General features: G+C 38.3%; 3 protein-coding genes and 1 long non-coding RNA gene across 10 annotated transcripts; 2 read left to right on the top strand and 2 right to left on the bottom strand.

The window, feature by feature from the left end:
* Positions 1-7,250: 7,250 nt before the first annotated feature.
* Positions 7,251-13,542, bottom strand: pfdn4 (prefoldin subunit 4). The gene is made up of 4 exons (XM_027145277.2): positions 13,394-13,542; positions 8,677-8,784; positions 8,421-8,561; positions 7,251-7,632 (listed from the first exon to the last, which is right to left on the bottom strand). Exons 1-4 carry the CDS (start codon positions 13,418-13,420, stop codon positions 7,501-7,503), a joined length of 408 nt encoding a protein of 135 aa, XP_027001078.1. The 5' UTR covers positions 13,421-13,542; the 3' UTR covers positions 7,251-7,500.
* Positions 13,543-19,242: 5,700 nt separating this feature from the next.
* On the top strand, positions 19,243-36,042 carry bcas1 (brain enriched myelin associated protein 1). 6 transcript variants are annotated; one of them, XM_047807424.1, is made up of 17 exons: positions 19,243-19,381; positions 19,841-19,909; positions 20,431-20,509; positions 21,573-21,904; positions 22,466-22,693; positions 23,282-23,509; positions 24,091-24,318; positions 24,863-25,090; positions 28,862-29,017; positions 30,543-30,602; positions 31,284-31,319; positions 31,406-31,597; positions 31,716-31,775; positions 32,626-32,751; positions 32,851-32,934; positions 33,362-33,580; positions 34,760-36,042. In XM_047807424.1, exons 2-17 carry the CDS (start codon positions 19,871-19,873, stop codon positions 34,823-34,825), a joined length of 2,361 nt encoding a protein of 786 aa, XP_047663380.1. In that variant the 5' UTR covers positions 19,243-19,381; positions 19,841-19,870; the 3' UTR covers positions 34,826-36,042. The 6 variants fall into 6 exon arrangements, with proteins under 6 accessions (XP_047663380.1, XP_047663382.1, XP_047663381.1 ...); XM_047807426.1 differs by lacking the exon at positions 31,716-31,775 and adding an exon at positions 32,297-32,335; XM_047807425.1 differs by having other exon boundaries at positions 31,412-31,597.
* On the bottom strand, positions 26,174-27,216 carry LOC125140084. The gene is made up of 2 exons (XR_007139314.1): positions 26,567-27,216; positions 26,174-26,390 (listed from the first exon to the last, which is right to left on the bottom strand). It is a non-coding gene; the product is annotated as an uncharacterized LOC125140084 (long non-coding RNA).
* Positions 36,043-42,467: 6,425 nt separating the features above from the next.
* Positions 42,468-55,962, top strand: znf217 (zinc finger protein 217). 2 transcript variants are annotated; one of them, XM_027145136.2, is made up of 7 exons: positions 42,468-42,678; positions 45,688-47,299; positions 48,103-48,225; positions 49,827-50,574; positions 51,379-51,923; positions 52,541-52,632; positions 53,334-55,962. In XM_027145136.2, exons 2-6 carry the CDS (start codon positions 45,979-45,981, stop codon positions 52,624-52,626), a joined length of 2,823 nt encoding a protein of 940 aa, XP_027000937.2. In that variant the 5' UTR covers positions 42,468-42,678; positions 45,688-45,978; the 3' UTR covers positions 52,627-52,632; positions 53,334-55,962. The 2 variants fall into 2 exon arrangements, with proteins under 2 accessions (XP_027000937.2, XP_027000938.2); XM_027145137.2 differs by lacking the exon at positions 42,468-42,678 and adding an exon at positions 43,766-44,159.
* The last annotated feature ends 16,127 nt before the right edge of the window (positions 55,963-72,089 follow it).

Genomic DNA, 72,089 nt, shown 5'->3' on the forward strand with positions numbered 1-72,089 from the left:
ATGACACTCCTATGCATCTTAAGCACTGCAAATAAAACAAGCTACATGCTCAGTATTTTGGTATATGTAGTAAATACCATGCATGACTTTTAGTCGTTCATTATTTTTCCTTTATTATTATTGTTTTATCTTATGCAGGGTGGATTGGTGGATCTGAATCATAATTTTTTAATAAGACACCAGTCCATCACTGAGCACTAGACATAATTTATGATCCATAGGTTTGGGAGGTCAGGGGGATGAAAAAGGAGGAGGAAATACAACAGACACTAGGAAATACAGATAGTAACTCAAGCTCAGAATTAAATTAGATGAGGTGCTGTGAGGTTGTAAGGCTGCAACGCTACCCACTGCACCACTGTGCCACCCAACATGCATGAGATGTTATGAGATGTTTTTATTGCATTAGGCTTTTGTCTTTAGAACAACAAACTAGTAATAGAAGTGTAATAGATGTGCATAATGAAAAGCCAAATGAAAAAAGTATCAGCGCTGTTGTAGATGTTAGAATGCTGAATGCACATGACATTTATTAAAGTGAATCATACAGACTGTCACAGTATGTCCCTGGGCTGTTCTTATTGCTTCTATAGACGTCATACATCCTATCCCATCCATTTTCTGTACAGCTTCGAAAAAAGGTTATTGGGAACCTGGAGTCTATCTCAGGGGACTCAGGGCACAAGGCATTTACCACATACAACACCCTTATCCAGAATGACCTTCATTTCCATCTCATCTTATTTAACTGAGCCATTGAGGGCTAAGGGCCTTGCTCAGGGCCCCAAGCTTGTTGGACCTGAGGTTTAATCTCACCACCTTCTGATCCATCATCCAACATCTTACCACTGAGCTTCCACATGCCCCAGGATGCCCACTAGGCAGGGGACTCCCTGGATTAAATCAATCTCTCTCACACACACACACACACACACACACACACACACACAAACAATTTGTAGATCAGTCTAACACACGTCTTTGGACTGTGAGAGAAAACCAGCATACTCAGAGAAACCCTAAACAAGTAGCACAAGGCAACTGTGCTAACCACTAAGCCACAATGCTCCCCATAAATGTTTAATAAAATTTGAGTAAAGCCTAATAATCCTATTGATACTTACATGCATAACTATGTCTAATATGGTAGACGTATTCTTACCTCAGTGAGTGTGTAATTATACAATGCTAAACTGTTCTGAGAGAGAGAGAGAGAGAGAGAGAGAGAGAGAGAGAGAGAGAGAGAGAGAGAGAGAGAGAGAGAGAGAGAGAGAGAGAGAGAGAAGCATTTGGCTGCACTGCACAATTGAACACATGCAGGCCGTGCGGGAAATAAGTGCAGTTATTTCCCTGTGCTATTTGAAGCCAGACTTTAACAAGCTGCACTTATAAAGGCTGAGCAAGCGAAGGCGGACCTGCTCTTAAGCTCGCGCTGGCTAGCAGGATGCCCACAGGGTGCAGGAACTTGTTAATTGAGATCTAAATCCTCCTGAGGTTAGCCACCGGAACGTCAATCTCCATTTATTTATCTGATATTTCATTAGCTCAAGCAGGCCACACTTGCAGGCATGGTTTAATTAGACCTGCGCCTGTTGCCACGTTCCCCTTGCAGCAGGGACTACAGGAGATGTGTTAGGAAAATTCTTGTTTATGTTTGCACTCTCAGGAAAGGTGATTTTTTTTTTTTTCTTTTCAGTTTAGTACAGTGAGATTTCAGTTTATATGCAGTCAGGAGAAAATATCTACATTCAAACAGTGGTGTAAAATGTGTGAAAAATATATATTTTTTAAAAAAGCACAACGTTGGGGCTCTTATTTTGTCTGGGAATAATAGGCTTAATATTTTATTCTGAAATGAATTTATGCCAGTTCTTAGGCTGTAAATATATTCCATATATCAACATATTTGCTTATACTGACCACTTTTAACTCAGGGTTAAGGATAAGGTGTGTGTTCAGGCAGAATACCTGCATTCATACTAAACAAAAACTTTAGCTCTCTTTCGATCAAAATGTTCAGAATTCATTTCCACAAGTAAATTACACGCTAACCATTTCGAAAAGCTTTTAATATTGTAATTACAGCAGCAGCAGCAGAGGTGCCAGTGACTCAGAGCTTATAAAGCTACAGTATACACGAAGATGAAATAAGACGAACATAAGGAATAAAACATGCTAAATTAAACAGGTCATGCATGTGCAGTCACCAACCAAGGGCTATTTACCAATAACAGAAGGTTCTGAAGATCCCAGAGTAATTTGACAATGTAAAGTGTTTAGAGTTATATTAAACGTCATGGACGTCAGTTCCTGTTATAGTGGCACAAACAGACCACATCTCACCAGCTCTACATTTAGAAAACAACTTAGTTTAGAATAGTTGAGTTCATACTCATTACATTCATTGATATGATAATCTTTGTTACTTTCTCTCTTTCCCTTCTCCCATTTCTGTATATAAGAGAAGGAGAGGGTAGAGAGAAGAAGAGGGAAGAGAAGAAGCAGAAGGAGAGGGAAAGAGCAAGGAGGGAAGGAGAGTGGAAGAGAAGAAGAGGGGACGGCGAAGGGAAAGAGAAGGGGAGAAGGAGGAGGGAAAGAGAAGAAGGAGAAGGAGAGGGAAAGATAACGAAGAAGAAGGAGAGGGAAGGAGAAGCCGGACGAAGGAGAGGAACGGAAGGACGAAGGAAGTTATTTACCACTCTCCCCTCTCCTTCTCGTTACCTCTTTCCTCTCTACTCAATCCTCTCTTTCCTTCTCCACCTCTCCTTCTCTTTCCTGCTCCTCCTCTCCTTCTCTTTCCTGCTCCTCCTCTCCTTCTCTTTCCTGCTCCTCCTCTCCTTCTCTTTCCCTCTCCTCCTCTCCCTTCCTTCCTTCCTTCCTTCCTTCTTTCTCTCATTCTTTATTTCCTTCCTTCCTTCCTTTCTCTCTCTTTCTTTATTTCCTTCCTTCTTGTTTCTATCTCTCTTTCTTTGTTTCCTTCTTTCTTACACTGATTGTGGAGGGAGGGAAGGATCATTCTGACGAATTTCGGGCCAACACTCTAGTACCACCATCAGATCAAACTCAGACCTAATTTGGAAGAATGTTTATGGTCAACTTTTGAACCTTGTGTCCAAATTTCAGAAACCTGCTTTTACCTGAAATTTCCACCTAATTAGATTTTCCACCATCTTGGATGATTTGCAATTTTTCCATTAATCCTCCTACAAATTATGTCCAATCAACACTAAATTTGCCACAATGACCTTCAGACCAAGCTAGAAAAAAGCTAAAGAAAAAAAAGCTTATGAAGAGGATTTGATATACACCGAGCAGATTTGTCCATAACGGGATAACGATACTGACAGCAAAGCCGCCAAACAGGAAGTGAGACTGTATCCCAGCAACAACTTTGTGCACTGACATAAAACTTGGTATGTCTTCTGGGCATAAGGTCATGCAACAAATTACTTGGCAGTGCCACCTGCTGGTAATAAGTTACAATAACATGCTAAAAGATGCTGATATATACCTACTCTAATGGCTGCATCTCCTTCAAATTTTGTCCAATCTTCACTAGAACTATCACAAAAAAACAAATTATTACTGTACCCAGCAGTGGCTCTGGAATATGCTCCAGGATTCAGACAATAAGCTTTGAAGAGAATTATATGTCTTAACCCAACACTGCTGTGATGTAATGTATATGTGACAATTAAGGCATATATTCTAAAGCTAATATTGGGTTTTTTTATTCTGTTTTTCCAAACTAAATCATTTTAATATTTACACATTGTTTCATTGAAACTTCCTTGAAAAAGTGATCTGATAAATCTATATATTTTTTCAGCCGCACGGTTGAGTCCACTGTGCAGCGAATCACTGAACACTTGGTTCATTTCTTTTCAGAATGCACAAACATGCATGCTAAATTAACCAAGACATACTGCCTAATTAGATCAAGTTAATTAATTATAAGGTTTCTCCACCATGTGCCTGAGACTACAATGATTTCAAAAGCCATTAGTTCAATTAATTAAGCACAAGCCCAAGAGACCCACTGTCTCCTTTTTCATTAAGAGAAATGAACTATATTTTGATCGAAGACGGTAAATTGTACTGGTTATGTGTAAAGAATAAAAGACTTGGAGGCATACTGATGTACAGTACAGACCAAAAGTTTGGACACACCTTCCAAAAGTTTGGACACACCACCATTTCAACAGGACAATGACCCCGAACACACCTCCAGGCTGTGTAAGGGCTTTTTGACCATGAAGGAGAGTGATGGGGTGCTGCGCCAGATGACCTGGCCTCCACAGTCACCGGACCTGAACCCAATCGAGATGGTTTGGGGTGAGCTGGACCGCAGAGTGAAGGCAAAAGGGCCAACAAGTGCTAAACATCTCTGGGACCTCCTTCAAGACTGTTGGAAGACCATTTCAGGTGACGACCTCTTGAAGCTCATCAAGAGAATGCCAAGAGTGTGCAAAGCAGTAATCAAAGCAAAAGGTGGCTACTTTGAAGAACCTAGAATATGACATATTTTCAGTTGTTTCACACTTTTTTGTTATGTACGTATATAATTCCTCGTGTTAATTCATAGTTTTGATGCCTTCAGTGTGAATCTACAATTTTCATAGTCATGCAAATAAAGAAAACTCTTTGAATGAGAAGGTGTGTCGAAACTTTTGGTCTGTACTGTATGAAAGTGTGGTGTGATGCTCTATGTCCATTGATGAGACTACTAGTCTACTACAAGCGGCCAGAAAGACCGAAGTAAGTCAAATGACGGTTTTTTTTCCGACCATTTTGAACATACCAGCATCATATAATGCACTGAAGCTTAAGGCAGATGGGCTACACAAAAAAAAAAAAGGAAGGAAGGAGGGAACAGGAATCTGAGACTACAGCAGGCACATATGTGGATAGTGGAAGGTTTGGAAGTTGGAGAAATTGTTGCCTGGTCTGGTGAATCTCAATTTCATGCAGATGGTTTGGTCAGAATTTGAAATCAACAGCATGAATCCATGGACATGACCTGCTTAGTGTCAAGTTTAACCTGTTGGTGGTGATATAATAGGGAGTGGAGTGTATTCTTGGCACACACAGGTCCCATTCAAATAAAGCATTGTTTCGTATGGATCATATGACAATAGACATTCAGGGCTTTGACAATTTGTAGTTAATAAGTATTTCTGTTTTTTTTTCTGATGCCAAACAAGTTTCTCTTATCGGAGATGCCCCAATTGCCCAAGTCCCAAAAAAACAAAGTGTTTCGTAATCAACTATAATTTGAAAGCATTATTTTCAACCACTAAAACATCTCAATGAAAGCCAACAATGTCCTGACTTATTTTACATCAGACCTGTGGTGAGGAAATAATTTGTTTATAATGATTGAAAATGTCCAATAAATAAATTTCTATTCTGTCAGCAGAATGGAAAGCCAAAAAAAAATCTAATTTAGCCAAGTATTCATACCTTTGGCTAAGGTACAGACAATTAAGCTCTGTTGCATCCTGTGTGCTTTGGTTATCTTGTGATGCGTCTAGAACTTGACAGGAATCAACCTGAGGCAAATTTACTGGCTAGACATGATTTAGAAAGGCACACACCTGTTTGAATAAGATCCCACAATCCACACTGCATGAAGTCCAAAGATATCTCTGTAGATGCCTTTGATTACATTTTGATGGGACCTGGATCTGGGCAAAGGTGTTAAACCATTTCAGTTGCTATGACTCATTCCAGGAGCACCATGAGCTCCTGCATATTGAAATGTAAGAAGATTGGAACCAGCAGAGAAGATACTTGCTAGAGCTCTGTAGCTGGACTAGAAGTTGACCAAGGGCCCTAAGAAAAGGGCCTCCAAGGGATGAGCTTCAAAAATCCTTCACAAATACTTCAAATCAAACCTTTATTGTAGACTCACTAGATGTATCTCAATCCTGAGTAAGAAGCAATATGAGAGACACTTAAAATTTTCATTATTTTGATGAGACAAATCTTGAAATTCAGATGATACATGAGAAAAAACAGGTACTGCTTAGCAACTGACTTTTACCATCCTTTCTGTGAAGCATGGTGGTGGCAGTATTATACAGTCAAGCTTAAACTTTTCAAAGACAGGAATGAGGACTAAGGGAAGGATGGAAGGATGAAAGCAGCCAAATAAATAAAGGTCATTGAAGAAAACCTGCTCCAGAAATCCCACACAAGCTCAGACTGGGGTGCTGAGTGTTGTAGAGACACCCTAGAAGATCTGTAGCTGTAATTAGTGCCAAATGTACTTCTACAAAAGTAGGAGAGGGTAGGAATATGAATTAAAACGAGTGCTATAATGGGTTATGATATTAATTACAAAATGTACATTTAATCCAGATCTATCCACCCATATTGTGTAAGACATATCCTACACAAGGTCACAGGGAGCCTGGAGTCAAGGCAGGGGACGCCCTGGACAGGGTGCCAATCTATTACATGGCAATCAAACACGCACTACAATTTGGAGGATCGGCCTATAATGCATGTTTTTGGACTATGGGAAAAGAAACGGTGTATCTAAAGGAAACCTTAGAAGCATAAGGAGAAAATGCAAACTCACAGACAGGGCACAAAAGGACTGAAGTGTGAAATCACCCAACCATGAAGACGCAAGGTAAACATGCTAATCAATTAATCTGTGATACAAGAAAATGCAAGGAGTCGCTCCTGTTCAGGTTCACCACAGCAGACCATCTGATCCACATATTTGATTTTTGGCATATTTCATCCTCCCAGTTTATCTAAGCTAGGAACCGGCACAGTGTGTTTATTTCTTCAGGGGTTGGTTTGGTTACCTGCCTGGGAATCAAACCCAGGCCGTGGGCGAGAATAATGCCACGAATAACACAATCATCTACATTACACCATGATGAAACCTTAGCATGTAAACTGGGGTTTATGTTATTTATTGTTTATGTTAAACAAGAGTTAATTATAGGACATAACCATATTAAGAATATTAAACTTTATAGTCTCTTAATGGGCAGTATGGTTACGCCTTTGTATTACTCATGTATGTGATTAATACACAGGAAACTTACCTCTTCTGTAAATGACTATATGCAGCCATCAAAACATGGACTCAATTTAGTTCCACAGAGTTCCGTACACTTCCTAAAAACCTCTGAATACGGTGACATTTAAAGCTGCAATAGATCTTAAAAGCCTGTGTGAAAACAATCAAACATCCTCGAGCACTAGAAAAGAATAGAAGATGCTGTGAATTCATCAGTTCATACTTTTTATTTTATCAGCATTAACTGCTCTGTGTTGTGAGTGCTTATGACCAGCTTGTTTTTAAAAAAACAAAAAACAGACAAATCCATCTTCTCTGCTTTATGTACAGAAACCTTACCACCCACGCAAAACTAAAGCAATGATTAGTGCTGACAAATCATCAGCTAGATCTGGTTGTGAGCGTCGTGTAGGTAACTGGTGCTGTCAGTATGTTAAATAGTCCAAATACTGAAGCATTCAGCTTTCATCAGCTTCCAGATTAATGTTGTTTCCAAATTTGGCATACAACTGGACCTTGAGATCTCCAAGTACTTCCTGTATGGAGGTCACTCGACTTTCCAGAGATTTGATTTCCTCCTTTAGACTTTCCTGTATACATGGGAACAAACAGCATTCGTTTTTTTTTTGTTTTTTTAATATGTTTACAACTAAAATTTAAAAAATGTTGGCGTAGATGCAAGAGTCCACATTCGTTCAAGTGTAAGAGCCAGGGAAAACCTGCCAGTGTATTAATGTGGCTTTTGGCATCAACTGCATGAGAAACAAGAAATATATCTGGAGAGTTTTGAAGTTTAAACCTAACAATTAAAAGTGATTATTTGTGCAACTTAAACTATTACGTTTCTCCTGCATGCAAAAGAAAGATATTTAAAGTTCAGGAAAGTGTATTGTTCTGAAGAATACAAGGAAAATGTCAAAATGTGATGTACTGACATATGAAGGGTTTTCCCCAGGCCAGAAACTTCACTTTTTAAGGAGTTCAGGAGCCACGGACAATAATTTACGACAAACAAACAGAAGGTCTTTTCTCTTAACAGAATAAATGTCCCACCATTAACTCTCTCTGAATCTACACATTTCTAATTTAAAAGTGTAGCCGTATAACAGACGCTATTGAAAAGCTCCGCCTTTTTTTGTTAGGCAACCAATCAGAGTCTTTCTTGCTTAGAGTTACTCCGACATTGGTCCTGAATAACTCTTACGCTAAGATTCTAGTCCATATCACCTTGCTCGACTCCTGTTTATGGCCAAAAAAGTAATAAAATACACTAATAATTGAACGTCACTTGTTATAAATCACATGATCCATATAAGTGATGAAACCAGGTTTTTTTTTGCCACTGACATTTGCAGGAGTTTAAAGGGTACTTGCTGACCTTAGCAGCCTCCAACATCTCCTGCGTCTCCTCCTGTGTATGACTGATGAACACATCTCCAATATGATACGGGATCTGGAGATCATCCTCCTCCAGCATCATAAGGTCATCACTTGCATCTTCTAAATTCTGTAGAGATTTCTGTGTGGGGAAGAAGAAGAGAAAAAAAAAATAACAGGTAAAGTAAGAATTATCACTATGGATAATCAGAACATTAATATTGCAGTTAGAAGCAAAATCATTATCATAGACTTACTTTTTTGCCTTCTATTTCCTCTTTCAGCTCGGTCACCCGATTTGTGCTCCTAGCAAACTTATTAATCTTCTGCTGGTCTTCAAAAGTGACATTGACATCTTCGACCGCCTGAGAAAGAAAGGAATGCTTATTAACTACCGTCTTAAAAGTCTAATAGGAAAGTAGGGAGCATTTTATTTTTAAAGAGAGTTTGAGGGATACATTGTGAATGTGTTTCATAATTAAACCAGGAGTTGTTCAAAACGTTTCCTACATTACCCACGATGCCATTCAATTACCTGTTGTGCCAGTGGGAATTCACACCTAGCTAGAGAGACCCTTTTAGTGTATACTTGTTAAACAGATCAGATCCCAAAGCTTCACCTTTCCACTCACAGCATACTTTTGTTTTCTGCAAACTCCTTGTGTCCAGTTGTGTGTGAAACTCTCAGATCAGCAGATTCTGGAATACTACCAACCACTATACTCCACTTAAACCCCCCAGATCAAACTTTCCCCAATTTTTAAGTATGATGTGAGCCATAACTGAAGCTCTTGACTTGTATCTGTATGTTTTTATGGACTGTGCTGCTGCTACCCTGCCATTTTGCAAGTTCTCCCACTTAGAAATCATGGAGGAGTCTGAAATAGTCATCGTAGGTACATGTCCACTGTGAGAGACATAATCTAAAAAAAAAAATCCAGAAATCACAATGTATGATTTTTTGAACTATTTATTTGTATGATACAGCTGCAAATAAGTATTTGAACACCTGAGAAAATCAATGTTAATATTTGGTACAGTAGCCTTTGTTTGCAATTACAGGTCAAACGTTTCCTGTAGTTTTTCACCAGGTTTGCACACACTGCAGGAGGGATTTTGGCCCACTCCTCCACACAGATCTTCTCTAGATCAGTCAGATTTCTGGCCTGTCGCTGAGAAACACAGAGTTTGAGCTCCCTCCAAAGATTCTCTATTGGGTTTAGGTCTGGAGACTGGCTAGGCTACGCCAGAACCTTGATATGCTTCTTACAGAGCCACTCCTTGGTTATCCTGGCTGTGTGCTTCAGGTCATTGTCATGTTGGAAGACCCAGCCTCGACCCATCTTCAATGCTCTAACTGAGGGAAGGAGGTTGTTCCCCAAAATCTCGCAATACATGGCCCCGGTCATCCTCTCCTTAATACAGTGAAGTCACCCTGTCCCATGTGCAGAAAAACACCCCCAAAGCATGATGCTACCACCCCCATGCTTCATAGTAGGGATGGTGTTCTTGGGATGGTACTCATCATTCTTCTTCCTCCAAACACGTTTAGTGGAATTATGACCAAAAAGTTCTATTTTGGTCTCATCTGACCACATAACTTTCTCCCATGACTCCTCTGGATCATCCAAATGGTCATTGGCAAACTTAAGAAGGGCCTGGACATGTGATGGTTTAAGCAGGGGGACCTTCCGTGCCATGCATGATTTCAAACCATGACGTCTTAGTGTATTATCAACAGTAACCTTGGAAACGGTGGTTCCAGCTTTTTTCAGGTCATTGACCAGCTCCTCCCATGTAGTTCTGGGCTGATTTCTCACCTTTCTTAGGATCATTGAGACCCCACGAGGTGAGATCTTGCATGGAGCCCCAGTCCGAGGGAGATTGACAGTCATGTTTAGCTTCTTCCATTTTCTAATGATTGCTCCAACAGTGGACCAAGCTGCTTGGCAATTTCCCTGTAGCCCTTTCCAGCCTTGTGGAGGTGTACAATTTTGTCTCAGGTGTCTTTGGACAGCTCTTTGGTCTTGGCCATGTTAGTAGTTGGATTCTTACTGATTGTATGGGGTGGACAGGTGTCTTTATGCAGCTAACAACCTCAAACAGGTTCATCTAATTTAGGATAATAAATGGAGTGGAGGTGGATATTTTAAAGGCAGACTAACAGGTCTTTGAGGGTCAGAATTCTAGCTGATAGACAGGTGTTCAAATACTTATTTGCAGCTATATCATACAAATAAATAGCTAAAAAAATCATATATTGTGATTTCTGGATTTTTTTTTTTGTTTAGATTATGTGTCTCACAGTGGACATGCACCTACGATGACAATTTCGGACCCCTCCATGATTTCCAAGTGGGAGAACTTGCAAAATAGCAGGGTGTTTAAATACTTATTTTCCTCACTGTACATATTTAGCTGATTCCGCTCCTCTCTACTTATCTGAACTTCTTCATCCCTACTTTCCTATTAGAAGTCTTCGTTCATCTGACCAGGCTATGTTGGTTGTCCCTCGTGTAAGGCTCAAGCATAGAGGAGAGCGTGCCTTTTCTGTGGCCGGTCCTACATTATGGAACTCCCTGCCACTAGAGATTAGGATGGCACCCACCATTTCTAGTTTTAAGTCCATGCTAGAGACCAACTTATTTTCTCTAGCCTTTTCATGACTGCCCAGGGTTCTATGTCTGTTTATATCTTATGGTTTATATCTACATCACTTTCTTTTAAACTAGTTTTTTTTTTTAACTAATTATTATTTTAGGTTCTTGAACTCTCTTATTATGTATGTGTGTATTTTTAAGTGTATGTGCAATGTCAAATGCACTGTGAAGCACTTTGGTCAGCCGTGTGGCTGTTTGTAAATGTGCTATATAAATAAAGTTGAACTTGAACTTGATTGTAAGCAGTGTTGTATAAAGTACTAGAAAGCAATACTTGAGTAAAAGTACAAGTATCGTAGTAGAAAAAGACTTCATTAGAAGTGAAAGTTACCTTTTAGAATATTACTCAAGTAAAAGTCTTAAAGTATCTGACATACTGTACTTAAGTATCAAAAGTCATTTTCTGATATTTGCTGTACTTGAAGTATTTGAAGTAAAATTAAAACGTACAATTTCCGTGATTTTCGGTAGGCATAAGAGCAGGGGCGGTTCTAGGGTTTCATCTTTAGGGGTTTTAGCCCTCAGTGAGAATTTAAAACAAGAAGAGTTTTATATTATATAACTACCGTTAGGACTCTGGCCATGTGCGTTTTGTTTATGTTTCTCGTCACGTGTCTGCCCTGCCTTTGTCTGCTCCTCCCGTTTCCCATTGTCATTATCATTATCATTGTCTGTCTATGTAACTGTGCCGCTTTGCCTTGTGCAGCGCGGAATCTACTGTTGTCTTGTCCGGTCTTTACCGTGTCCTGTTTAGTGTTCTTTTGTTATAAAACCGTGTTTATTTCGCCATCCTGCATTTGGGTCCGTTTTATTCCCGCGTTCGTGACAACTACATAGTAAGCCAAAAGTTATGGTATTATTAAATGGCAAAAGTGGACGCCAAAATTTTATGCAAGATTTAATGATGAGAGTCTTGAATCAAATCAGTTCATGTATGTGTGCATTCTCTACAAACAGTGTGTCCAATGAATGCAGTCATTAATAAACAAGTATTCACAAGACAAAGACCAAATCAATAAATGTTATTTTTATTTAGTATGGATACTGCATTAATATTTTGTTTGTGCTATCAACTCTGGTAAAAAGAATAGTGACATTTCACTGCTTTTGGTTGCCACCGTTATAGATAAATGCCTCCATCTCTGGCTGCGCGTGCCTGTGCTTCTCCGTGGAGCGTGCAGACGAGCGTAATGCAATCTAGGAGCAGTGACTCGCCAAACCTTCCTTATCGCAGTCGCACACAGTTCTTCTGATTTTATTTTGTAGTAACAAGTAACGAAGACGCTTAGTGGAAATATAACGGAGTAAAAGAATACATTTTATCTAGGAAATGTAGTGGAGTAAAAGTAGTCATAAATTTAAATAGCGAAGTAAAGTACAGATACATGACATTTCTACTTAAGTACAGTAACGAAGTATTTTTACTTCGTCACCTTACAACACTGATTGTAAGTGCATAAATCAGCAGGTGTCCCTTTTATAGTCACACTGCATTCTGCAAATGTGTGTCCGGTTTTTCCTTGCTTCCATAGCTTGTAAACCCACATGTCCACTTATATGTAAACTGTATATAAGGTGAATCTTATGTATATTGCTTGTTGTCTGCACTGTATATTGTGTATTATACTGTAAACACTTTTACTTGTATCCTATAACAATGCAACGATCTGGGAATACAATAGAAGCATGGCTGTTACCCTATTAGGTTTAAGATCAGTTTAAAGTCGCCCCCCCCCCCCCCATCAACCAACACTGCAACTGCACTAGCAATAAATATAACACCACGTGACGTCACTGCGGGACACAACCACTAATAGAAATAACTCATTTACTAGCTTTCACTAATAGAAAATACACGGACTAACAAATGAGCAAATAAATAAATAAATAAATAAATAAATAAATAAAAATACAACACAAACAGTGTAATTCAGACATAGCGGATAAATTCGGATTTTTCCTTTAATAGATATAAAATACATTTTATATTTTGATTCAAGACTTAAGAGTCAGCTATCTAAATGCACTTGACGGTATATAGTGTATAAAATGGTATATAAATCCAATATAGTATCGCCAAATAAATAGGGAGATATGAAGGCTGGACCTGGAGCTAATTAGCATAGCTCGCTTGCTAACGGTCTAGCAACAGAATTAGCGACAGAAATTAGCAACAGAATTAGCAACGAATAAAACGTCTACAAGATCACACAGACAAACTATCATTTACGCAAAACTACAAACGCTAAAGTAAACCTAAATAAAACATCGAAATATGTTAATAAAAATGAACAGAAAGCTTAGACAGACTTACAATAGGTTTCTTGACGGTGGCTGCCATCTTAAAACGGAAATGGAAGTTTTTTTTGTGTTCCTCCAGCTGTATTTCTAAAAAAATCCCGCCCCCATATCTAGGATTGGCTAGTATCTCTAACTAACCACGTGTTTAAGGAATGTGATTGGACAATTTACTTAATCAATCCTAAAGCAGAAGCCGGAATTTATTGCAATGCGGGTGGGAAAAATAATACTTTTTTAATACTCAATAAAAGGCGAGCGAGGTAATTTAGCTTTAATTTTTTTTTATAAGATTTCTTTTTTAAATATTATCAAACAGAACGCTGAACAACGGCAGATTTATTTAGAACAGTTAACAAACACACTAATATGCCTGTGTTGGGGTTTAATGAGAACGTTCCAGAGATACTGACATCTAGTGGACAAATTAATAAAGATTCAAAAAAACTGTAAAAAAAAAAAAAAAAAAAAAAAAAAAAAGTGTTAATGCATAAAAATATGGTGTGTAAATGAAAATATATTTAAGTAAATTTAAAACGTCAATTCATGTAAATGCAATGCCAAGGTACTGTATGCTTTGAGCTGTATTTCCTTATAAATGTTTACGATGATTTCTGACTTCTAAGGTTTATTCTGGGCACATTGCAACAAGGAAGAATTTAATTTATTATGAAATCCACAATTATGAGCGAACAGAATTGTGGATTTGATAATATTCACCCCTTGAACATATTCACCCCTTGAACCTGTTACTCGAAGTATCCAGTGTTTGGTAGAGAACACTTTAACAGGCAGCTTCATGAAAACATTGGTATTAAATCAATCTAATTATTATTGTAAAAAAAAAAAAAAAGCATTGTTAACTTGTAAGTGCCATTATATTTTTATTAAAACTGGAATCAATTTGGCAAAACAGTGCCTTGTGAACACTGTTTACCAAAAGTCAGTGCCTGGGTAAGGAGGGCATTAGTTGGAGAAGTAACCATAAAAGCAAGGGTGAGGTTGAACATGATGCTACCACCATTATGCTTCCTAGTGGGAATGGAGGTTTCAGGGTGATAAGCCAGTCTGAGATTAGGCCAAATGTAGTGCTTGGTTCCAAGGCCAGAAAGTTCTAGAGGATCTTTTCTACCTGAAATCCTCTTACATATTTTACAATATACACCTTTAAGAAAAGTTAGAACAGGATTTGGCTTGCGACTTTCATAAAGTCCTGAAACTCCAGCATTCTGAGTGTGTATCAAAAAAACAACAACAAGAAGAGGAAAAGCAGAACTGTGGTAAGAGATGGAGGATACATTAGTTAATATTAATTAAGTTTACCTAGCAATGTAAGTGAATGGAAACGCAATGCATTTATTTTGCCTGATATATACATAGAGAGAGAGAGAGAGAGAGAGAGAGAGAGAGAGAGAGAGAGAGAGAGAGAGAGAGAGAGAGAGAGAGAGAGAGATGGCTCCTCTGTCTCCCATTAGTAAACATCCACTTTGTAAACAGCAAACTTGCTGCACCCTATGGCAAATATTAGCTCAATACTCGCAGGCTGTTTTATGATGATTTTATTATTGATCTTGAATTTTTTTCATACCAGGTATCAGACATGGCTAATTGATACCAGTACATATTACAGCTATGCAAAGACATCATCATTTTATTGACTTACTTATTTAAAAAATATATATAATTTATTCAGTAGATACATCGGATTATTTGAATAAATATGGACTTTTGGACTGGTGAATCTACACACTGGAATTCCTCGAGGGCCTTTAAGGACGTCGATGCCTCACATGTCTGAAGAATTCCTTTCATGGTGGCAGAGGGCAAGCAGAAAGGAATTTCTCTTCCGCCTCCACTGTGTACATTCATAATGTGACATTTACACTGTAACTCCAGCTTCCATTTATTACCACATTATTAACTCTGAGCTGTTAACAGCTGATCGGGCTGAGGCACTTTATGGCTTTGTTTGTTTTGTTTTTTCCTTTTTTCACTCTGCATGCTCATCATCATGCAACACATTGTATTCTGAATGGGGTTTAAAACATTAGGCATATCGACTTCTTTGTTCAAGGGCTACCTTTAAAAAAGGAATAAAGATTAAGACGAGTGAAAGGAAACATTCTTTCTTACTTTCAGACAGTCGTTAAATACATTCAGGCATCTACACTATAGGAATGCATGAGAATGGTTTAAAATCCTGGACTGGATGAGAGCAACAGAATAAATTCACGACCGGGTTTCAGGAATTAATTGTGCTATTGTGTGGAACATTAGAGACATTGAAAGTTCTTCATTTTTAATTCTGAAATAAATAAGACCCCCTCAGCACACATTAATTCCATGTGTACAATAATAGCATTATTTATCAGCTATTTATATTTATTAGAGCAAGTGAGATTCTATTCCTGAATGTTTTAAGAGAAAACACAAGAGATCTGTGTCAATGTTGACTGTAGTCCAGCTTTTAAATGATTGAGATTTGAGAAAATTTTAAACCAGAGGAACTTAGGCGTCCTGTGTCTGGTTCAGTGGTCGTCCTTCCTTGAACCCTTTTTGGTAGGTACTAACCACTGCATACAAGGCAACACCCCACAAGACCTACTGTTATGCCTCGACTCTATCATCTAGCCATCTCAGTGTAGCTCAAATCCTTACGCTTGCCAATTTTTCCTGCTTCCAACACATCATCTTTAAGAGCTGGTTGTTCACTTCATGCCTAATATATATTGTCTCACCCCTGGACAGGTTCCAGTGTAATGAGGTAATTAATGTAATTCCCGTCACATAAACTTTTAGTTGATCTACATAGTTCTGAAATCTTTCCAGAACTTAAAAAAAAATGTCTTTTAGATCTATCTCAAGTAGCATTTGAAAGTTGACCTCCATATGTAAAAAGGCAGGGTTCTTTGTTTCGGCTCTCTAGGGGAACTCATAAAAATGTTCCCACATACAAAATGCTTTTCTTTTCATACAGTCATCCAACATAACTAAGAACATATCAAAAACACAGAGAAACATATCGGATTGTGTTCCATGTGGATTCTGGGTCAGAGATTTTTTATATATATTATAAAGAAACTGGAAAATACCGAAAATTCTAGAAATCTTGGCGTTGGACATTTCTGATGGTCACATTCTCAGAAGCTTCTGGTTAAGTGAGCAAACATAGAAAGTTACAGTAAGAAAGGTAAGAGCAAGCAGCTTTTCTTAAAACTGTTTAATAAAATATATTAAGAGGTAAATTGTACCACGTTATTAAATAATGGAAGCACAAATAGTTTAATTTGGCACGAGTGAACGGCTGATTCAGGATTTTTTTTTTTTTTACCATTATCAGTACCCTAATTTTCTATTCTGCTGGCAGAATGAAAATCAACTTAGCAGAAATTCAATCAGCATGAATTATTTTTCGTCTGATATAAAATGAGTTAAGACTCTGTTGGCTTTCAGTACAAAGTTTTTACCTTTCACAGACATTTAGTGGTTGACATTACTGCCACATTTTAGATGCTTATGTACAAACACTTGGGGCATCTCAGAGAACAGAAAATGGGGGAATGTAGTAGCCTAGTGATTAAGGCGTTGGACTACAGATCAGAAGCTTATGAGTTCAAATCCCAGGTCCACTAATCTGCCACTGCTGGGCCCCTGTGGAAGGCCCTTAACCCTCAATTGGTCAGTTGTATAAATGGAAATAAATTGTAATGGCACTCTCAATAAGGGGGTCTGCTAAATGACAGAAATGATAAGTGGATTTGATGTCACTATTTATATTGACGATAGCAATGTTTCTGTTACAAAAAAATTGTTATTTTTTGGAAATTCTTTATGAACATATTGCCCCTTAAAGGCTAAATAAAAAGAGAAATTCTATCTATCTATCTATCTATCTATCTATCTATCTATCTATCTATCTATCTATCTATCTATCTATCTATCTATCTATCTATCTATCTATCTATGTTGGATTAAGTCTCTTAATCCTAAAGAACCCATATCTATAAAAAATAAAAACAGAAATGATGGGTTTTGTGCTATGTTTGTTTTGGACCCGTTATCTTTTACGCTGGAAATATGTTTGCACAAGGAAATGAATATTAGAAATTAAAAGGTTAGAGGATTCTTTGGTTTGGCTCTCTCCATGAAAAATCACCTATAAATGTTTTCTTTTCAGAGAGTCTTCTAGCACATGTCCAGGAAGTGAGGAATCTTTCCAAACCCAGAGCAACACAGAGCAATTCTATGTAGTGTGTTCCAGGTGGAATCTGGGTAATACATGTGGGGAGATAGGGGAGATGGGGCAGGGAAGTAGGGATGATTTGGAAGGGATTTGTTGTTAGGGTTTACTAAGATACCAGAATTTCTCCAACTCCATATGGTCTAGCTGTGACCCTGACCGGAACGTTTCAAACCTGAAGGCTAATCAACCTCAAGCAAAAATAACACTTGTGCTCAGATAATAAATTTGTTTCTTGTATTTCTTGTCATTTTGACTCAATTTCCTGTGATTCATATTTACATGACTCTTTATGTGCTTTAAACATTTTTTTAAAACATGATTCATTTTTCAGATGTGATTCTTAACACGGTTTATTTTTTTCAAGTGATTCTTAACATATGATTCATTTCTTTTCATATGATTCTTTACACAAGTCATTTAGTTTAACAGGTGATTGTTTTCACATGATTCATTTCTTTTCACATGATTCTTTAGGCATGAGTCATTTCTTTACACATGTGATTCTTCACACACAATTTGTTTATTTTCGCATCTGATAATTAATGCATCATACATATAATTAGGCATGTCTAATGTTCAGAAAAGGGCTGGTGTGGGTGCAGATTTTCATTCCAACCAAGCAGCCCACACCTAAGTGTACAGAAAGCCAAAATCAACTAATTAAAAAAGCTGGATTTAGGTGTGGCTCCTGTTTGATTGGAATGAAAACCTGCACCCATGCCGGCCTGCTGTGGATAAGACTCGACATCACTGTATGTGATTCTTTATAGATGATTCATTATATATTCACATATGATTTTTTACACATTACTCATATTGCTTGCATAATGTTAATTTGTAAAAGTATATATTATAATTCAAACTGACTGTCCCTCAATGGTTGATTGACCTTCCGGTCTCAATCTTCAACAATGGCTGAAGACATATCTTTTCCATGAACACTTACTGTACCTAACTAACCCTTAATATCTCTTACCCTGCTACAGTGTACATTTTGCACTAGCACCCAATTCCAAATCTTGTAGCACTACTTAAGTATCGTCCGCAACTTGATATGGCACTTTGCTTGTATTTCCTCATTTGTAAATCGCTTGGGATAAAAGCATCTGCTAATTGAATACATGTAAATATAAATTCTATTGTACTGTATATCAACTGTACTAAATTAAAGTAGTGTCAAGGAAGCACGTGTTCCACATTTGGGCAAGAGCCATGCTGAACAAATACACCTTGTTTTCAATAGCTCACCCAGTGCTGGAATATCCTTCATACATCCTGTTTAAGGACAGCCACACCTAAGGGAGAAAGAACGTCTTCCTAATATGGTGCTCTTAGGACAATTCTTGTTGTTAGACTACTGTAGGAGTCCTGATGATCTGAGTGCACCAAGTGCCAATAGTTGTTCTGCATGTACTGTGCATGTATTGATTAATGTATGACTTAAAGTTTGTACAATTCTCTTGCAGGGTTGAAGTTCTCTAGTGAGGAACAATAGATATTGGAAAGGGTTATCAGTGAGAGATAACACAACACCGTCGGTCAGGGAAGCTGCATGCAGGAGCAGGGCTCTTATATTGCTGCCTAATTTTAGGCCCAACCCATTTTTAGGGTAGGTATATGTGCGCTCTGTAGCTATATGTGTGCACTGTTTGATGTAGTCACAGATTACTGATGGTTACCTTCTCAGAGCCTGGATTACTGTTCATTGGTTCAGGAATACACTCCTGTCTGAGAGGGCAAAAAACACCAAACAAACATTAGGTAAGAGCATTTTTTTGTAATTACAGTAAAATTGCTAAAAGTGAACTAAAAGTAAAATTTTGAAAAGAAATGAATAAATGTATCATGCGTAAAGAATTACATGTGAACATAAAGGAATCACTTGTAAAGAATCAGATGTGAAAAGATAACATGCAATAAATCGCAAACGCAAAAATAACAGAATCATGGAAAGAATCGTATGTGAGAGAAATGAATTGTGTAAAGAAGTGAAAATAAATGACTCGTTAAAAGAATCGTATTTGAAAGAAATGACTCGTGTAAGGAATGTGGAAATTAATTAATTGTGAAAAGAATCGTATGTAAAATAAAAAAAAGACTATAATTTCAGTGTGATTGGTAATTTTTTACAGATATAAAAATATACAAAAATATTCTGTGCATCTAAATTAAAATGCTGATTCGGACATTTTCTCTGTTAATTTCTCTGTTTTCTTTCAGATTTTTTTTTACGCTAATGCTGATATCAAGATGGGGAACAGGCAGTCTGTTAATATAACGCATCAAACGGTAATAAGCATTTATGTGCATTTATTAAAACATATTCTGCCTAGAAAATTGCTCAAAATTGGTTCGTGCTGGACATTGTATCAACTCTGGCTTTAAATCAGCTGCGGATTATAAAATCTCATCCTTGTAACGAGCAATGTTGTTGTTGTTGTTGTTCTATTAACCAACACACATTTTAATGCAAGCTACCTCCAACCTGTATTTCTCCTTCCTTTTATCTATAAACCTTCAGTCTTTATTGTGGAAAAAAAAACATACCCTGGTAGCCTTAAAATGGCTAGGAACATGTTACAAAATCTATAATGGTATAAAAGGATTATAAAGGCTTACTTAATGATATTGTGCATAGCAATTATATAATTTCCTATAAAGGACCGATAAATACCTGTGAAAACATCTTTCGACTTAATAAATTAATATGAAGTAATGAGTCAGCACAAGTTAAGCTTTCTGTAAATCATACGACATAAAATGGAATTGATTATATTCTGTTATTACATATAGCTTTGTTTTGTTTCCAGGCAGGTCATGATGGCATACAGGTCAAAAAAGACGAAGCGAATGGCCACACGATGTCTGGGTTGGATTTGACTGATGCTGGTAGGCATTTTATTGTTATTGTAGCCTGAACATAATTTTATCAGTGGTGTTGTGTATCATTATTTTCCCTCTCAATCTCATATTAGTGTCTTAAGGTCACAAATAAATTCGAGTCTATACATATGTTTTGGGAATTTTTAAGTGGGGCATGATGTTGCTTTATAAACTTTGGGTGTGGACTGTTGATGGAGTATTGTTTGAGTTTCTGTTGTGCATACAACATCTAGCTATGTAGGATTAGATTAAATAAGCTACATGGAGAACGATGGCTTGAGAAAATATTGATATTATGGCAGAATCTGAGGAAGAATGTGAAGTCTGCTTGGGTCAACTTTTTATTAGTCATTCGTGATGACTCAGAAGTGTGCAGTTAGCTCACGGCGTTTATCTATATCGGAAAGCAGTGCTGTACAAGTCCACTAGGCTTTGTGTACACTTTGTATTGTTGGATTAGCACTTTGAAACAACTTCACGGTAACACCTTTGACAAAGCTGCCATTAGGGAGTGGTTATCGAACTCACAAACTAGAGCTGGCGTCTAAGCATAGAGTGCTACATTACAAGAAAAGTAAATACAATCATGTCTGTAACGCTTGTGTTGGACCATAGCATGAAAATAAGACAATAAATCTTTAATTACTTTTGACAGCTGGACATGATTTTAAGTACTCCGTCCTAAGTGCAGAACTGAGAGTGTGCACAAGATTTGTAGTGTTATTTTTTCTTTAGTTGTGCTCCAAAAACAAGTCACAATGCTGATGGTCAATGATGCAATATTTCACTATGAAGCAGAACAACTGTTAATAGTAAAACACAGTAATTTATCATTATGCGGCAAACGCAGCATAATGCATAAAATCATACAGATACAGATTAATATTAACATCACGCATCAGAATGTGGAAAAATGTGATCTCAGGGGGATTGATATTGGTTCCAGGATGGATTTATGATTTAACTAAATACCGGTATTCTTGACATGTGCCAATAATTATGCTCAAATGTCTGAAATGTGTTAAAATAAGTTAAAAATGAAGGATCTGTAAATTTTTCAAATTTCTAGTAACCAGCAACACATCAGTTAAGCAGAACACTGAACCTCCTCCTCCTGTGACAGTCACACTTAACGTCAAGCCAACGCCAGCGTCAGTAGAAGCTAACGGCACCAAAGCAAAAGCCCCGACCATGTCTGTGAAAGCAGCTGGTAACCAAGTCATTGCTACCACTGTATCAACTGACCAAAAAACTCCAGCAGAGTCCAGTACGCCAGCCAAAGATGCACCTAAACAATTGGACACTCCAAGCATGTTTAAGATGTTCAAGAAGAAGTCTGAGGCGAACATGGCAGCTGAAGCACAGATCGTCCCTGCAGTACAGACCGAGAGCCAGAAGTCTGTAAGTACATCACCTCATGATTGTTTCACATATTTCACTAATGTTTCTCGTAAATGTTAGAAAGTTAAAGAGCTTTTATGAGCTTATATGAGCTCTATGGGATAAATTGCCTCCATTTTGTCCCTATTTATATAGAACTCAGGCTTTAATTTAAGAACCAATTTGATTACTGGCAAATCTTTTAATTTGGAGATTTTGCAAACCTTCTAAAGTATGCCATATTTAATAAATTTATAATAATAATAATAATAATAATAATAATAATAATAATAATAATAATAATAATAATTATTATTATTATTATTATTATTATTATTATTATTTATTTGCCGTTGTAAAAAAAAATACATAAACATATGTAGGCTTTTTTAATCTGTTGCAAGTAAGATTTTTTTCTCAGGTACAAAAACCTTATTGCAAGCTACATGCCAATGACTATAACATGTCTAAAATATCACAATGTGTATTAATTAGTAAAACTAATTAGCAGTAACAGCAACGGTGTACTATTTAGTACAGTGCTTTGTATTTTCCCCTGGTTATGATTCCTATATATTACAGCAACCAGCGCCTGTGTCAGTAAAAGTTAGCGGCACCCAAGCAAAAGCAGATGCGTCTGTAGAATTCAGTGGTACGAATGAATCAACTGAGTCCAGTACACCAGCCAAAGACGCACCTAAACAAGTGGACACTCGAAGCATGTTTAAGATGTTCAAGAAGAAGACTGAGGCGAACATGGCAGCTGAAGCACAGATCGTCCCTGCAGTACAGACCGAGAGCCAGAAGTCTGTAAGTACATCACCTCATGATTGTTTCACATATTTCGCTAATGTTTCTCATAAATGTTAGAAGGTTAAAGAGCTTATATGAGCTCTATGGGATAAATCGCCTCCATTTTGTCCCTATTTATCTAGAACTCATGCTTTAATTTAAGAACCAATTTGATTACTGACAAATCTTTTAATTTGGAAATTTTACAAACCTTCTAAAGAATGCCATATTTAATACATTTCTACATAATAATAATAATAATAATAATAATAATAATAATAATAATAATAATAATAATAATAATAATAAGTATTTTTATTATTATTTTTTTTTTTTTTTTTTTTTATTTTTTTTATTTTATTTTTTTTTGCCATTGTAAAAAAATACATAAACATATGTAGGCTTTTTTAATCTGTTGCAAGTAAGATTTTTTTTCTCAGGTACTAAAACCTTATTGCAAGCTACATGCCAATGACTATTTTGTAACATGTCTAAAATATCACAATGTGTATTAATTAGTAACACTAATTAGCAGTAACAGCAACGGTGTACTATTTAGTACAGTGCTTTGTATTTTCCCCTGGTTATGATTCCTATATATTACAGCAACCAGCGCCTGTGTCAGTAAAAGTTAACGGCACCCAAGCAAAAGCAGATGCATCTGTAGAATTCAGTGGAACGAATGAATCAACTGAGTCCAGTACGCCAGCCAAAGACGCACCTAAACAATTGGACACTCCAAGCATGTTTAAAATGTTCAAGAGGAAGACTGAGGCGAACATGGCAGCTGAAGCACAGATCGTCCCTGCAGTACAGACCGAGAGCCAGAAGTCTGTAAGTACATCACCTCATGATTGTTTCACATATTTCACTAATGTTTCTCGTAAATGTTAGAAAGTTAAAGAGCTTATATGAGCTCTATGGGATAAATTGCCTCCATTTTGTCCCTATTTATATAGAACTCATGCTTTAATTTAAGAACCAATTTGATTACTGACAAATCTTTTAATTTTGAGATTTTGCAAACCTTCTAAAGTATGCCATATTTAATAAATTAATAATAATAATAATAATAATAATAATAACAATAATAACAATAATAATAACAAGAATTATTATTGTTATTATTGTTATTATTATTATTATTATTATTATTATTATTTATTTATTTATTTATTTGCCATTGTAAAAAAAATACATAAACATATGTAGGCTTTTTAATCTGTTGCAAGTAAGATTTTTTTCTCAAGTACAAAAACCTTATTGCAAGCTACATGCCAATGACTATTTTGTAACATGTCTAAAATATCACAATGTGTATTAATTAGTAACACTAATTAGCAGTAACAGCAACGGTGTACTATTTAGTACAGTGCTTTGTATTTTCCCCTGGTTATGATTCCTATATATTACAGCAACCAGCGCCTGTGTCAGTAAAAGTTAGCGGCACCCAAGCAAAAGCAGATGCGTCTGTAGAATTCAGTGGAACGAATGAATCAACTGAGTCCAGTACACCAGCCAAAGACGCACCTAAACAAGTGGACACTCCAAGCATGTTTAAGATGTTCAAGAGGAAGACTGAGGCGAACATGGCAGCTGAAGCACAGATCGTCCCTGCAGTACAGACCGAGAGCCAGAAGTCTGTAAGTACATCACCTCATGATTGTTTCACATATTTCACTAATGTTTCTCGTAAATGTTAGAAAGTTAAAGAGCTTTTATGAGCTCTATGGGATAAATTGCCTCCATTTTGTCCCTATTTATCTAGAACTCAGGCTTTAATTTAAGAACCAGTTTGATTACTGACAAATCTTTTAATTTGGAGATTTTGCAAACCTTCTAAAGAATGCCCTATTTAATACATTTCTACATAATAATAATAATAATAATAATAATAATAATAATAATAATAATAATAATAATAATAATAATAATAATAATAATTTATTTGCCATTGTAAAAAAAATACATAAACATATGTAGGCTTTTTTAATCTGTTGCAAGTAAGATTTTTTTCTCAGGTACAAAAACCTTATTGCAAGCTACATGCCAATGACTATTTTGTAACATATCTAAAATATCACAATGTGTATTAATTAGTAACACTAATTAGCAGTAACAGCAACGGTGTACTATTTAGTACAGTGCTTTGTATTTTCCCCTGGTTATGATTCCTATATATTACAGCAGCCAACGCCTGTGTCAGTAAAAGTTAACGGCACCCAAGCAAAAGCAGATGCGTCTGTAGAATTCAGTGGTACGAATGAATCAACTGAGTCCAGTACACCAGCCAAAGACGCACCTAAACAAGTGGACACTCCAAGCATGTTTAAGATGTTCAAGAAGAAGACTGAGGCGAACATGGCAGCTGAAGCACAGATCGTCCCTGCAGTACAGACCGAGAGCCAGAAGTCTGTAAGTACATCACCTCATGATTGTTTCACATATATCACTAATGTTCCATATAAGACTATAAATGTTTACATGATTTATTTAAGATTAATGAAGGTTAGAGTTTGCAATTTCCCTCTCTGGTTGAAAGATGTTATTGAATGCTATTGAATTGCAGATGAATCATTTGTAATGTGTTCCAAATGACAATGTAGAATCTCTAAATAGTAACATGACACTATTAATGTGCTGTTTTACATTACAGTGCAATGCAGTTTTGCATGCAGTCTCAGGACATAATTATAGGCTTACATTTCTCACTTCACAATTCATAAATATTTTCTTTTTATATTTTCAATATGACAGAAGCATTATAAAAATAGCAGCTTTAGTGTGCATGTCAGCTTGGTTGCCATTGTTATAGATCACGAGTAAAGCCTCAGCAAGAGAAAAATAAATAAAACTCCATGGATGCTTCTCAATCAGCTGCATAGATCCCTAGGCCTTGAATCATTGTACACAAGTTCATGCACTGATGCTAAGAACTGAGAGCTGGTTCACAACAAATTGCGACACTGATCATTCAGTTCCCAGCAACATGAGTACATACTTCATCACTGGCATTTATCGACAACCAGCAGGACTTAATTATTCTTAATAATATTATGTCACTTTGATTGTTCTGTTACATATCCTTGCATCATTTCTAGATGCTGGAAATTCTCAAATGATCAAACACCTAAAAGTCATTAGACTCTAACAAACCGTATATTTCCAACGCTAAATAAATTTATGATAGAAGAAGAAGCTACTACAATGTATATATGCTGAGTTAGGCTTCGGATAACAGGACTACAGAGCTTAGACACACCCAATCAGTCCTGAGTGTACAATAATATAATCTATTATATCCAACGTATCTGGTGTATGGTGTATGACGTGCAAGGACATTTTTTCTGTCATATACATATTGAAGCCCTGACATTTTTTATTGTTCCTTATTTTTAACAGACAACGTCTACACACTGAAGTGTGATCATTGCTATATGTAACAGGTTTAAAGAGTTAATCTAGCAAATCAAGGTCTAAAAGAAAAACACAAGCATGTAACATGTGTGAACCAACTTTAATCATTTTAATGATAATATGAAAGAATGAAACTCAGTTAATTACAGAAGCCAGTTGTAACATGTGGCAGTTACACCCCCAGAAAAAAAAGACTCAACACCAGTTCTGTTTTAGTGTAAAAATCCGTGTCGATGTTTGTAATCTGCAAAAGGAAACTTGATCCAATGTCCTTCATTACTCAGTGAAGCAACATCACCTGAGTGTGTAAACAAACCGCTGATTATTAACTTGATACCGAAAGTCAAATCACAGAAGGTTCTAAGCTCTTATTAATATATAAAACCCATAAAAGTACAGATCACACGCTGATATAACAGGTTTCCGTGAGTGAAGCGAGAAAATATTAGCTAACACACTAATATTTACACACACAGCGACACAGTAGAGAGCTGGTGACTTCCGGCGCCTTGAGCGGTGACACGATTGTGGGCGTGTCCAGAGATGCAACAGTTAATTTTGTACAAATGTGGTGCAGGGAAGACCGCGGTGCGCACGTGCACCATGTAAAACACAACACGCTGGTTGTCTTTCATCTCGTGTGATATGATGCTTACACACACACTAATGTGTTTTATACACAAACACCAAATGTCAGTGGCAAGAAAATGTCATTTGTTGTCCAGTTTAATGCAAGTGATAAAGGTTATTACCATAGTAGGAACGCCTGGCACAATGATTAGGATAATAAACAACAGCTAGCATGATAACTCACTATACAAACTAGCCGAATGCTAAAAATGCTAACTGTGTTAATACAAAATGCCCTCATAACAAAACCAAACAGCAGATTAATAACAGTGACAGGGATGTTTTTTCTTTGATAGTATAATTATCACTTAATCATTAATTAATGTTTTATCATGCTCAGGGTTATAAGTCATTGAAATAGTTTAATTAGAAAATCAGGTTGTTTGCTCATCAGATGCTGAGGCACTACAGACTGCAATGTTAATCATTTTTTTAAACCTAGTAATAAAATATCAAGAGTCAGCAGTTTATCGTGCAGTTTTCGTCAACCCAAGACAGTCAGTTTTGACACTAACTAGTGGTATATGAAACTATATATATATTTATGTGTGTGTGTGTGTGTGTGTGTGTATACTTCTTTATTTATTTTTTTATTTCAATAAATGATTTCTTTTTCTTCAAATATTCAGATCCAAAAATCACAGTTTCTAGATGACTGCACTGTTTCTATTGTGAGATTTAACAGCCTCCAAATATGTTTCCTCTAGGCCCGACACACCATAGGCCATATAAATAAATATGGTACTTTGATTTACTTTATTTGTTGATCCCTCATTTTAAAGGGACACAGACATACAGGATATAGAAGAAAACGTAGAAGAAGGTGAAGATGTATCTCTGCGATTGTCCCCTGACCCTGATTATGACATTTTGTTAGCTGCAGAGAAATTGACTCTGCAGCTTACTGCCTCTGATCAGTCTTCAACCATGTCCGAAGATATTACTCAAATCGCTTCAGATGATAACACCGAAATAACGGTGGAAGGAGAGGATCTGAAAAATGAGACTGACTGTCCTGAGTACAATGAAGAGGAAACCTGGGTGATTATTGAAGATCCTGTGTGTGCAGGTGATTCAGAAGAATACACACAGCTGCTCTGTCAGTTAAAGTCTGTGTGCATTCAGACTGTGGGAGACTTTTTCTGTAATCCTGTCAGCGTGAATATACATAGTAAGAGAAGATTCATTCAGATTACAATTGACATTTGCTCGAGCACGGAAAGTGAGACAAAAAGTAGGAATGAGGCTAGAGAAATGGGCGCTGCTTACGTCAGACCGACAGCAGAGGACGAACAGCTCAAATCTGAAATCCCAGATGATGACAATGTGTGGATCAGCGTAAGTCTGACATCATCGATAAACACCTTTGGAGATCTGTTGCATGGATAAACTCACTGCATGCAGCTGCAATGAACTAACATGTAATATTTTCATAAAGCTAATCTACATGACTCACTCAAGAACATAATTCATCAGTACAGTTTCATGAACTTACTGAAACTACAAGAACTCAAAAAAATCTCAGCTGATTAGAAACAATTCTTAAAAACATTGGAATAAACCGTTTCACTCTAATTTATAGTAAGATGCTGTAAGGAAACCTCTTGATGGATACCACCTTGAAACTATCAGGAGCAACGTCAGGTTAATCCTAGCTCAAGGGTTCGACGGCATTCTTTCACTGATAACTAACCAAATTAGCCTGAAGTTGAGATGAGCTTCCTTTGTGTTCCTTTGTACTGAGATCTTTTCAAAAGTCTAACAACGTACCGTGAAGTCAACTCCCTATTTACTCATAACACCATACTAACTATATACGATACCATTTATGTTGGACGTTTGAAAGCAATATAAATTTGAATTGGAGTATAAATTAAAATAATGATTATATACAGTAGCAACACTGGCAGGCATGGATCACATGGAACACAGGCCTTAAGTCCAGAACATTGCTGAATATCAATGAGTGAGGGGGAAAATGCGGGCATTAATGAAAGGGTGATTGTTGCCACAGCCCCGAGTAGGCAGAGGCATGGCTGGAATTGTGCAGTATTTCAATGCACCGATTAACAGCTACTGCACATCAGCTGTAGGGCTGTAACGCGTTTGCAAGTGCTAATTCTCTATGTGTGTCTATAGGAGCCTACAGACATAAAGACAAGCACACAGGCTGAGAAAGTACCACAGGGTGAAGCTCCTAAAACTAGCACCACTGAGGTCACGCAAGACACCAACCAACCTGAGCAGAGCAGCACCGAGGAAAAGTCAGTTATGAACTTTTTCAAAAAAACTTTTGTAAGTACATTTTATTCTATTCTACTCATTTTTAATCTAATGCAGTTAATAGTTATTTAATGATGTAGAGTGAATGAAATGCTTAAAGAGGAATCTGACTGAGGAATGCCGGGAATTTATTATTCGATTTCATTTATTATTCAGCTTTTTTTTTATATGATTTGTTTCAATTAAGAACAGTAACCTTTTTAAGATTCGAATATGTAAAGGTTCATAATGGCTTCTAATTGGCTCGTGTGTCAAATCCACTGAATATAAGAGTAACTTTTTCAACAGTCTTTTTTATAAATAAAATCATATATATATGATATATATATATAATACAACATTTTTTTAATGTTCTTATATATGTCCATATTTATTTTTATGTAGACATTCGTATTGCTGCATTAAAAAAAACAAAAGATGTAAATGTAGACATAATGAAATAATAAGTGTAAGTGATAAATATATATCAGTGCCTTGTACACTACACCCTCAATGAACTGCCTGCTGTGTTTCAGGAGATTTATCATTTCCTAACTGCCCTGAAGTTGATCTCTTACAAGACGTAAACTATTCTCTGGCACTGTGCTAAATCAAGCCTTTGAACATGTCAGAATGTGGCAGCCTTTTGTTTTGCTGCATAATGTGTGCTCACAAGAGAGGTCTGTGTATTTGGAAGTAAAGTGATGGGTTGTGATAAAGCATGGGCAGGCCTACGCCATCTCTAGAGGACAATGGCTGACTGAATATGAGAGGCCATGTTCACTGTGAGCACTGTCATGGAGCCCTTTGTGTGTTTGTGGTTTAAGTTTGTGAGGCTTGATGGTGAGACATCACGCTCTAAAAATACTGTTGTTGTTTTTTAATAGGAATGTATCTCAGTTGTATAGAAATAGTTGTCTAGTAATACTATCCTGTAGACCCCATTTGGAAACTGAAAGGATTTTTGGCTAGAGAACATTAAGTAGTAAGGAATTAAACCCTTCTGCATGCTGTAACAGAAAATAATCAAGTTGATTAATTTTCAATAACAGCATGTCATTATGGCTTTTATTTGATGGCTGTTATCGAGTACATGAAAGCAGATATAGTCACTCAATCACCATTTCATACCATAAATATAAAAAGGCAAAAATATTCACTTGTCATGTTAATAAGAGACTAGAAATCACAATGTCTTCTGTCCTGAAGACTTTCCATGCTGGAAGACATTTACTAAGAGCTCACACCCAAGACTTCTGCCCTTCCATAACAAAATGTTTTATCTGTTTATTATTGGGTTTATATTAAGTTGATTATGCTGCAGCTGAAGTTATTAAGTACTTTATTTATTTAAGTTATTTAAGTTTTATTAAGTATATATATATATATATATATATATATATATATATATATATATATATATATATATATATATATACTTAATAAAACTTAAATATATATATACACACACACACACACAAGCTAACCATCTTCTGGCCAATCAGATTTGAGTATTCATCCTCGCTGTGATCTAAAGCAAAATCTTTTACATTCAAAGGTGACTTCACCCAAAACGACAAAAGAAGCGACGGCTAGTCCCGATGTCTCAAAAGACCAGGTAAATAGCTATTGATATCTCAATTGCACCATCTTCCAGCTTTGAGATGGTTTCCAATAGCACAATGTCTGATTGTAATGCAAAGATTAATCAAATATTTTCATTCAAATGTTTTTCTCCTCTTTTCCGATTGTAACCGTGACAGCTTTTTTTGATTGTGTTTGATCTGATTCTCATTTGCGTATTTTTTATTTCTTCACTGCTTAAAATATTGGCACTATTCATGTTCCTCACTTGCTTAGTCAGATCTCTGTTTCCTGATGTTCAATTGGTGGAAGGTAATAATGCATAGTGATAGACTGCGACTGTAAGAAAGCCATTTTGTTTCTTGTTATAAGTATACAGTAATCCCCAGCTGACTGATTAATCCTTTATTGGGTGGAAAAGAAATGTGAAGTTTTATGACTTGTCAGGCTGGAACTACTGTATGTGTTTGTCTTTTATCAACGACTCCTACTGTGTCAGGGCTTTCTACACTAGCAGCCGAATCAAAAGAAGAGCTTTCTGCAAACAATGCCTCCACATGCCTCACAGCGTGACATCCATCCAAAGCCCTGGGACAAAAAAGACTAACAGAAACATGCTGTATATTGTTTAAGTCTGTATACATTTCCAAACAAACAAACAAAAAGTACTTGTAAAAAAATACAGCTTGATGTATCTCCTTTTTTTTCTACATAGTCAAAGAAAGAAACTCCACCAGCTCCTGCTGCAAATGTAAGAACCTCCTTTGGTAATACAATGTTAAACCTGGCACTGGGTTGAAAATTGTGTTTCAGTTCTCCAACTGTTTGTCTCATAAGGTACAGGAAGCAGCAAAGGTTCCCCCTCCTCCACCGCCAGCACCACCCAAGATGGAGAGTAAAGCAGAGCCAGCTGTAAAGAAAGACGAAGCCCCACTTGTAGAAGTAGCAGCCACTGTGTCCAAAGAACAAGACACCCCAAGCAAGACCAAAACTAAAGATAGCCCATTCGGCAAACTCTTCCGTACAAAGGTAGGCATCTACCTGCTATACACAGAATGTACTGGAAACATTTAAGCGTTAGTTTATGAGATGATTTGTATTTTGGACTCCAGAATTGCACATTGTAACAGAATGATGTGAATTTGAGGCATTGCTAGGCAAGATGGTGTCAAAAGGAGCCAGAGTGCCTGCCAAGACATCATCAGCGGTAAACAAGAGCAACACAGTTAACAGGACTTACCCATGCAGTGTTTTTTCCATTACTTATACCACTGGGTTAAATCACTTGCATCCTTTCACCTGCAAGTGTTTAGCAGCTGATCCTGAGAAAAAAGAACTTCCAATTATTACGTCGTATTATTAAGACTATTCTCAAGGTGCTGGTAGACATTTGGTACTGCAATAATATTCCTATAGGCCTTTTATTTTCTATACTGTCACCCATCATCACCCAAAAATGATCAAGGATACACAGCTGAACCAGAGCCATCGCAATGACGTCATCCTGACAGCAGCCGTTACCTCATGTCATCATTGTCTGCCAACTAAACCATGAGCTTTGGTTTTTATTCGCTCCATCACATCTCCCTTAATAACGACATCATGTTTATTGATACAGAGGCTTTGTATTTCAAACAGTGTTGTCAGTGTTCTTGTGAGATTGAAGGAAAGGCTTTGTGGCTGTTGTAGTTTTTTGCCCAGTTAATCTAAATATCTGCTTGCCTACAGTCTGTGGTGACGGAGGAAGCAAAGCCAGTTGAGACACAGGTAAATGAGTTCAGTACTGATTCGCTATGATCAGCTGTCGACCATTTCTTGGGCTCCTTTTTGGGCTTTGATCCGACTATGGGTCTGTCTTCTTTAAGAAACTGCATCTGGCCTCTTTGATTTCAGGATACATTTAAAGACTCTTTGTTTTTAAATGTAATTTTTAAGCTTCACTGCTTCCTCTTGCAATACGGCTGTTAATCTCACCCTCGTTGTTCCTCTTTCCTATCATCGTATTCATTTCCGTCCTCATAAATCATATTCAAGCTTTCTTCTGCTCCCTATTTAAGGTAGACGCATCCAAGACCAGCACACTTGAGGCCGGCGCCAAAGCAGAACCTCCTCCAGCAACCAAACCAGAAGAAAAGAAAGCGGAGAAGAAACCCTCACCCTTTGCCAACTTGCTTAAACCAAAGGTAAATAAACTTGGAGGCACTTTAACCCTTGAGTAAAGCTTATCAAACATGCGGCATGACTAGTTGCATGAAGTAAAATATGACTTGTGTGAATTTGAGGTACTGCTAGGCCAAGTGAGCGCTAAGATCCATGCAGCTGCGTCGAGCGCCGCAGCCGGCATCTCCCTCGGTGCTGGAGGAGCGGTAAATTCACAGTGGCCATTATTGTTTGTTAACACAAATGATTGAACTAAAAAAGAGTTGCTGTGGTCAGATTAACTCTTGAGTTTGATTTTATGATTCTTTCTTCTTTATTGTCAAACGCTTGAATTCGGCTCAGACATTACAACGATTTGGTTGCATACGGAGTCCTGTATCATAACACGCACCCGGACTACTTCTTGCCACTTTTTTCACTTTTTCTGACTTAACAATAATCTTATCTGTGATGAAAAGCTATTGTCATAGCAATGCCTTTTCCTTTATGTTTTTTTTAACCACAATAATACCTTTTTGCTCTGTGCTTTGTGGTCTGTAATCTTTTCAAACCTTTTGCATCATAAGTGACATACGCCATGGTCTTTTGTAGCTTGTAAACTACTGTGATATATCTGTTGATTTTTTTTTAAAGGCTACAGAGCCCAAGAAGGAAACTCCTGCAGCCACAACTGCACCTGCAGTGGCTGCGCCAAGCACCAAGGCCAAAGAAGAACCCAAACCAGCTGCTCCTGCTGCTCTTGCTGCGGCCTCTCAAGACAACAAGTCGGTGGGGAGTACAGATAATTCTTCACCCAGCACTTCCCGCAAACTAGAGAAGAGGAACTCCATCCAGCTGTTCTTTAAAAACTTGGTAAAGTAAAAAAGAACCCTGAGTTAACGCAAACCCGAGTAATTGTTCATGTTAAAGGTTAGGTAGAAGTCAGGCATTGTAAAAGGCCGATTAAGAGTTTTTCATCTTTACTTTATCTGATAGGAAACATTTGATTGAAGCATTCTACTTGTTCTACCTTTAAGACACCCTCTTAAGTCCTTTTGGAAGAGGACATCAAAAGGGACAAGTATTTTATAGTGCAATATTCATATCATAGTATTGCAGTGTCTAATTTCCTATAAGCTATTGAAATAACAGTTCTGACTTATGCATTGTTTAACTGTCTATAACAACATCACTTTACTTAATAAAAGAATAAAACATGACCGAGTTTGCCGTTAGAGGAAAATAGTCATTTACAGTCACAATGTTTATTGAGTAAAGAATTATTCATCATCCTTTTTTTTTACATTTAACGTTCGTTCCTCTTCCTTCGACAGATTCTCTTTTACCGACATTAAAGTTAAGCAAGCTGTTACTATAGAAACAATAATATGAAAATGAGAGCATTATGGATTCTGATTTAATCATTCAACAGTGCTGTGGTAGAATTTAATATCGTATTACTCCTTGTTAGCTTTATAGACTGATTTATTGTCTGATTGAGATGGGAGGAAAAAACAGTACATAGTATTTTTGGAAAGAAAACGAGTCACTTATTTTGACTCACTTCTTGTTAGACCTGGTTCATATTGCTTTTCTGACCAACATTGACAAGCCCTAACCACTAGGTGACCTCATATGGTAAAAATAAGTTTGTAAGCTCACACACTAATACTCTTCCAAAAAAGTCTGTATTCATCTACACATTGCTCCATGTTTTATGTGGTAGCATTCTCAGAGAAGAAGAACATTATTCATATTTTAGTTCATTGTCAAAAAAAAGACCATGTCGAGTAAAATGTAAAGTTTTCTCATCTCTTATATTAAGTAAGTAGTGAATGCATGATTGCTCAAACAGTACACTATAGGAAGTAAATATATCCAGTGAGCTGCAGTGAGGACATGTTTGAGCTAGATACATAAAGGAAGCTTATTTAAATAAGAATCCAGTTGTCAGACAGGTTGTAATCAGTTGTGCTCAAGGCTGTGAAACTTAGCAAAAGAAAGTGCTAAAACTAAGTCACCGTCTGCTTGTACCTTTTGATTGTTTCTCAGGGTCAAAAACGCCACTCTGACGCCGAAGTGCAAACGGAGACCGTGGCACCGGAGAAGGCCAAATAAAAACCTTGCTTTGGGTTCATTGTCTGCACAGAAAACACGCATTGCTTGTACATAGGTATCCTTATCTGAATGTCCTGACCAGACACCAGGGATTAATTCCTATTTAATCTCCACTACAGAGGTGAACTGAGAACTAAAGTATCATAAACCTGGCCATTCCAATGATTCATTGCCCAAGATGTCTTGGGTTGAGATTAAACATTACAAAACATCACAAAAGAAATTGTTTTAAAGGTTTGTGAGATGTATGTTGAAATGCTATAGAAAGGTTTAAGGCTTTGTATGTTATGCAAGATTTTTAAAGATTGAGGAGAGCTAAGAAAGGGATTATGCAACATTACAATGACATGCTGTTCCTCTTAACAGGAACATTACAGGAACGTCAACCCTGTCTACACTGCCACTCTTAACTCCTCTATATCACATGCAGGATGTATTACGAACACGGTCCTGTTTCCAGCTTCTGTATTTTTTGGTTTGTTTCATTTTATTGGAAGATCTGATTTTTTTGCACAATGATTCTGTGCACAATAATCATTCATACGGCTGTAAAAACAATCTGCAAAGACTTATTCCTTTAAAGCATCTCATCGAAATCCTCCAGTGTCACTCACTCGTTGTTTGGTTAAAAATACTTAAAATGTTAACGCTTAATAAATTTAGTCCCTTTGCCCATTATAGCTAGTATTTCATGCTAACGCATATTTTACTTACGGGTTATCATGTGACACTATCTCATGCAGGCTTTATTATTGAATAGTTTAGTTATTAGCTTTTCAAAATGGACATGCCTTTGTTTTTTCTTCTGTTCTGTTACTACTGAAAACATATACGATCTGTAACCAAGCCTTGACTAACTATATGGAATATACTGAAATAAGCACTCTGTTTATATTGGGGGAAAAAATCCATCTGGTTTCTCTTACTCTCTCATACTGAATTCTCACTAGCTTTAGATGGATCCAGTTTAATTGCTTTCTGCGAAATGGAATCGGGTATGAGGATTTCCGGCTGCAAGAGAACCTGTCCCGATTTCACGTGTTCGAAATTTAAAAAAAAAATGTATTCTGAATTTCAGAGACACATGCTTTTTTTTTGTTTGTTTGTTTGTTTTGTTTTTTATTTTGCTTGTAATCAAGTAACATTTAAAAAATGTAATCTTTTGTTTCCGTCATTGTAATTATGCAATCTTTGTTAATAAAAATGTAAGGGTACAACATGGCAAAAAAATAATAATAATACTAATTTTTTTTTTCATACACGTTCAATACACACAAATATGTCAGATACATTTTTGTATTAATTTAGATATTCAGATCCTATAAAACAAAAGCACTTTGATTAGGGTTAAAGATGCATATTGTCAGTGTTATCAGCTGCAGCGTAATAAAGGGAGGGAGGCCATTGCAGGGGGGTGGCAGTCAGCCTGGAGGCCCTGTGTCAGTGTTAATGTGTGTCACAGCCAGAACTGCCTCAGAGCCCTCAGTCTGATAGAGAGAGAAGGAGGGAGAGAGGAAGGGAGAGGCTGAAAGCATCAGATTTCAAGACCCTGGGATTCCCAAGCCACTTTATGAATAATGGAACCTGTTATATTTCCAAATTAGTAGGAATTCCAACAAAAGTGGTTGACATCTCATGCAGGAACTTCATAATGGATTATGGTTGTCTATGAATCACATGAATTGTAGGATAACATGAATGAATAAATATGAATAATAGGAATAGCTACATTTTCCTGGCTGGAATTTAACAGCCAATTAGTTGTGAATACAAATGGGCTGTGTGTCAAGCTACAGCAAACATACGAGTAAAAAAAGGTGTGTGTTTGCAATTTTCTCTTTGTTTTAGTCAGTTAATTACAAATTTAGTCTAAAAGTGATCAAAAGGTGCAAATATACTAACTATGAAATCCACAGCAAAATACTTATTCCTCATACTCTAAAGCATGGTTCTACAGCATGGTGTCTGAAAGCCTTAGACTCTCAAACCACATCCTGTTGAGATGAACTTCATTTAACCACAGTTATTTGCATAGAATTGTATTTTCTTTATACATTCAATCTAGCCCTTTTAGTATACAGTAGTTTGACATTTTAAGAATTTCTTTTTGTGTTTCTTTTTTCGGACCAGCGAAATCGTCCACAATGAGAAAGGACTCATCCGTCATAAAGAGTCAGCATATGTCGCCAAGCCGAGTGCTCATCCTAAGCCGGTATGCACAATGGCCGAGGATAGTGAGATGGTCTGGCATTTTAGCTCAACAACATTTACCCCCCATTTGTCGTGTCACAGTGCATCCAACAGCAGCGTTTCCATTTCAAAAGCAGCCTGTTTGGGCTTGAGCTGATAGACTTCAGTGATAGATTTGCAGAACAAAGGACTTGTTGGCCCCTAACCTGTCGCATTTGTTCTCAGGGTTCATTCTGCATGTTCTTATTACTAATTTCTCTGACCTTTTTTCTCTCTTTTAAATATCATCTCCGCAGACAGAATGAAATAAAAATGAATTGATTAAAAAAAAAAAGAAAGAAACCTCCACGTATATTAAATGAAGTTTAAACAACTAAAAAATAAGGTTGTTCATTTCTCAGGAGTTGAGTGCAGTGTAATTATAGTTCTCAGTCTGTGCCATATGATAGTATATATGAATGTTTTGACACCCGGATTGCTATTTTGAGATACATGAGTACATAAGAACTGTTTGGGCTTTAAGTAACCTGGTGATTTTAGTCATACTAATAATTTCATTTCTCCCTCGTAATTAAAAGCTCTTTGTTTGTTTGTAGGAAAATAGATTTACTTATTAAGCTGTTTGCTTTATTTATTTAAATAATAATAATAATAATAATAATAATAATAATAATAATAATAATAATAATAATAATTAGCAGACATTCCATTCCAAGCAGGCTATAGCAGGAGTCACAGGGAGAACAATGAAGTCAGCTGCTCCTGACACATCAAGACAAAACCAGACTTCACACACACACACACACACACACACACACACACACACACACACACACACACACACACACACACACCCATCTCTTAGGCAGCCATCACACACAAGCTAGTTGCTGAATATACACTCACACTACAGTTTCATAATTTCAATAACACAGTGTGAAAGTGTCAAATGCGAAGTTTTACCAGTAAATGATGTAACTGAATAGAACGGAATAGAACAGAATAGAATAGGAAGGTCAGAGTTAAGCGTTTATATTGCAAGTTAAAATAAAGTGTTTATATTATATATTGACAGAGGGACTGCGTTTAATCAAGCAATACTTAGTGTACAGTGGCTAACTTTATACAGCGCAAACGTCCTTTATACATATGTACGTAACAGAATAGAGTAGAATGATTTATTTATCTATTTCCACATACAAATGATCACTAGGTTTTTATTACATCTGAAGTATAAAAAACACATTGTCTGATCTTTCTTTTATGTTTTTTTTTTTTAATCTAATCAATCAAAAGAAATAAGAACACATTCTCTTCTGTTACATGCTTTTGTTACCTACCGATTCGAGCAGCTATTCAGGCTGATTTAATCCCCGAGGGAATCCACCCCCTCCCCTATGGCCCAACTGTGACAACTTCACGCCCGCTGAAAAGGACAATTCTGCTGCGCTGTCATGCTACAGTCACATTAAAACATGTAAAATGTCACAAGCACTTCGCGAACATTTTGGCTTTCATTTGATGATTCTGCTTCAAAACAGAGACGGATCAGGCGACTACCACCACGAGGACATTTTAGCTAATGTAATCACCGGAATGAACAAACGCGCCATTTGTGTTGCTCACTTGTTTATCACAATCTCTACAATAAAATGCTTGAGAACTCCAAATGTATGCTGTACTTATAGGTAGCTGTGAAACATAACATTATCTTATGGACATGATATAAATATTTTGGCTGATTACAAACATCCAAGTTGGATCTAGAACATTTTTGACTTTTTACAGTTACATGCTGCTTTTTTTTTTTTTTTTTTTTTATATCTACACATATCTTTTTCAGTCAGCTTTACCTCCCCACCAGAGATAATAACCCCATTCCAGATTACTAGCTGCTCACAGAGCTTTTGTGGTGCCACAACAATAGCAAATGAGCAGGAGGCCTGGCATGTCGCATGTGGTGCCTTTGATTACCATTCTAGACTTGTTTGTATGACAGAAACTCAGGAAGAAGCAAGAATTCTCCAAAGGTAAATGGGATCCATACATTATTTAAAACGTGTCCTGTGTTCACATAATACAGAACAATCCCTGCAGCCAAAAAAGTGACAAATAATAATAGGACGTAATAGGTTTTTTAACTTTCATAACTCTTGGAACTTTTCCAGTTGTACTTTAAAAACTGAAATCTTAAATATTTTATCATGAACATATTATTGACTCGTAGGCTCAAAGTACTTATTAGTAAGCTTGTTTGTACCAAACGTATATAAGAAAAGAATACAAGGTAACGAGTGTATTATGAAAACAGTAATTGTATGTATTCGATGTACTTATATCTATCTATATCGATATTTCTATATCTGTATATAGCTATAAATCATTGACATGCTGATAAACTATTGCCACACCTGTATGATTCAATGCCATTAAGAACGTCACTTCAGGCTTACGGAATTTTAGCTTAATTTTAGGAAAATTCCTACACACGTATTTGCCTGCACAAAGTGTATACGGGACATTTCATGGATTCTGAATCGTCTTTTACGAGCTTAAGCAAAGGAACTTTTGCTTGAGAGCCTTAGGTTTGTTTTGCCCTCATTAAACATAGCATTCAGGCATACAGCCGCTCAACTCATTGAAGGTGTTTGGGCAAATGCTGACTAACATGTTGATGTGGATTTGTTCAACTTATCTCCTCCCCAGCAGCTGCGGCCACTGCTTAAGGGCTCCCTCTTTCTTCTGAGAAAAGACAGTAGCAAGCCATGAGCTTCTGAAAAAGAAAAAAAAAATAGCAACAACGCAGCGTTTACTCATTCTGCACATTCTTCAATGGAATTACTGTAGCAAGCCATGAATAGCAGGTTTTGATTTGGTAACAGACATTTCTAGTTCTCATCAAAGAGACTATATAACCCAGCATAAAGGGGTATTTGTCGTGGCAGTAAGACGTTAAGACAAAGTAAATCCTTCGGTTTACATACTTCCTCTTTCTTCTAAGTTAATGATATTCACTATAGTGCACTTATTGTCATCTGCTACCTCATTTCTTTGAATGTTTCTCCTCTGTATTTTATTTTATTATGAACTGTAAAAAAAAATACAGCTGAATTGTTAAATAGAAGTTTTACATGATTATTATTCCTTTTTTTTACATCATTACATCATTTTTAGTTTCTTAGTCATCCGTTAATTTTTTTCATGCTGCTTTCCTCATATAAAGGAAGCACCTGTGTAAAAAAGAGAAACTGTTATATCACAAGGATATAAAGTAGAAAGATGAAGAACATCCATTCATTTTTTCCCCTCAAGCTGATATCTTCATATAAAGGAAGCACCAGCGCAGCAACTGACAAAACATCAGATTGCTGAAGATATGACAGATAAATATAAAGAACGTCTTTGTCAAATACTTTACATAGATAATCGACACAAATAATAAAATCTGTTTAGTTTAGAGTAGCAGGTATGTTTTGAGGAAGTGGGAGGAAATGAGAAGAAATGGATGACAAGGGGAGAACATGCATAAAGACTCCATACAGACAGTAACCCGAGCTCAGGACCAAACTGGGGACTCCCAATGCCCCACCATGTAGATGACACGATATTTAAGATATCAATAAAGATATAGTTTATACAGATAAAGCACAGTTTTGAGTATTTTTTTTAGATCATCCATACAAGTAATAAAAGTTGTATATTTATACAACAAGGAATAAAAATAAAGCTAGGAGGAACTTCTAAATGAGAAACGACATGGTTTGTAGTTTCTGTATTTTTTTCCATGCTGTTTCGCTCATGTAAAGGAAGTAACCTGCTTTAGTAAATGAAAGACTTCCTTCACTAAAGACATAAAGATTAAAGATTAAGAATAACTTCAGATAGATGAAATGTTAACATATAGCATATAAAAACACACAAGCAGCTAACAACGAATAATGGACGGCTAGCATTAGCTACTTAGTGGACCTCAGGGTAAGACGAAAAATATAAATCCCATTTTAATAGCCGTGAGCTGTCCTTAAAGAACAATAGTCAAATGAAGAAGGTCCTTAGGGAGATTCCAAAAACTCTTCATCTCATACTCCGTGGGGGTGGAAGTGTGGGGGAAGGTTGTGTGTACGTTCATTTACATGCATATAATATTAAGGAGGCAATGCAAGGTGATACGGGCCACAGATTGTCAGGTCAACTCTTTTTTCTCCCCCAACAGATTCAACATCACACTGCTGTGTTACATGTTAAAGGACAGCTAGGTTTATAGGTTAAGTTGTAGCTCTGCAGTGTAAGCTGCAAACCACAGCCTACTACAGCACCCAGAGAGGGGGTTGGGGGTTATGGGTAAAATCAATATTGCCTGTGCTTTTTTGTTCTCATTGCTTAGTGGTGCAATTGTATCCAAAAAGTTTCAGGTCTTTTGCCCGAGGTTCTATTCTGGACTCATTTCAATGTTCGGTATTTATCTTCTATGTGAAGTATACACAAAGATTACGTACAAAATCCGAACAAAAAGACGCATTCTTGGTGTGAAATGTCAAAGCGACATCAACGCATAATTCGGTTTTATGTAAGAAAAATAAACCTGTAAACATTTAAGTTAACAGGTTAAAGTTATACATGAAAAATCCTTACTAATTCTCTCCATATATCGCACAAGATGGTATAATAGTAGTCGTTATGAAACCTAAAAAAATGGCAAGAAAAGCATTTTATATGTATATATGTGTATGTGTGTGTGCATATATAAAGAAAGCACAGAATTGCATTGGTTGACTCAAAGCTGTTATTACCTCGGTGTTTCCCCCCCTCCCCCAACCCCACATGGTGTGTGTGTAGCATTATTGAGTAGTGCACAAGACATGTTAGTCCCTGCTCTTTTGCTAACAACAGTTTCCTGCTGTTTTTTTTCGACTTTTTCACCAAGTTCGACCTACTTGCCATATGATTATCAGTTATATATAGCTATATTTCTAATGTACAGAAATGCTGTCAATTTCATTAGGATTCTGTATCATACTGCATTCTGAAATCTCACAGGATATGTGGTTCAATTCAACAATCACAGAATCACAGAGCCACATGAACTTGTGGAACTATTTAGGTCAGCATTATGAAATACAAAAGTAGATGTTAAGCCTGCATTTCTGTCCCAGTAGTGTACCAGTAAAACGTGTTAAAAAAAATTCTGCCAAACACCAGCTTCCTCTTATTCTTTAAATTGACTAAAATGTCTTTGTGGATATCAGATAGATGCTGATACATCTACAAAGATATTAAAACATTCTATGAACACGACCGAGTTCATGTAGTATATATATGTATACATATATATAAGCTAAGTAGATTTGATTAAAGAATAGTTTTAGGACCACGTGACTTTTAGGTGCCCTCTATGTGAGCGCGCCGCCGTCGTGACGTCTACGGAGTGACTCGGGAGCGCGCTTCTGAATGCAACAGCTGCATAGTGAACGAGATTTTGCAAACATTGAATGCGAGCTTTTTTTTTTTTTTTTGGCCAGCGAACAATTGGCTAACGCAGCCACTGACAATACAACTTATTATCCGGATAAGTTATCTGACATGATTGTCGTTATGTATATATTCAAATAACTCGATTTAATAGATTGAGAATACCTGAAGAGTCGGGCATTGATAGGTATTTGGTGAGTTCCCTATTTTGTTTTTTCTGTAGCTATTAAGTTGGACTTCTTGGCTAACGTTAGCCATTTTTGTGTGTGTGTGTGTTAACGATATTATACTAACGTTAACGTGCTTTAACTGACTCGCTTAGCAGGTTCGGTTAGTTTGTCGATAATGTCGGATAATATAGGAAGTAGTAAAGAGATAGGAAACTTAATCTTGTTTAGAAAGTTAAGGCAGGAACTGTATAGTAGACAAGTTGATGCTCTAAACCCAGAAGGAGTCGTGAATTGAAACAAAACCTGTGACTAAATTCGTATGCTAGGTTTCTTCTGCTAATTTCCACCTGAACTTTGTTTTCTCAACAAATTTTCCATTTTATCGGTTACTTAACCCACACGAGATAGCGAATAATACAATATTATAGACGTCTAAACACAAATAATTCAATAAAGGATAAGTTTTGAGCAACATAAATTGTGGAACTATAGAAAATCAAAAGGCAGTAATGTTTTTTTTTTTTTTTTTTGGAAGGTAAACTAGAATAACGAGATTCCAAAGTATAAAGTTGATTATAATCTATTATAATCCAGTGTAATAGTGTACATATTGATTTAAAATAATAAATAATGGATTTATTATTATTCTATATTTTTGCTAGTAATTTAGCTTTTATAAACATGTCATGTGGTCGATTACAAACAGAAATACGGATTGTATATAGACCAATATGTTGTTCTGCAAATGCATTAAAACATTGGAAGAGCTAGTTGCTGATCAGGTTTAAGATGATCACGTGTCAGGAAATTATGGCCCCAAATGCTTCCACGACTTTAACATGATGAGTTTGGGTGGTTACAAGACTAATATACATGTCTCTTCATTTCCCCTTCATTTTATTTCCTTTTTTATTTAGCATGTGTTTTTCTTTGTTTGTTTGTTTGTTTGTTGTTAATCTTCCAAAACGTTAAACCTACACCTTTATAACCGCTTTCCTTAAAAAAAAAACGTGTATAAATGATGCGAAAGTCATCATTCGTTAGTTTAAGGAAGACTTTTGAGTTTTACGACACCAGCACGGGAGAAGAATTGCGAATAGTTAGTTAGTCTAGTGACTTTTATTTAAAATATCTCCTGTAAATGGCGCACTGATCAAGTTAAACCCGATGGAGATTTACACGTATTGTGTATAGTGTATGATTTGTTCTTCACGCACACAATAACAGCACGATAGAGAAACAGCCATAACGTGTGCAAGTCACAAATCCGCCTCTTTTAACCTTTTCATCATTTCTTAAAATCTCGAATGTTAGCATCGATGAATTTGGGTTCTTTTGTTTCTCCTTTTTTTCCCTGATTCCTTATTCTTTCTTATTCTAATTCTGATTCTTTTCTTTTGGCCGCATGGTAAAGGTCCTGACAAAAGAACGAGCAAAAAGCAACAGCTGGTGCTTTGCTCATTTTATTTACTGTGCCATGCGAGTTTATTTCGCAACGGATGAAGGTATGTGTTTGCGTTTTCTTAGCAGCGATTACACTAATAATAATTGCCACATCTTTATAAAACACATGGGCTTTTGACAGACACCTTTCTGGAGTTGAAGTTCAACAAGTGATCACTGTGAACAGTGTCGCCTTTTTCTCTTCTGCTGGTTGCAGTGCGTTATAGCAGGATGGAATAGGAGGGATGAATGAATGGACGAAGAACGATTGTATTGAGTTAATGAATTAATGCATATTATCCAGGTTATAGCTACCTGTTTAGCACGTACAGATTGTATGAAGAGCACCGAGCCACACTATAGTTCTTTTTATAGTCCTTATAGTTACTTTTTAGAAAAACGTTACTGTTCATCACTGGCACAGATACACCGAGCTTCTTTACTCAGTCACTGCGTTCGAACTTTGTCATTTTAATGACAAATCAAACACGTCGAAAGTCCACGAATGCAGCATAGCTGTCCGTCACAGCTGAGCCGAGTCACAGAAGAAACTCGGCCCGGATAGTTTGCGGTCTACAAGCTAACAATGGTGATGCGATGAAGCTGATGGCGTTACCATGCAAGTTTAGATCTTCGGAATCTTATGTTTGAGCGTACATGTTAGGAGACAGGAGAGCTGGAGAGATGAATGGGTTAAAGCGCTGCTGCTCTGTGTTTAGGTAGGAATGGCTTAATCGTCAGAGAGAGATATTATTCGAAGTAGTTATGGGTAATGTGTTTTCACGATTTTGTGATTTCAGAAATTAACACAAATTCATGCACACGCATTTGATGCGGCACTATGGTAAAAGTTTAAATGAAGTGCCTGTCTGCGAGTGCAATGCAAAGATTGATTGTTAGTAGAGTAGCAAGTGTTTCAATATAATGTTATATTATACCTTTTAATAGAATTATAATTTTATTTAGTAAACACAGACAAGCAAGGTTACAAGTACCAATGCTGTATACAAAATATCATCATTCTTGGAATACCACAAACTAACTGTAATGATTGATTTTCAATTCATTCAAGGGAAGATTTTTCCTTTAATTTTTTTTTCCTTTTCCTTTTAATTTCATTTAGTTGCATTTTGGCGCTGAAAGGAGATCTACAGGCTTTTGGGGCATTTTTGATTTTGGATCACATTATTTGCAGATGTGAAAGATTCCTGAAATGCCATGTACTAACTATTCTTTTCACTTAGATTGTTTAAAGTAAACGGGGCCATCATTTTAAATATGCTAAACATCTGCAAGCTTGTTTTGATTCCAAGTTGGTTGCTAGATATTATGCAGGCTGGAAGCATTTTTCCTGCTCCATGTGTATGAGTTTGTAATGAGGAAGGCTGTATTTGGCTCCGTGGAAAAAAAACTTTTCATATTGTGTTTAAAACCTTCTGGGAAGTGTCTGAATTTTGTTGGTCATTGCATGCCACTTATTGAGTGTATATTGGTGAATAATTTTGCTGAGGATTCTTTTTTAAAGTTGCGGATCATGTTGTTCGGCCAAGGACACGCCTGACATTCTCTTTGCTCTTGCTTTCATTTCAGGTTTTGCCTGCCAGGACATAATTCCTTTGTGTGAATCACAAGATATCTGAAGAGATTTAACGTGTAAATACCTTCTGGTGACAAGCCCTAACTCTTTTGTGTAGTACAATCATGAAACTAGCTGAGGATCCCTTTTTTTGGAAGTTTGCCTGAAATCAGACTGCCAATCTGTTTTGGAATAGGATTTGCACATCTGGGTCTTCCAAGAATTGCATTACATGAGAGCGCTTTGCAGCACCTCTGGCCTCTGTACATATTTTGTGAAGGTGTTGAGTAAGGATTGTCATTGCCATGCCGACACACCCATTGATTCCACATGTGGAGAGTCCTGACGGGCTGGGCCATGATATCCTCAACCACAGCAGTGCCACTATGCCCAGCTCTGGCTCCAGCTCCAGTATAACAGCCCACATGACCCTGGCTGAGAAGGTTGAAATGCAGCTGGTGGTGCCGGTGCCAGGCAGCTCACCTCTGGCCTGCATGTTCTGCGAGGAGACGTTCGAGCACGAGGATGAGCTCGGGCCACATCTTCACTCCCAGCACCCCACCACATTTCACGCTCCTGCCGTACTTCGCGTGGAGGCAGAGTTCTTAACACCCAGTGAAAGGATTCGCTCCAAAGCATGCCAGAATGAGCCGAATGAGGAGCTAAGCTGTGATGTGTGTGGCCAAGCCACCGAAAATATCAATGCACTCGAGGCTCACATGCGGAAACACAAGGACTCCTTCATTTACTCCTGTGGCCTGTGTGGTAGGCGCTTCAAGGAACCCTGGTTCCTCAAGAATCACATGAGGACCCATGGCAAATCCAAATCCACCAAGGGCCAGGACGCAGAGGTGCCGGTCACCATCAACGGCGTCGTCCAAGATCGACCAGCATCGCCTGTGATAACAACTTACAAAATGTGCATGGTCTGTGGGTTTTTCTTCCTCAACAAGGATGTGCTTGCAGAGCACAGCAAAGTGCATAACCGAGAGCCAGAAGCAGAGGAAGTGTGCGATAAAAGCCAGCTGAATCCAGAGGTGCCTGTCTCTCAGGAATGCTTTCTTCAGTACTTCAATTTGCAGAGAACTTCTGAAGACTCTGAGCAAAAATGCCAACCTGGCCGTTGGATTTCACAACTGGACCCGTTCAATACTTACCAGGCATGGCAATTGGCGACCAAAGGCAAGATTGCCGCAGGTCCTAACCTGAGCAAAGAGCTCAATCCTGACTCCAATTCTGACAATGAAGAGTCCGGTTCAGATAAAGAGGAGCTAGGTTCTATTTGGGACTCTAGCGGTGGAGATAAACTGGTAAGGCGAGGCCTGAGGAATGAGCTGAAGGCCAAACTCGGAGGTGGCGATCTGGCAGAGCAGAAGAGTCTGAGTCTGCGCAAAGATAAGCCCACAGACTGCGAGGAGTGTGGCAAAACATTCAGAACCTACCATCAGCTGGTTCTGCACTCTAGAGTTCACAAGAGAGAGAGAGGAGGAGCAGAGAGCCCCACCACACCAGTAGAAGGGAGGACACCGAGTGTCAGCTCTGCCGGGAGTCCGTCACTGGATCGAGCGGAAGATGGCTCTGAGGACGGCTATGAAGAAGGGGTGCATGTTGAACCTTTTCAGTCAGGTACTATCTCTCAAATGATTTTTCAACCAGACACATTTATGCATGAAGTTAAGTATTAGTAAGAGGTATTCCATGTAAAAACAAATAAATAAATAAAGGTATCTATTAAGGGTTAGATGTGGCATCACTGACATCCTGATTTTCTGCATGACCTTTAGTTTGTAAATGCACCACAGTCGCAGTAGCTTGGGTGTGACTTTCTATCCATCTTTTTGTGTGATTCAGTGTATGTGAGTCAAACAGATAAAGAATAGATATAATGAGTAAACCCAGTATAGCTTGTTCTTTTTTTTTTTTTAAATCGAGTTCTGTAAGGAATAACTTCTGAATAAAAAGGGCTTACATGATGATTATTCTGCTGTCAAATTGTTATTCTAAAGCATGGCTTCTGAATACTTGAAATAGTCTCCTTATTCTGTCAGCTGTACTGAGGAATCTCTTTAAACAAATACACCTATACAAATGCACATCTAGCATGAAATGACATTAAAACGAACGCCCACACCTCAGTGGTGATTCAGTTTGACTTTTAAGGACTTGTCATTAAGTCAATTTGCAGTTGTAAAGTTCTTGATTGTGGTGTTTCAAGAGTGTGATGAGGCTTGCGCATGACTTAGGTTTTAAGGTAACACTGGGGCAAAAAGTCGTTCTGAACAACACCCTCTTCTGGTTGTTTTTAAAACTCATTGAAGGATAATGTTTTTCTATTTGGAATGAACTGTTGTTTATTGTTTCTGTTATGCCTGTGTTTGAGGAAATAGGCCTGTATTTATTTATTTATGTTTTATTGTTGATGCATGCAGATAAAATTGAAGAAGGCTCACACAAAATGAAACTAAAAATCCTTGCGCCAAGGAAGTGTTGTTACTGTGGCAAGACCTTCCGCTCCAACTATTACCTCAATATTCATCTCAGGACACACACAGGTATGGAATGTAAACTAGATTTATTTTGTTAGCCTTCGTAATGGCAGTTTAAAATTATTTGTAAATTTTTACTTTTTATTTTTAAATTGTACACACTTTTTATTGTACACACTTTTGCTGGTAAATACACCACTTACCATTTTGAAAGGGATGTTTTAGTGTGTCTTCTACACTGACCAAGCATAACTCTGGCATATCTTGGGGTGTGTCGCATGTTAGGATTGCAACAAACTGCAAACTAAAAAAAACTAGTCACTTCAGTTAAAGGTGCTCTTTACGTTTCTTCATGTCATCTTCAGGTGTTTTTTCTTCAAAACGTTGCCTCACTCTTGCTCGTTTTGGGATAAATACACATTTCATTTTAAACTTTTGTCATATTTTTATTCTGGATTTTTACATTTATGTAAAGCTGCTTTGAGACAGTGTCTGTTCTTTAAAGTGATATAGGAATACAATTTAATCCAATAAACATGATGTATTAAATATAAAATGGTTCTTTACGTATCACACATGTAATGATTAAGCTGCTTGAGTCTATTGATACTGTGTCTAGATCCTGTTGCTCTATCCATCTTCTATGTCATCACTCGCTCACTCACTCCACTCGCTCGCTCACTCACTCCACTCGCTCGCTCACTCACTCCACTCGCTCGCTCACTCACTCCACTCGCTCGCTCACTCACTCCACTCGCTCACTCCACTCGCTCACTCACTCACTCCACTCGCTCACTCACTCACTCCACTCGCTCACTCACTCACTCCACTCGCTCACTCACTCACTCCACTCGCTCACTCACTCACTCCACTCGCTCACTCACTCCACTCGCTCACTCACTCACTCCACTCGCTCACTCACTCACTCCACTCGCTCACTCACTCACTCCACTCGCTCACTCACTCCATTCACTCACTCCCTCACTTCACTCCTCATTCACTCACTCCTCACTCCACTCCTCACTCCTCACTCACTCCTCACTCCACTCCTCATTCACTCACTCCACTCACTCACTCACTCCACTCACTCACTCACTCACTCCTCACTCCACTCCTCATTCACTCACTCCACTCACTCACTCACTCCACTCACTCACTCACTCCTCACTCCACTCCTCATTCACTCACTCCACTCACTCACTCACTCCACTCACTCCACTCCTCCCTCACTCACTCACTCACTGCACTCACTCACTCACCCCACTCACTCACTGCACTCACTCCATTCATTCATCGACTCACTCACTCACTCACTCACTCCACTCCACTCCTCACTCACTGCACTCACTCCATTCATTCATCGACTCACTCCACTCACTCACTCACTCCACTCCACTCCTCCCTCACTGCACTCACTCACTGCACTCACTCCATTCATTCATCGACTCACTCACTCACTCCATTCACTGCACTCACTCTTTTACTCCCTCAATTCACTGCACTGGATTGAGGGAGTAAGAGTGTACTCCCTCACTCACTCACTCCATTCACTGCACTTACTCACTCACTGTAGATTCAGTTTTATTAATTTGAACTACTACAGCGCTGCAGCTTGATACGGTTTTGCCATAATTGCTAATTCCTCTTCTCACTGCCTCTTTTTCCAGGTGAAAAACCTTACAAGTGTGAATACTGTGATTATGCTGCAGCTCAGAAGACCTCTCTGAGGTATCACCTGGACCGACGTCACAAAGACAAGCCTTTTACTGAGATCCCCAACATTCCAGTGACTGCACCTGCTGCTAACGGCACCAAAGGTCACGAGTCTCCTAACATGGATGACAAGCCGGCCTCCAAGCCAGCTAAACAATGGCCTGCCCCCAGTGTTGTGTGCACAAGCGCCAAACATGAAGCAGTACCCAGGCGAGCAGCTATTCCCATCTCTAGCCCGGTCACGTGCATCAAAGAGGAGTGTGGCAACATGGCTGCCACGACTCCTTACACTCCTCCCAATGAGCCGCACTCGAACGCCGCTTTCCCAATCAACCTGAAGGCAGAGGAGAAAGAAGCCTCTGAGGCACCAATAAACCTCTCCCTCAAAGCATCTCTGTCTTTATCTGCTACCTCTATACCTAGAAATATGTTACTGACCAACACCTGCACTTCCTGTCCATATGAAACCCTCTATCCTGAAGTCTTGCTCATGCACAGGAAGCTTTTACATAAGAAGTCTGATGCCAAAAAGAATTCGTACCGGCCCCCGCTGAAGCTCAAGCGCTATACCGGGTGTCCCCCAGCACTCGAAGGAAAAGACGTGGCCCCGTTAGCCAACATCGACCGAAAGCATCCTCGCCGGACCAAATCCCCAACACCGCAACCTGGAAAATCTTCCAGACCAACTCCGAACACGCACAGGTATTGAATCTGATAAATTTTTCATATGATTGCTTCTAGGTTTGTATGATTCATCATATTTTTATCATCATCACAATACACATGTTGTGAAGAGCTTAAAAGTACTGAAAGGAACAACCAGAGAGGAGCAAAACTACACGAGAAGGAATTGGAAGCAAAACTCAGCCACAACTGCGGTTTCACATCTGCCCTACATAGGGTGTATAACACCACTGTTTTATAGTCTGTGTAAACATAATGCAAATAAATTAAGAGTGTAAAATTCAGTACGGAGTAAAATCTGTACCAAACAAAAATCTGAACTGCATTTCTACCTGAATTATGTGTAGACATCTGTAGCATATATCTTGAGGTCGATTGCTGCTTCACTTGTGCATTTTAGAAATTGACTCTCTGTAGTATAGTATCCTTCGACACTCATTAAACAACCCGGCTTTGTGGATCAAATCGTTCTATTCCAGACAGATATAGAGCACTAGCATTAAATGCTTTTTCCTGTAACGGTTAGTGTTTGAATTTGGACCTCATATGTAGCCCTCAGACCTATCAGTTGTTGCTTTATGTCTACGCTTTTAGATTAGTTTAATATAATTTTAATGTAAGGTCATTTTTACATACTGTAAGGTTTGTAGTTGAATGCTGTAGTAGTTCAGCAACGGTTCACATGTCACTGCTCAAGTATAAACCAGTACTTTGGCTTCCACCATAAGGGGTTTCAAGTACACATTCTTTCCCTTTTTACATGTCCAAACTCTTGTTTATTGTTATGACACAGAATTCTGTTCCTGACTTTTATTATGACAGGTCTGTACCCGGGATTGGTGCAAAGAAAGCAGAGATTTCAAAAGTGTCCCCTGCAAAAGAGACCTGGACAGAGAAGCAGAAGGCAAGCCAGAGGTTCAGGTCTGTTGAATCTGTTATAAGCGTCCAAACCAGGTTTCCAGAATCATCGGCTGAACCCAACCGGAAACAGGCGGTCTCGCAGAAACCTGCTCCTGTTACAAATGGAGTCCTGTGGCCCTCAGAATCAAACCGGCTGTGCCTGTCCGATCGATTCAGGAACCTGACGCAAACAGACTTTGGTGAACCCTCCAGCAAGAGACAGAGACCTTCCGAGCCTCTGCAGGGTACAGGGCGAATCGCAGAGCTGTCCTCGGACAGGAACATGAAAAACTACCTGCCCTTGTCTTCTGCTCGTGTGGCACCCTCAGGTTCAGGGAGTAGTATGGACGCTGACTGGAATGTAATCAACCTGCTGCGTACGTACACGCCCAACGAACTGGCATCGCTGTACCAACCTGCTATCCCAGGCTCCAGCCATGCTGTAACTGGAAATTCACCCACCGCTGGTAAGCAAATATGTGAAGCAACCATGACCCTATACAGTGATTTGGAGTAATATTCTCTTGTGAAAACTGTACTCAGTATTTTTGTCTGTAGCCTTTATTGTTAAATAATTCCAGTTAGTCTTATGCTTTAGGGTTTTAGGCTTGACGTGAAATTGATGCATAATAAATCTTTGTGTGTTAGACATAGATGCATACAAACAGAGAAGATTGGTTTTGCTTATAAACACTAAAAACACTGTTTTTGTCATAAGCAGCTGATTTGAAGCATATAATAAATTAAGTTTAAGGTAAATAACAGAGTACAAATTTGGTATAGTGTAGACTTTAACGCGAGGAAAACGTTGCATATTTCTTCCTTCATACCTCATGGTTCTCTCTTATAACCATGTGATGCAACTTGTTTCCTATAAGAAACAATACAGGATTTGGATTCTTAACATCTTTTAAGCAGAATACAGCCTCGAGGGCAGTAAAGAGGCATCCGTATGGATCAGGGGGATGTTTAGCCTTATAGTCTACTCTATTAATTATAATTAAGAGTAATTACAATCAACCGATTGTAATGGGCACAACAACCTTCATGCTAACGACCGTCATTTATGTGTCTGTATCTGTAGGGAGCCGGGCTCGGCCCTTCTCACGTTACCCCGGAAACATCTTTCAGCGGAGAAGCCACCCCAACCCACCTGACACCACCTCTTAGAACATGGTAAATGTTTCACGTTTGCCATATAGCTAAACGTCAGTACGTTATTCAGAGCGCATTGCCCATATAAGAGATTTTGTTTATTTATTTTTTTATTTTCAAAGCAAGAATGCTCATGTTTATGGGGCTCGGCCTGATGTGTTTATTCATCCTTAGTCATCCTTTTTCAGTGCGTATCAGTATTGCCAAGGAAGTTAAGGTAAAAATCCAAATACAGATATATATGTTTGGAGCAAGGGGGGCACGGTGGCTTAGTGGTTAGCACGTTTGCCTCACACCTCCAGGGTTGGGGGTTTGATTCCTGCCTCCGCCTTATGTGTGTGGAGTTTGCATGTTCTCCCCGTGCCTTGGGGGTTTCCTCCGGTCCAAAGACATGCATGGTAGGTTGATTGGCATCTCTGGAAAATTGTCCGTAGTGTGTGAGTGAATGAGAGAGTGTGTGTGCCCTGCGATGGGTTGGAACACCATCCAGGGTGCATCCTGCCTTGATGCCCGATGACGCCTGTGATAGGCACAGGCTCCCCGTGACCCGAGAAGTTTGGACAAGGGGTAGAAAATGAAAGAATGTTTGGAGCACTAAACAGAGCCATGGTGTAGATGCTTTACACCCCTATTTTACTCGTAGATGTGTTCTAATCTTTGTGATTTTGCTCAGGATTATTTCAGATGAATGCTTTTTCACATGCTATGTATTTTTTCTTTAGGTTTGAACTATTTGGAGGATCCATGACTGGAAAGAAAAGTTTACTCCTGACACTACTTCTAGAGCCAGACACGCGACCAAGATGTGATATTAATGCTGCGTGGGGGTTTCGTCTCTTTATCTCGACCTTGGTTACGAAGCAGAATGAACTCAGAACTGGGCCTTGAACAGTGTTACACATCATAACGTTCCAGTATATCAACAGCGTACCGATGCGGTGTTGCACTTAACGCAAAACACAACATATCATGCACTCCTATTCACTGTAAGTTTGACATGTTCCTAAATCGAATGCTTCTGGGGCACAGCTTTGGTTTGCCCCACAATATTACATCGAATAAGTGCCTCTTCTACTTGATCTAAATGCTGTTACACAAAGGTAAGATAGACCAAATAAACTTGACCCACGTTTGCTTCAGAGATATGAACTATTTTGTAAATGTTACGACATTTCTATTAAGGCTGTGCTGAAAAAGGGTTGACTTTATGCCATGCAGCTTTTGGCGGTTTTTGATATTGCAATTTAAAAACGTTTCAGTTTCCCCCATTTGTGAAAAATGAAAGCTGCTGTTTTTTTTTTTTTCCTCTTTGGTGTTAATTTTCTGTCTAAAAACTGAGACACACAAAATAACGGTGACGTACTATGTACTTTCTTTGTATGGGGACTTTGCTCCGAGTCTCTCACTGTGACGCACGGACACGGCATCCTCAGGTCTGATGGACGACAGAACTGTGATCGAACTCTCTGTGAGGGATTCCCATGGGTTGAAGTTAGATTTTCACACACTTTTGATTTATTTCCTATCTTTTTTTTTTGGTCAAGGATATATATTTATTTTTCTTGCGAATGTCCAGCTCTGGTTTGTAGTCATTTGTGTGTGGAAAAGATAGCTGATGCGATTACGGCATTTGTTTCGCAACTTCGTTCTCAGAGCCTGCCATTGCAGCTTATTTACTGTGACCAACTTGTTATGCTCTGCTTTTCTAAAACTACCTTATTCACCTACCCTACAGTTACGTCATTTCCTAGTGCAGGAATGTTAATTTATTTGCTGATATTTAGTGACCATTTGATAAACTTGAAATCTTTTTTTTTTCTTTTTTCTTTTTCCCCTACCAGTCTGTTAAACTGGGAGAAAAGCCTGCTGTCGATGGTTAACACGCTGTCCGCTAACGTGTGGCTCAAATTGAGTAATATTTGTCCGTGTAAATCGAGTGTTTGTTTAACCTCTGTTGTCTTTCAGTATTGGATTTTCTCAGTGTTTAATGTGTTTTTTTTTTTTTGCTTAGCTAAGATGGATACATCATTGATTATTCGCCATATGTAAATATGTGTGTTTGTCAGTTATCAGTTCTCCATTGGTATTTTTATTCTTCTGCACTTTCACTACTAATATATATAAATATATATTGTTTCGTACGATCAGTTGGAGCTCTCTTCCTGTTCTGGGAACACTGTGCACTGAGCAGAGCAGTGTAAATGCAATAAACTCCCCAGAATTTCTACAGACTACAGTTATACAGGAAAACATACACGCTGCGAACAAAACAGCAAGGATTTCAGCTCTGTCATTCAGTATGTACGTGCTAATCTTTCCCGTTCTTCTATACCTTTTGTATCCACTCTCTCATGAGACTTACGAGTGTATTTCCGACTGTTCAGTCGCAGAATAAAGCAATATGTGTGCGCTAACGGACATGTCCGATTTACCCTTTCATTTCCACGGTGAAAAAAATGACCCTTTCTTGCACAGTATTGTGCACTGTGTATTGTATAAATGCCATTTTCTTGGATCGCAGTACAACAGGTTGCTCGGGATAATAATGTTCGTCTCCTTCCAGATCTTAAATATTACAGTAGGAGGATCAGCTACTATAAGTCGCCCCTTGGTGTGAATGAGAGGGTGAAAGTGTGGGCATGCTGCCCCTTCCCAGCTTGTGTCCAGTGTTTTGGTGGAATTGGTTCCAGTTCAAACACATTATGGATTAACCTGACCACAGGTCAAGATGATACAGATGATAAATCTTTAGTTTCCTTTTAGTATTTAGTTACATACTTGCTGTTTAGATATTGAAGATGATTTTCTTTATCATAACACAAAGGATTTCTTTTTTCTTTGTCTCTTCTACCTAGAAAAACCAAAGCTTGTTTTTAAATACAGTTACAGGAAATCTGAATTCCACTTTAAAGACTAGTTGCATGTCACAGCAGTGAAAATCTGTAGGATGTTGTGCAGAAGGTCAGGTTCAAGCCCCAGCACTGCCAAGCTGCTACCTTTAGCCCCTTCAGCAGGGCCATTAACTCTCTCTGCTCTCTGCTGTATCGCATCTGACCTCAACTTTCTCACAAGCTGGGATATGTCCAGAAATTCATCTCAATTTGCTGTAATTTATCTGACTAAATGGAAATGTTTTTATTTCCCTTTATATATTATTTCTTATAATTATCTGACGTTTGTGGAAGCCTATTGGTCTACAATGTTATGAGTTCAAATCCCAGGTCCACCAACCTGTTTCAATTGCTCAGCTGTATTAAAATGAGAAGTGTCAGTTGCTCTGGACGAGGTTGTCTGCCAAATGCAGAAATGTAAATTTCCCTTAACAAATAAAAATAGATTTTATTCGTCTCAGTTATTATATGAATGCAGTTTACAACTTGAAATGACTGAAATAAAATCCTTATCCTCATTCTTAGACTGTGCATATAGCTAACTGAATAAAAAAGAAAGTTCAAATATGATGTAGAAAAGGTGCTTTTGTTACACATGGCAACCTTGTGTGAATGCAGTGCAGGACTCTAGGGAGCTGTATGGTGAACACGTCCATATGGAGGAGTCTGATGTCCTGAGGGAAGAAGTAGTCTCCTAGTAATGCCTAGAAGCATGCTAGCTTCTAGTGAGATTTTCATCAGACAGTGAAAATCATACAGATTTCTGACATCAGGGATTGCTGCGTGCCACAGTGAAACACACACAAGCTACATCATTTTGTTTCTGTAATCAGATAGTACCTGTCAAAATGTCTGTAATGTTCCTGTGGCTCAGTTTAAATGCAGTTTTCTTCCTTTTTACTTTTGCAATCAGACTTCAAGTATATTGACTTCAAGTATATATATAACACTCTCTTCACCACTGTAGATGTCTGCACAGGGCACACACACTATCTTCAATTACTGCTTCAACACCAGTCACAAACTCTACAACCTCTTTCCATCCAGGAAGAGATCCCGGACAGTCGGCACCAGAACCAGCAGTACTGTAAACTTACTGAACTCTACCTTACACTGCTTGGACCCTGTTGTCTCACTGTACATCACCGTCTGTAATCAGCATGCAGTTCAGCTCTACCCTCTACATCCTGTTACATCATTTCTACCAAATATAATTGTACAATCTTTACTTACCCCAATTTACATCTGTTTATGTATATTATCTGTACATACACTGTATATATCTTGGTTATTGTTGGACATACAATGTACATAATGCATATATATATGTTTATATAAATATAAAATATAGTGTACTATCTATACAACTGGCACATATTCCTTATATGTTCCTAATAGTCCTATGCACATACTATTCTAATAGAATAGAACGGGGCACAGAAGCCTTTATTATCGCCACATATACATTAGAGCACAGTCGAATTCTTTTCTTCACATACCCCAACTAAGGAGGTTGGGGTCAGAGTGCAGGGGCAGCTATGATACAGCACCCCTGGAGCAGGGAGGGTTGAGGGCCTTGCTCAAGGGCCCAGCAGTGGCAGCTTGGCTGTGCTGGGCCTTGAACCCCGATCCACAACCCAGAGCCTTAACCAGTTGAGCCACCACTGCCCCTATCTGCTAGAACTTTATTTATTGTGCATATATTTATATATTTTTCTGCACTTATTCCTTTGCGCATTAAACCATATTTCATTGCTATGTTCCTGTACTATGCAATGACGATAATTCATTCATTCATTTTCTACCGCTTATCCGAACTTCTCGGGTCACGGGGAGCCTGTACCTATCTCAGGGCACACACACACACACACACACACACTCATTCACTCATGCAATCACACACTATGAACAATTTTTCCAGAGATGCCAATCAACCTACCATGCATGTCTTTGGACCGGGGGAGGAAACCGAAGTACCTGGAGGAAACCCCCGTGGCACGGGGAGAACATGCAAACTCCACACACACAAGGCGGGAATGGAACCCCAACCCTTGAGGTGTGGCTCAAACCTGCTAACCACTAAGCCACCGTGCCCCCCGCAATGACGATAATTAATTATCTATCTATCTATCTATCTATCTATCTATCTATCTATCTATCTATCTATCTATCTATCTATGAACGTATCTGCATGGACGGCTTGTGATTCATGGGTTTGTTGTGGATGGTGCTTCCTGGATACTCTGTGAACTACTGTTGCGCTCAGCTTTGTGCTTGGGTCTTCATCAGCGAACATCTGAAGACTTCGGCAGGAAGGAATTAGTGTTGCGTCAGTTAGTTCCTCAGGAGCTCTTGGTTGCACAATTCCACTCAGCTACAAACTGTTGTAGAAAGGATATTAATTACAATGAAATTTCCTGTCCAGTGTCACCCAAATGAGGAAGAGGTTCCCATCCGACTCTGGTTCCTCTCAAGGTTTCTTCCTCATAACATCTCAGGGAGTTTTTCCTTGCCACCATCTTCACTAGCTTGCTCCTAAGGGAAAATCGTTAGAGCTATATAGTAACTTAATTTAAACTTTAAACTTTATATACTTATGTAAAACTGCTTTGGGACGATATGAATTGATAAACAAAGAAATTGAACTGAATTGATATGATCTCTCAAGGAATGTGAGCAGATCTGATTACGATTGTTTCTGTACAACCTGAAATTGAAATGCATGCATAAATCTAGGAGTGTAACGCATAACAATGTCCACAAATTGCTTTTGAATCGTTGTGTAAAGGAGCAGTATGTGCACTGTGCCGTAGTGTGCACTAGGTGTCGCGCTTTGCCAACAAGTGAAGGCTCCAACTTCTGAAGCGCCAACAAGTGAAGGCTCCAACTGCAAAGCTACATAATTACAGCAGGATTTCTCTGAGAATAAATCACCAGAGAAAACTGTAAGTTGGATAAAAGTTTTCAGTGTTTGTAATGCTTCATTAATGAATGGTGTTTTGAAGAATGGCTGACACGCTTTGAACCGCACTGATGTGATGCTTGTGGCAGGGCATTTCACACTGGAGCATCCTGAACACAGCAAATTACAAGGGACAGTCTTCGGCACATTAAACACTCCCAAGAGCCACTCGATCTTTTTTTATTTATTTTTTATTTTTTTCTATTCTCCTCTTCCGTTTTTTTTTTAACCACAGCACATCTGCTAGCTGTCGTCTCCCCAGGGCCTTAGCTGTGTAATCTATTGCATTAGTTCACATTAGTGGGCATATCGCCCATGGGCCCAGATAATCACAAACACAAAATGAGCGTTTCACTTAGCGTCACCCTGGCAGGCTCAAAGGGTGTGTGTATGTGTCTGTGTTTGTGTGTGTGTGTTTGTGTTTCAATCTTAGTGGGGACCAAATGTCCCCACAAAGCTTTGATCACATGTCTGGTCCTCATGAGAAAAAGTACTAAGACATTCTGTGAAGTTCATACATACATAACATCTTTCAATTAATCCGAGATATCTAATGTATCATAGATATGTTTATTAGACGACAACTAGAGTTAAACTATTCTATTGTTATAACTTTTCTCTTTTGTTTTTAATGCAGTTTGATAATGCATTTTCTTATTTTTTTCCCCCCTTCATTTCACAGGCATTCAGTCCTTTCATATTTAGACACAAGTTCTTTCGGTTCTTTGTAAACGCTATAATGGTGGATTATAATATGTTATGAACCTTGTTTACTGAGAAACAGTTCACGTAAAACAAGATAGCTATACATTAGTAAGAGATGCGGGATGAATCCAGTATAACGCATGACACTTGTTCATAATTCATTATACATGCGACGTTCATAGAAAGTGTTCAAACTGAAGCTTTTAAAAAAATGAACCAAATATAAAAGAGGCTTGATGTTAATGTGTTTTAGACATAGCAGGAAGTAGCTGCATTGATAAATAGGCCAATGCAAACTACTTACAAAAACTACTTGCTTGTGTGTGTGTGCGAAGAAAAGGAAGCTCAACTTCTGCCTTTGCCCCTGCCACGCTTCCTGTTTCACCTATCACCCCCATCCTTCCCTCTCCAAAGTCCATGATGAGTCTCGTACTTTTCCACCTCTCGAGTCTTTCTCAAGGGTTCTGTGTCAAAAAGATGTGATTTTAATGAGCAGCGGTTTACTCTATTCATCCCCTCCTCTTCCTGTGTTTATTTGCTTTCACCCCATGCAGCACAGTGGGTCTACTGTGTCCAGTATGTTCTGTACAATCCTCAAGGTTTAATTTCTTAATATTTCCAGCACACATAATAAACCCCATATAAATTATTCACTCTAATTGGAAGCCCTGAATGTTACCGTATTTGTGTTGGGAGTTGCATCACCTGCATTTGTGTCGTAAGTGGATTCTTCTACCAAGCTAAATAAGCCTGTACTTTATTTTGCAGTCCCTCACATTATACATCAGGGTGCTTAGTCAATTTTAGATGCTCATTGTTGTTTAAGTGTCCTGTCTAATACGGTAGAAACAGAATAATACGGCTCTTAATGTACTGTACAACTGATACGGTGAAGCATATTTAGAAAAAATTGTTTCCAGTGAATATCCAAAGCTGTTAAATGGAACACAGTTTGAAATGTCTTACTGTATTGTATTACATATCCGATACCTAATCTATATCCTATTAGTTCAGTGTTATTAGTGGTTAAATGTTTGTCCTTGTCTACTTTGTTTGCTGTAAGCCAGCGGAGGCCATTTTGTGCCGGGGGTTTCACCCGGGGACTAGAGATAAATTTCCTTGGAGTCTTGCTTTATTCACTCTAGTGTTTTTTTTTTTTTTTGCTGACGCAGGCATCTTCTGCAACGCATGCTGGGCCGTGCACAATGGGGCCGGCACACAGCAGGTAATGTACAGAATGAATAGTAACACTGTTAGATCTTAATTAGAGTTATGTGCAACCAGGGGCTGCGGCACATGTCGTTATCCCATTGCCTCCTGTAGTATTTGGGAGGCAGGCGTTACCATTTGTGGCATGAAAGGTAGCGGAGTTGTTAGAGGGAAAAATGGGGCAAAGTGTTTTCCCTGCAGACAGAAAAAAAAAGAACAGTAAAGGTCCTGCTGTAGATGTGGTGCTATTTTACTACGATTATTTTGCTTCTATCAGGCATTGTAATCGGTCAAGTGCACACCGTAAATGGATATTATTTATTACTCTAAATCCACCTTCCATATTGTAGACACAAGGCACGATGGTTGTTCAGAATACAGACAAAACACAGGGTTTTATTCCTAGATGCTTTTTTGGAGACAAAATGTGAAATAATTTCCTTTTTTTAAATTTACATTTTTTTATTATTTAAATTATATATATATATATATATATATATATATATATATATATATATATATATATATATATATATATATATATATATATATATATATATAATTTTTATGTATTTATTATGGAAATAAATAAATAAATAAATAAATAAATAAATAAATAAATAAATAAATAGCCACCATAAGGCATGCTGTGATAGAAAACAATCTAGTATCATGCGTCTCTATGCAATACTGATTATTTCAATGATTTCCTATTAATGTCCCTGAAATGTTTTATTCATCTTCAACACCACGACAGTTCACTTCTGGCTTCCTCGTGACTCCAGATTCCAAATTCAAATTTTGCAAATGATATCCTGAATTTTTAGAATTCTATAAAGCTTCGTTGTGCTAAAACTGCTACGGAAATCAAACTGAACTGAATTAATATAAAACAGTGGTTATTGCCCTTATTATCTGTTTACAGTTTGGTTAATGTTGTGGAACATCGGTGAAAGAAGTTCCTGTTGTTGTTACCTTACGTTATCTTGAAGTTAATTAGATTTAGAAAAAACAAACAAACAAAAAAAACAACAACAAAAAAAAAAACAGCACGTTAACGACGTTCTTCTCTAGCAAAAAATGTAATGCTTCTGTTTTTTTAATTTATCTCAGACTGTTATGAAACTGAAGATCTTTCCATAAACATTATTAAATAAAACATTTTTTTATTATTCAGCATGAATCAATTTAATACCAAGTGATTACTTCAGAAGAGATACATATGGTATTATTGAGTAACAATCGAGCTTATTATTATTATTATTATTATTATTATTATTATTATTATTATTATTATTATTATTATTATTATTAACCTTTATCACCACCACAAGCACAACAGACGAAACGTATAATACTCTCCACTTTACCTTCTAATTCTCACATGCTGTACTGATCTCAGTCGCTGTCTCTAAAAATTCAATTCTATTGTATTTTATTTAAATAGTGCTTTTAAATAACATAGTCTCACAGCTGACTTATTGAAATTTACAAATTCTATATAAGAATATCCTTGCTCTACTTTTACAGTTCTTTTTTTTTTTTTTTTTAGAACTGAGCGGTTGTAGGTTAAGGGCCTTCCTCAAGGGCCCAGCAGTACCCTCTGTGTACCGTCCCATGAGGAATCCAACACTTTAACTACTTTACCTTCCTTAATTTGTTATCAGAATCAGAATACTCCATTAATCCTCTGTGTGAAACTGAGGAAATTTGTTACCGCAGGTACCAAGCGACCAAAAATAGAGATTTATAGAGATTTATACGCTACAATACACTAAGATAATATATACAAAAAATATAAATAAAACTAGGATTTAAATAACTCTACACTGTATATTGTTGCACAGTGAGATAGGATGTTGTACAGATGAAGTCCACCTCTCTTGAATGAGTCTGCGACTAGGGTCTGAACGTACTCCTGTGATTAATATGTTATCACTCTTATGATTAATAAATCACAGGATTGAATATGTGCATCTACAGTATGTGCATCTCCTACTATACCACATTCTGACTAGTTTTGGGCCGTGTCTGGGTAGGAGATTGTAGGAGAATTTCATTGTACATATTGTAGAGTTTAAAGCTTGTGCACATGCCGTAACGATAAACTAAAATGATTAAATCGTTTGTTTACCAAGACCCAAATTTTAGCACGATGATCCTCACAACCTTTTCTACTTTACCGGCTTTATTCGGTTTGAGTGCTTTCCTCGAGGCTGATCTCCACCGAGGACAGATTCTCACTTTGTTTCCCTCACAAAGCACCCATTGTGTTTTAATGGCTCTGTTCCTAACTGACTCATCTCCACTACATTGCCCGGTCTGTAGCTAGCTCTGTTTAGTGCACAAATCACTTCCCAATATTCTTTCATGCCTACCTTAGTAATCGCTCAGCTGTACAGAAAGGAATATATTTACATACAGCAGAGTGAAAAATTCGAGACGGTCTACATGTGTAGCAGCGCAGCGAGGATTTCTCCAGGGACGCTACTCTTCATCGCGAACATATGCGTCTGAATATACAGCTAAAGTCTAACTGCTGCTGCTCACATTCTCAGTGAATAACTTCAGACACTACTCCATGCGCTTGTTCGGATGGGAGGAACAGAGGACCAGATCCTGGCTGTTATAAGCAGTTTACAAAAAAGTTTATCTCATGTAACAATACCATTATCTCATATTTTCATGAGATTCAAAGACTGCATCGTAATTTATTCTTATAAGGGGCTTCAATTAAAAAAATAATCAGTAGAAAAGATCTTCAAATCTTCTTTCAGTAAATTAGAAAGGCTCTGTCCCAAATGCTAGACTCCTCATGTGGGGTTTCTAGTAGAAAACCAGCCATTTTAAGGAATTTATCTGATCAAATGTAAAAATAAAGTAATCAAATGGCTATGTAGATTACCCATAATGCATTGCTGGAACTGAGAATGCTTGAGAGGTTTTTTAACTGGCGTATAAATGTAAGATCTGAATGACATGTAATTAAGTAATAAAGTTTACTGTGTATAAACCAGAGTGCTGTGGAATACTCGAATCTGATTGGTCAGATTATTATTATTTTCTTCTTTTTATTATTATTATTATTATTATTATTATTATTATTATTATTATTATTATTATTATTATTATTATAGTTTTTTTTATGCTCGCTGCTAAGAATTTTTCTGCACTTTTTTTTTCTTTCAGAAAACTATTTCAACTTTGCAAGATTCTGCTTGTCTTTTCCCAGTGAAGACATACGCAGTTACTTTCTGTGATGCATCTCGGTCCAAATCTGTGGAAGATCAGCGATCGTTTTAAAAATCCGAGTCCGCTGGGTTTTGCGCTAATTTGCTCACAAAACCCTGGAGTGACTGATTCTGTCTGTAATTCAGTTAACATGTTTATATTCATGTGCTGCTTTCAGTACAGTAATACAGTATTGTTGCTATAGCAACAACTCGTACAAAGTGATTTGACGAATGTGGCTGATTCTCCTGATCATTTAAGGCTAATAATAAAAAGATAAAATATGCGTCGTATTTTATTTTACCTTTGTTTGAGGAGGTGTTTATTTATTGTTAGCTAGCAGGATAGATGTTTCCTTTTTCCAGTGACCCTTCATGTTTGGTATGACATACTTTACCGATTTACTGTTACAGTCTTGCCTGTAAGAATCCGATTTCTACCAATCTCCAGCATTTGTCGTACGTTCGAACACTTTGATATCATGTGAGCTTGTTAATGTTGGTAACTAAGCTGGAATCTTTAGCGAATAGATGGTTTAAAAGGCTAGCTGCATGACATTACTCCCGGGTTTGGTTCAGATTGGTTGCCTCCAGATTGTGAACTTGCATGAATTAGCAATTGGGCCAGCAGCGCATGCCATGGACTGATCAGAATCTGCTGTCACATTTCAGGGCAGGAAGATGGCGTTCGCCGCAAGTGCTCATCATTGTCAGCGGATCCCTCTGAGAAAGACGAGCGATGTAATGGCTCCTGCTAAAAAACAGCCCCTGGCCTCAGGAAAGGGATTTGGGTGTCTGGAGACAACCAGGGCCATATGGAGCGGGCTTATGATAGCAAGGCATGCGTTCCGAATAATGGATGATGTGTCATGTTTCATGTTGCCGAGAAGCCATCAAGAGACTCGGTTTGGGGAAATCAAAAGGCACACGTACAGTAAAAGTGACTGTTGCAGCGTTTCGCCGGTTCTTTAACTCAACGCTTTGTAGTCGACCGTTAATGGAATGATAATTTAAGTGAGTATCTTCATCTCCGTCAGAAAGGTGGACCAGCAGGGGAATAGATCTGAAATGTTATTCTTTTTGAACAATAACGCGTACCCCGAGGCGCTTAGGCCAGTTCTGTGATAACGCAGGTATAGATAAAGCACATTTTTTTGACGGTTCAGTCAGATGCTACTTAGCTTTGTGCTTGTTATCACTTCAGGAAAAAAAAAAAGTTTGGGTACAAGCACAAGTCAACATACGATTAGGAAATCAGGGCTGTCGATGACATGCTCTCTATCTGGATCAGTATCCTTATCTAGATTCCCTAACAATACACCTACTGGAAAACGCAGCGAGATACCTGAGGTAGAAATACCAGGAGTTCTTTTAGCACGGTGTGTGTATTGTTGCTCTGACGCTCTACCTCAGCTGCTAATAGTCTAGTGTTCTAGTCTAGACCTGGTGCCCCTGATCACACAGCTATTAATGTTTACTCAGTTAAACAATTATTTCCATCCAGCTTCTAACGATTTTACAAAAAATATACAGACTTAGGATATAAAATTGCTGCGTTTTTAAAAACCAATCAATTGATCAATTCCATTTCCTTTTGTTAAGAAGCTTTACAAAAAATCCAGGATATAATTAAAAAATTTTTTATATTTATGCCTAACGAGCATGGTGACGGTGGCAATAAGGAAAAACTCCCTAATATGGAATGAGGAAGAAACCTTTAAAAAAAAACAGAAAAACGGAATCCATCTTCATCTGGAAGACACCGGAGAGTGTGATTATAAATGATTGCCCTTCTGTAACTGTGTATAGATGGTCAAATAGTGCAATTATTCTATAACTGGAATATTAAGAAACGCACTGTAACTCTAGTCTTTGTCCCATAAGCTGTAAACCTTAAGCATTAAAACCTCCAGCTGTTTTGTTGCAAACTGCAGGGACACCGGTCCCTGATCTACACTCTCTCTAGCCCTGTGCTAGAGAGAGAGAGAGAAAAAAAGGAAATCATTGTGTGTTTATTTGGAATAATGTATTTATATTAGGTTACATCCCTAATCTGTGCTTGACGGTTTCTGCTCCAGCTAGCAGTAACTCATCTTCTTTTAACTTAGCATTTGCCATAAATAATGAACTCTAATGAACCACACACACACACACACACACACACACACACACACACACACACACACACACACACACACACACACACACACACACACACACACACACTTTTTTTTTAATCTTCTCTTGCTTTGAGTAAGGTATGAGACTTCATTTTACAGCCATAGAGATTTTTTTCTCTGCCTTTATATATATATATATATATATATAATATTATATTTTCTTTCTTTCTTTCTTTCTTTCTTTCTTTTTTTTTTTTACCAGGGGCACATGTCTGCTAAGTGTGCCCCCTCCCTACCTGCACACACCTCAGGCCTGCTCTCTCGGCCTGTGTCAGAGGCACACTTAAGTGCTGTTGCCGATACCCATGAGTAAGCCCCATAAAAGCCGCCCCGCCGCTGCGGCCGTTATTGTTTCTCGCGGATGATTGATTGATGGATGAAGGCTGACACTTCAATGAAGCCATTTCCACCGGCATCTCTATCCGATGATGTGCAGCGTATATTTTCTATCCACGCCTCATTGCTCGCCAGTGTCATTCCTGGAAGTTCATTTACACCATGTTCCCTGAAGGACCTTTTTTTCCCCTTTCGCTCATCTTCCTTTTATTTTCTCTCTCTTTTCCTCTTCTTCTTTTTAACATTTTCTCCTTTTTTTCTTTTTCTCTTCTTCTGTTATAAGCTAATGCTGTTTCTTGAGGACTCACTTGGGAGCTGGGAATAATTTGTGCAGAACTCTAAAACTAAAGACGTGGATAGATAAGTTGGGGTTGTATCTGGAAAGGTAGTGTATTAGCCTTTTTTTTTTCTTTTGCACGCCTAACATCCTGAGACTACGGAGAAAGAGTCGAATGATTTGCCGCCATGTTGTTGGCCTAACTCTGTGTGCTATTTTTTAAAATCCAAACTGTTGTCTTAGCAATTTATCAGATGCATGTGCTAACCCAAGGAGATGGGGTGGGTTGTGGTGGGACCAAGCGTGAGAGAGAGAGCGAGAGAGAGGGAGAGAGAGAGAGCGAGAGAGAGCGAAAGATGCTTTTTCAGAGACAATCTCTCATTTTTATCTCATATGGAGAGCAGATGGCAGGCCTGCATCAGTGCAGGAGGCTTTCTGGGATGACAGCCATGAGATTCCCCCTTAGGTGCCATTGGACTGTGATGGCTAGGACATGGCACCTCCTCGCTGAAGAATCACTCTTCGTTTGCCTCACTTTCTCACTTCATAATGGTGCTTGCTAACAACCTAATATTTCAAACACGCAAATGCAAGCTTTTTTTTTCTTTCTTTTTTTTTTCAGTACAGCCTTTGTTACAGCCTCCAGTGTTTTGGGGTCAAAACATCCATCCATCCATCTTCCACCGCTTATCCGGGCCCGGGTCAAAACATGTCAAATTAATATCCTTACCTTCAACATTATCCCATTTTTCCATCCAGTCTCACACAGTAACGAGTGCAAAAGATGAAGTGATCCTATACAGAATTCTCAACTTTGAAAAATCCTGTTTAGTTGAAAAGTCTAAAGCGTACCTTTATTAGAGTTTCACTCTGATACACAATGACACTGTGCTATTTGTTTTACCAGAACTGCAAAATAGTCTTTATAAAGCTGCCCTATATTATTTCAGGAAGAACAGACTGCGCCCAAGTCAGCAGCGTCTGTTCCCGATGCCTCGGTGGGTAATGGATAACCTAAAGCAGGACTATTGAACTAAAATATGCAAAGATCCTGTTACATAAATTTGCTTGCTGCTTACAACAGTTCAGCGTAGCAACTGAGTATGTACCGACGTTTTCAGGCTGTAAATAAAACAATTCGATGTTATATAGTGATGCTTTTTGTGTACGGCTTTTGACTAGTGTTATGCGTACGTGTGATTCAGAGGATCTGCTACAGAAACTGGATCAATTTTAGAAAACCACAGTCACTGAATTATGGGTCCTTTTTGTCTCATCTCCTGTTTCACCTGAAGACTGGAGATTTAACGTGAGACTGTTCTGTCCTCAGCCCAGGACTCATTCACAATTTGTGGACTCTTTTGTGAACTGTTTGACTTTACAGAAGAGTAATGATTTGATGATGATCCTAGAAGACAGCAAGTTTCCTCCAAATGTCGAGTTTTTTCTTTCCATTACCTCATTATGGATCTGAGGCTAAATCTGCTTTGTGAAAGTCTAAAAATTGCAATAGAACTAAAACTGGATTCAGTATGAGAGACGATGGACGCAGACGAGTCCCATATTATCACACTAAGCTTTTCTCTTTATGTACACAGCCGCCAGATCGAAATCTTGGACATCTTGGTTCATATTTCCTTGTTTCCTTGTTACGTCATCTTTTGTCATTAATCACCGCAGGGGGCGGCGCAGCCCCGGTTTGGAGCAGGCTGACCTCAGAAGCTTGGATGGACATCGGGGCAGTCATTAATAGAGAATTGTGTTATGGGTCGTTGTTTTGAGGAGACCAAAAAACACTTCCATTATGGGGTTCTTCAGGAATGATGTTTTATTTATTGGCAGACATGAAGGAAGTATTAAATTAAGGCCTAACAGCTCAGGTGAGCACTCTGTAAGACATTGTTTGCATTTAGGGGCTAGGTTTATCATGTCACACACATCGCTTTGATGTCCCCCAGCTTGCTTGCTGGAAAGGAAGCTGCTGCACCATCTAGCCACAGAAACAATCCCCTGCATTGGCTAATGCGCCTTGACACTGAATACTACACACACACGAAACGAGAAGCCACAAATTGGGTTACGTGTCTTTACCTGCCGGTAATCCAGTTGATAAGCACTATGCATGTAGATCACTGGGGGATGGGTGGGAGAGGGAATGAAATTACTGCGAGTAGGATTGAACACTCTGGAGTCTTAGGGAAAGGCTTGTGTAGCTTCAAGGAGTGAGTCTCTTTCTCCTTACTAACAAACACACTTAAAAAGACAAAAGCAATGCAGCCGCTTCGGCTCCCCAACCATGTAACGACATTCACTCTGCTAATGGTTTGTACAGAAGAGCAGGAATAAGCTGGGTTTATTGAATGCAGAGGAAGTGTGTTGTGGGGGTTTGCAAGCTGTTTAAGTGAGATATCATCCATCTACACTTCAGAACCACTGTCTTTATCTCTTCACTCCTTCTCTCCTTCCCCCCACTCATTGCTTTTTCGTTAGGACCGGAGTGCATTCACCTGTGAAATCACGCTGGTCTGTAGTACAGCCCGGCTGTCGTAAATAAAGAACAAAGCCTAAAGAGATTCAGCCGTCCATCATCGAGTTCGACTGCGGGATTAGCTCAAAGTGCAGTGTTTCAAAAGCCGAGCTGATGTCAGTACCGGCTTCCGACTTCTTCTCCATTCGCTCTTGGGTTGATTTCTGGCTTTTTATCAACCAGCGTAAAGTCTGAATTTATTTCATTAAATTTCTCATTGTTCCTTTGCTTCATAGCATGGCATGGCATGTCACCACATGGCACAGCATAAGAAGTGGTTGGGAAGATTTTCCGGGATATTTGTGATAGAATTGGCATTAAATTGACAGATCGGTTGTGTTTAAGGCTTTTAAGCCGCAAAGAAATTGCAGGATTTGTGTATGAGGTTCCAGAAACAAGGACCTTTGTTACTGGCTTGGCATTATTTTTGTTCTTTCAGCAGTCTGCTTGACCAAGATAGAGCATCGCTTCATGACTTATGCATGTCATAAGCCTCCTCCACTAGCCCCTAACTGCCAAGTAGTCTCTCTCTCTCTCTCTCTCTCTCTCTCTCTCTCTCTCTCTCTCTCTCTCTCTCTCTCTCTCTCTCTCTCTCTCTCTCTCTCTCTCTCTCTCTCTCTCTCTGTTGTTGTTGTTGTATTTGCTGACGTGATGCATGGATCCCTAGTGGCCACGTGCAACCAGCCAACCCAGGTGCAACACTAATATCCTTGCTGTAGCCAAACATTTCCTTTCAAAGTAAGCGGCACACGGGGGCCCATACATTACAGCCAAGATGTCGAGTTTCCAATAAGACCCTACCCTGAGCAATAAACTTTGACATTGGTGGCGTGAAAAATGGGAGTCTTTTTTCATTGTCAAGTGTTACAAATTGATGAAATGAGTTCATCGATGTTCCCCGGTCATTATCTCTCCAGTGGCACTTTGTTTTACAGACAGCAGGGGGGAAAAGGGACAGTGCAGATTAGGGGGCCTCGACACAGTTTATCAAACCAAATCTAATATCATCCATAAGAGGGGAATCTGGAAATCAATACTTCATTACTAAATTGTTAGAGAGGATGAAGAGTGATTGTGCGGGTTCAGAGATGTGTCTCCGTGGCCAGGGCATGGGAAGTTCAATGTCACCGGGCAAGTGATAAGTAAAGGCACTGATGGGTAGAAACGTTTCTGTAGTGTATGAGTGTGATTGGGTGAGTGTGTACGTGAGACAGAGAGAGAGAGAGCTAGGAGACAAAAGATAGCGTCTTTATCTCTTGCACACTACAGCTATAGAGCTATTCCGAATAAAATAAAGAGACACACGGGTTTTTCTTTCTCTTCACATTTCACGCTGCAGCTTTTGGCTTTGCGTACCACTGGAGTCGTCTCCCTGCAGTGTAAAATGTTTTTATTTCCTGTAGCCCAAAAATATGGTCTACTCCAGGGTTGTAACCGAATACAATTACATTATATGGAAAGAACAGATATTATGTTCATAGTGCATTTAGTTGGGACTTGAGATGCACATCGGATCTCACGGGACACAAGAAAATAGCACGCCAGAGGGAGTTTTTTTACTTTGATGTAATTGTGATTGAGCATTCAGTCGTCATGTGAAGTTTTAAGGACAAAGACCTTATTCATTAATTCCTTCATTCATTCATTATCATTCATCCATCCTTAGTAACTGCCTGCTCAGGGTTGAAGTGGTTTAGATTAATCTATAATTTTCTTTGATTTTGGGAAACAGAACTAAATAAATTCACACAGGCATGTACAAATAAAAATAATCGGCATGTCAGTGAGATTATAAAAAAAGAAATATTATGACCACCATGCTGATTAAATTCGTTCTCTTTGTTTTCCTCTATTTTTCCCCACAGTGTTTCCTTTTAATGGAAGTTCAATTTTAATGCCACGTCCAAATCTAGATACAGATATTTGAAGCATTCAACATCCAGGCAGTGGAACTGAATTCAATTTCAGAAACCCCCTTGGTGCTGCTTGATTCTGACTTCTCAAGATTTAGATTAAACCCATTCAATTAAACTGACCAGTCAAATAACTATAAGTGGCTATGATCGTTCATAACGTGACAGGCTGTGATTTACACTGTTGTAAAAAATTTTTAAGACCCATTGGCTATGTTTCTTAGACCTCTGTTTGGTCCCAATAGCCCATTTTGAGAGCCAAGGGTCTACACCTTTAGTGGCCCTTTGGCTATTAACTTCTGCCTTCGAGCTATATTTACCAACCATTAGATCAGGAACACCTATTACCCATCCTTTATTATAGCGTTTGTCAGCACCTTGTACCCCCACTTTCAAGAAACCATCATCTGACCACTTCTGACCAAATATTATTTGGGTGGTAGACTATTCTCGTAACATAAACAATACTGACATGATAGTGTTCTTTTTAGCCTTTGACCCCAAGGCTGCTGTTAGCTGGTTCATTTTGATTCCCACACCCAGCGGTGAACCTGAGTTTACTCGTACTCTCACCGCACACACTAACACACCACAGGTCCTGTGTCATTACCGTGTTGAGAATTGTCCATCATTTGAATGAGTCTGGTTAATGCTAACCTACTCTATCACCATGGTGAAGTTTTTTTCATAGAAACTGACTGTCTATAGTTTATAATTAGAGAACCTACTGTACCTGGCAGGATCACCTGATAAAATGGCCATTGACTTTATTTATTAATCATAACATTTAGTCCAGAATTGCATTTGTGTAAGCTGAGAAGGCAGAATGATCTCTGCCAAGAATAAAAATTGTATTCGATATTGTAATGGAGTGTTCGAATTCCAGACATCACTAATTGGACCGCTGCTGTCTCACAAGCCTGGACTTTTCACACACTTCCATATTCAAATGTTGGTAGTAAAAATTTAAAAAGCTACATATCTGCATGGATGACAAAGGCAGCATTTTGTAGTGGGAAGCAGAGAGTCCGGTTTCAGAGGCCCTGCGCTAATGATTTTTTGAGCAGCCCCCGACTGAGCCCTAAATGTCTTCAATATCCATAAACAACTCTATACTGTCCAATTAGGCAGACAGAGATGTACTGGGCTGTCAGACAGATCTGCATGGCTAAGCACCTGAGATCCCGCCGATGATTGGGGGGGTGGCTGGTGGGGGGTGTGCGGTGGGCAGTTGGGTAGGCCGACGAG

Source organism: Tachysurus fulvidraco, chromosome 23 (genome assembly GCF_022655615.1).
Source record: "Tachysurus fulvidraco isolate hzauxx_2018 chromosome 23, HZAU_PFXX_2.0, whole genome shotgun sequence".
Classification (NCBI taxonomy): Eukaryota; Metazoa; Chordata; class Actinopteri; order Siluriformes; family Bagridae; genus Tachysurus; species Tachysurus fulvidraco.

What these genes read in the sequence shown, in the direction of transcription:
- pfdn4 (XM_027145277.2), bottom strand. Translation starts at nt 13,420, where the DNA reads ATGGCAGCCACCGTCAAGAAACCTATT. An exon ending in CCACCGTCAAGAAACCTATT is followed by an intron (nt 8,785 to 13,393) that starts GTAAGTCTGTCT and finishes TTTCTTTCTCAG; the next exon opens with GCGGTCGAAGATGTCAATGT. An exon ending in AGGAAATAGAAGGCAAAAAA is followed by an intron (nt 8,562 to 8,676) that starts GTAAGTCTATGA and finishes TTCCCCACACAG; the next exon opens with AAATCTCTACAGAATTTAGA.
- bcas1 (XM_047807424.1), top strand. Translation starts at nt 19,871, where the DNA reads ATGGGGAACAGGCAGTCTGTTAATATAACGCATCAAACG. An exon ending in AGACCGAGAGCCAGAAGTCT is followed by an intron (nt 24,319 to 24,862) that starts GTAAGTACATCA and finishes TATATATTACAG; the next exon opens with CAGCCAACGCCTGTGTCAGT. An exon ending in AGACCGAGAGCCAGAAGTCT is followed by an intron (nt 25,091 to 28,861) that starts GTAAGTACATCA and finishes GTGTGTCTATAG; the next exon opens with GAGCCTACAGACATAAAGAC.
- znf217 (XM_027145136.2), top strand. Translation starts at nt 45,979, where the DNA reads ATGCCGACACACCCATTGATTCCACATGTGGAGAGTCCTGACGGGCTG. An exon ending in TCATCTCAGGACACACACAG is followed by an intron (nt 48,226 to 49,826) that starts GTATGGAATGTA and finishes CTCTTTTTCCAG; the next exon opens with GTGAAAAACCTTACAAGTGT. An exon ending in CCAACTCCGAACACGCACAG is followed by an intron (nt 50,575 to 51,378) that starts GTATTGAATCTG and finishes TTATTATGACAG; the next exon opens with GTCTGTACCCGGGATTGGTG.